General features: G+C 46.3%; 1 protein-coding gene across 1 annotated transcript; it reads left to right on the top strand.

Annotated features, from left to right (window-relative positions):
- The first annotated feature begins 25,430 nt into the window (after positions 1-25,430).
- On the top strand, positions 25,431-66,096 carry LOC115094333 (UPF0428 protein CXorf56 homolog). Its single transcript, XM_029607280.1, has 7 exons — positions 25,431-25,624; positions 37,965-38,082; positions 45,011-45,052; positions 61,142-61,280; positions 63,527-63,616; positions 63,997-64,089; positions 65,672-66,096. The coding sequence occupies exons 1-7, from the start codon at positions 25,501-25,503 to the stop codon at positions 65,732-65,734; spliced, it is 669 nt and encodes a 222-aa protein (XP_029463140.1). The 5' UTR covers positions 25,431-25,500; the 3' UTR covers positions 65,735-66,096.
- The last annotated feature ends 5,827 nt before the right edge of the window (positions 66,097-71,923 follow it).

Below are 71,923 nucleotides of genomic sequence, written 5' to 3'. Positions count from 1 at the left end.
CAGAGATCTGGCAATGTATTCAAAATTCTGGACTCTCCGGGCCAAATTCGGAGAGTTGCCAGCTATGCTAATTTGCCACCAGAATCTACCAGCAAATACCATTTTCCTTTTTTCACAGGGTCTTCCTACTCTCATGATCTCATATGCACGTGTTCATTTGAGACCTGTCCTTCCAGCTAATCTTCACAATTCTTCTCTAACACCACACCTCACGTGCCTGGATCTGCTTTCTGCTTCACTTCCAGTGAAAGAAAGGCTCCAGATGTGTATATCCTGAACACGAAGCACTCGTGCCTCTCACGAACAGCGTAAACCTCTTGTGGGTGGAGGAGGGGGGAGAGCAGTTTCCTGCTGCTCCTTTTGGTTTCAGCTCCACTGGCACTAGAGCTGGAATCCAGCACAGGAGCCTTCATTCACAACTGCCCACAGGTTTTCCTCTTCCATTAGTCCAGTTATTGCAGCAATGGTCCTTGGCCGGGGACTCCTTCTGGAAGTCTACAATCCTGGGCCCTCAGTCCAGTCACCAGGTGTTACCATGGCATGATGGCTGGGACCCCCCTCCCCCCCAGGGGCTATGAATGCTGCCTCTATAGCGGGAGTTGGCAACCCCCGTCCTGCAATGCCACAAACAGGTCTGGTTTTCAAAATGTTCACAATGAATATTTATGAGCTCTAGTTGCATGCACTGTCTCCCCTTGTTTTGCAAATATATCTCATACAATCTCATGGCTGTCTTGAAAACCAGACCTGTTTGTGTCACTCCAGGACACAGAGTTGCCTACCCCTGCTCTATAGCATCCCCAGCCCCAGATAACCTGGGAGCAGAAGACCTGAGCCAGGAATTGAACCTTTTAAAGAATGCTTGGACTGTACAAATAATACTTGTGCTGGCCGTGTACTGCAGGATTTATTTTATTTATTTATTTTATTTATATACCATCGTTCTGGCATACAATTAAGGTGGTTTACAAGTTAAAATAGATAAATATGTCTGTGCTAACAAACTTACACAAATTTAGAACAGTCTTATAAACACAAAAAATACAATACAATAATAGTCCATCCATATCTCTAATCCAATTTGAGAATTTCAAAAGTCTGACTTTAACTTTTAGTTATCTCTCGCAGAACTATTGCTCAAAAGCGGACTTAAATAGTCAAGATTTTAAGTCTTTTTTAAAAACGTTTAAAATCACTCTGTATTTGTAATTTATTGGGCATTGTATTACATAACTTGGGTCACTTCACTGGGATAAGCGCCTTTTATCGATAGTACACTTAATAACCCTTTATTAGCTGACCTAAGGTTACGTTGTGGCCTATGGAAATGGAGTGTGGCATTCAGCCAATCAGTTTCCTTGTTATTTACAAGTTTATGAATTGTGCATAACACTTTATATTGCACTTGAAATTTTACTGGTAACCAATGCAACGACATCAGTATTGGGGTGAAATGGTCTTACTTTTTACTTCCATAGAGAACTCCTGCAGCAGCATTTTGAAGCATCTGCAATAATCTCACTGAGCTAGCTAATAATCCCAATAATAATGCATTACAGTAATCCAGGTTAGAGAATATTAATGTTTGTAGGACAGTGCGAAAATAGTCTTGATTCAAAAAGGCTTTAATTGTCACAGCATATGTAGGCCTAGATTCATCAAATTGCTATAAATATAGCAGAAATAGCACCCGTGATATAAAAAAGGGCGTGGTTAGGCTAATTTCCTGTCTACCACATCACATAGGCAATTTACACGTGGCACATTGCGTTATCGCATCGCGTGTTGCGTCAGTGTGTTGCATGTTGCGTCGTGTTGCACGTCATTTTATGTGGCGTACGCAATTAGTGCGTGGCAGCTGCCTCTTTGAGGGTGTGCCAGGCATTTGGAGAGAAGACAGGGGAGTAGGTGAGTTGGTTGGAGGTAGTTAGCGATTTCTGAGTTGGATGTCCTGTGGCTTATTTCTCACCTATTTCCCTTTCCCTTGGTCTATTGTCTTGATCTGTGTATGTGAAAGTTTTTGTTAGTTTCTCCTGTCTGTCTGTCTGTCTGTCTGTCTTTATGTTTGGGTGTGGCAGAGGAGGCGTGGTGAGGCTTGGTAGTGAGGAGAAAGAGTGGTGTGGAGGAGTGGTGGGACATGGTGGTGAGGCGGAGGAGGAGTGGTGAGGTGTGGTGGTGGTGAGGAGTGGAGAGGATTGAGCTTGAAAGGCAGGGGAAGAGAGGAGAGAAGGAGGGAGGGCAGGCTTGCTGGGGAAGGAGGAGAAGTAGGAGCAGGAATAGGGACAGGGTTAGCAATAGAGATAGCGAGGGGGCAAGGGATAGAAGGAGGTGGGAGGGGACAAGGGAAAGGCAGGCAAGTCTGCTAGGAGGAAGGCAACAGGCTAGGGATAGACAGAGACGGCAGAGGGAAGGAAAGTCGGTAGGGCAGGTGCAGGAGGGTGGGAAGAAGAGAGGGGAGAGAGGAGTGGGAGCCAGAGTGAGGAAAGAGAGGACACTTCTCTGGAAGCGGACGTGGTACCCCCTTCACGCAGCCAAGTAGCAGGGCGCATTTGTCTCAGGGCATCGAAATTCAGCCGGAAGACAATGAATTGATCATTGCTGGGGGTCCTGGAAAATTATGCCATGCTGTTTGGCAACTGTGCAGCCAAGGGCCAGGTCTGGCGCACCATCGCCCAGGGAATCTCAAGGCGCGGCGGCGTGAGATGGCCCTCAGAAACTGGGATTTAAAGGCCAGATAAAGACCAAGGCGGTGAACTGCAACAGGTACATCCGGCAGACCGGCGGAGGAGCCCCGTGTCCAACAGAGCTGACGCACATGGAGGAGCATCTCGTGCATCGGCTGGGACCAGATGTGTTCGAGGGCATGGCTGAGCAGCTGGACACCACGTGAGCTGGAGCCAGTAAGTGCACCTCACCTGCAGATGCCAAGGCTGCTACAGTTATGCACATCATTTGGCATAAGATGCTCACATTGATTGACATGAAAAGTGCGCATCTCGTGCCAAATGGTCCATGTGTGTACCTCTTGGCTTTGTTACTTATGTCTTCTTCTTTGTTTCCACAGCTCTTGCCCAGGACTCTGCTGGTCCCAGCCATGCTGCCCCAGGGACCAGTCGTGCAGCAGCACTTTTCCGTGCTGCCTTGCTTATTGACGCTCAGACACAGTTCAGGAGAAGGAGGAGCAGCAGCAGCAGCAGCAGCAGTAGCCTCATAAGCACAGCCAGATCCTGCAAGCCCATGGTTCAGCAAGCCCACTCATTGAGCGCCTAAATCTTTCCAGCTTCATGGAGGAACCCAGCCTGCAGTGGCACACAATTGAGGCAACGCAACCTCGCTCCTCCACACACCACATGGCCAGCACGAGGCAGCACACACACTGATACGGAGCAGCCCACCAGCCCCCTCATGCCACTTCTAGAGGCTCAAACCTCCACTCTACCCATGACCAGCACAGCTCTGGCACCACCACCACCACGGTATCACGTAACGCCTCAATGCACGAGCAGCTAGACCGGCTGGAAAGGAGCCACAGTGCCCACCTGCACCACATACGGACAGAGCTAGTGGGCCTCAGGAGAGCTGTCATTGGGCATACCCAGGCCATGCGTGACCAGATGGCAACCCACACACGCGCTCACCACAGTGGCAATGTCTATAAATAACCTCACCAGCGTCCTCCACCAGTGCCTTCCCCAGCATCCCAAGACTCTATGCCATGAAGCAGTCCCTGGCCCAACAGAAGACTCACGGGAAGGCCCCCCAAAGACATTCCACCCACAAGTGGCAAGCCACAACGTGGCAAAGGGCCATGAACATTCATGAAATAAGACTTGTTGAACAAGCCTGGCTGGGCCTCTGGAGAGTCCCTGTGCTGGGCTCTGTGCCGGCTTGCTGAAGGGGGTGGTCTACTGTCTGCCACTGTTGTCCTGCTGCCTAGTTCTAAAACCCTCCTTGATGCTCTGCCTGCCTCCTCAATGCGGTCTCCAATCATGGTCCAGCTGCTGCCTCTTCGCATCATGCCTCATCTCCTGCTCCTGATGCTGTTGTCTGTCTCATCTCATTTCATCTCAGCTCATCCTGCTGCTACCTCCATGCTGCGGTCTTCTCCTGTATCATCTGTAAATTTGATAAGCTCACTTGTCGTATTCCTTTCCAGATCATTTATAAATATATTGAAAAGCACCGGTCCAAATACAGATCCCTGAAACATTCCACTGTTTACCCTTTTCCACTGAGAAAATTGACCATTTAATCCTACTCTCTGTTTCCTGTCTTTTAACCAGTTTGTAATCCACAAAATGACATCGCCTCCTATCCCATGACTTTTTAGTTTTCTTAGAAGCCTCTCATGAGGGATTTTGTCAAATGCCTTCTGAAAATCTAAATACACTACATATATCGGTTTACCCACATGTTAATTAACCCCTTCAAAAAAAATGAAGCAGATTTGTGAGGCAAGACTTCCCTTGGGTAAATCCATGCTGTGTCCAATTAAACCATGTCTGTCTAAATGCTCTGTGATTTTGATCTTTAGAATAGTTTCCACTATTTTTCCCAGCACTGAAGTCAGGTGGTCTATAGTTACCTGGATCGCTCTTGGAGCCCTTTTTAAATATCGGGGTTACATTGGCCACCCTCCAGTCTTCAGGTACAATGGATGATTTTAATGATAGGTTACAAATTTTAACTAATAGATCTGAAATTTCATTTTTTAGTTCCTTCAGAACCCTGGGGTGCTTACCATCTGGTCCAGGTGATTTGCTACTCTTTAGTTTGACAATCTGGCCTACTACATCTTCCAGGTTCACAGTGATTTGACTAGTTTCATCTGACTCATCCCCCTTGAAAACCATCTCTGGAACCAGTATCTCCCCAACATGCTCTTTGTAAACACAGAAGCAAATAATTTAGTCTTTCTGCTATGGCCCTTCTCTCTGGCTCTCACACTGAATGCTATCAAGGCATAAGTCTTCAGTCAGAGGGCTACTTGAAAATGACATAAATCCTTAGGTGTTTAGGGAGCAGAAATGTGCAGCTGCAGGTATCTGGGATAGAGGGTAAATAGTGTAAATGTAAAGCCTGTGTAGTGTTAAGGGCAAGTTACACTAATCACCCCACAAGACTTTTCTCAGGGATCCTTAACTGGGATCTCACTCCACCTAAAAGGCAATCTGGACAAAACCCTTTTTAGGTTCCACACTAAACAAATATCTTCTACTAGCTGGCTACTCTAACACCATATCAGCAGCTGTGTGACAACTGAGGAGTGATGGATTTGTGTAGGTTAGACAACCCCAAAGCCCAATAGCAGACAGCTAGGAGGCCTGCTATTGCTTGGGAGCAAGCAGACCTCCACAAATGGGATGCCTCCCCTGTACTGGCCTGTGAATCAGCCTTAGCTAACAGGTATTATACAGATCCACATGCCAGGCCAGAACAGGGGAGACAGCCTGTCTGTGGAAGTCTTCTTTCTCCCAAGCAACAGCAGGCCTCCTAGCTGTCTGCTCTTGGGCTGTGGGGTTGGTCTAACCTACACAACTCCATCACTCCTCCTCAGTTGTCACACAGCTGCTGACACAGTGTTAAAACAGCCAGCAAGTAGACAGAGGTGCATAATGCACAGGTTGTGTACCAGACAAGTGATGCTGGGGAAAATCGGCTGCTAACCCTGTCCCCAATAATCAACTGCAGAAATGTGCCACCACTTCTATGTATGCACTCAAAACATATCGTGCTACATATGGCAGCATCTTTGTAGGCGTAAACTGCCAGCATATACATCTGGCAGAGTAAGGCACAAAAGATCACAACGGGTTACAAAATCTGCATTCAAATTCTGGGTTCAACATTCCCATTCTAGGTTAATGCAGCAGCATATACATATTCTGGTCATATTCATACATAATCTAGTTCAACATAACAGCAAATACTAGGTCAACACATCAATATATGGTACATGTTAACTACAGTGCTCTCTGATGGAGGTTCGTAATCCATGATTCCATTTCATTATCCTTCACTTAATACTCGGTATGTTGTCTTGTTACACTTTACATCACTCAATACTTATTGCACAATCGGTTCACATAGTCTAAGGTTCTGACAGTGACTTTATGGGCATATTGGTATTTTACGTTAGTTCATATGCATTTCTAAACACCAACATTTGAAACTCTCTTTCTTTCTTTTATCAGACGTAATGATTCTGGAAGAAAGTTCCATAACTTGGGCCCTGCTATGGAAAACATTCGGTCTCTTATTTGCGTCAGATGTGTGCTCCGTGTTGGAGGTACTTTTAGAAGTCCTTTGTTTTGCGATCTTAGGGCTCTCTGCAGTGTGTATGGTTGAAGTGTCACTCCTATTAAGCATTTGGTTAATGATGTTGATGATATTAAAGATTAAAGTTAATACTGAATTCAGGATTCTGGATTGTACAGGAAGCCGGTGCAGTGCTATCAGCGAGGGGGTGATGTGGTCAAATGTCCTTGTCCCTATTAAGAGTCTAGCTGAGGCATTTTGCAGTAGCTGTAGTGGTTTTAATAGACCAGATGGTAGGCCTAGAAATAGGGAGTTGTAGTAATCTATGTTTGAAAATATTAGTGTTTGTAGAACTGTGCGGAAGTCCTATATTGTTAGCAGTGGTTTTAGCCAATGTAGTATTCTTAGCTTGGAGTATCCTGTTTTAATTAATTTGTTTATATGCTTTTTCATTGTAAAGTTCTCATCGATCTATATTCCAAGGTCCCGAACTTGATCTGAGAGTGTAATGTTAAAATTTCTTAGGTCTGGGGTTGGCAGTTTGATTATCGTGGAATTTCTCCTTAACCACACTATTTCGTTTTCATTTTTTTTTGTATTTCAAGTTAGTTTCAGCTGAGATAGTTTTTGATGAATTACCTTCATGTATGTTGAAAGAGTTGATGCAGTTTTTTCAAATGATTTGTCAAATGGGATGTAGAATTGTATGTCGTCCGCATATATGATAAGCACTTTGTCACAGGTATTGACACGGGCCCCTCATGTCTCCAGAGGGCAGGAAATGCTTGTCTTGAAAGAGACCAAAACAGAAAGTACATAAGCCATCCTGCCAACCACATGACACCTCTGGGAGCAGTTGCCCCAGACATTCAGCACAGTGACAGGTTTCCCAATGAGGCAGGTTGTTGGCCCCTGAGGTCAACAGCTGACAACAGCTTCTCCACTCTTTTTGCTATACACAGAGTTAAGGTGTGAGAGTCTATCAGCACACCTGCCCTGCTCACCACTAACTGTAAAAGTGACAAACAACACATGAGGCACAGCCTATAGGACAGCCACTCTTCCAGCTTGGCCACAAGTCTTGCTAGCCTTGTGGATTAGCAAAGGGCTTCCAACCATAAAACCCCGAAATGTGGGGAATGACCTTAGAAACAGACCATTCTGCAAAGTGTTCACCTCAGGAATCCTCAGCCTATGTGTTTTAAGGGTGGCCACAGATAGCATAAAGACAGTAACTGATGCTAGCTATCACTTCAAGCAAAGAACTCAGCATATTTTGTAGGTACATACATACATACAGAAGCACCACATGACTAGCCCTGAGCATGAACGGCCAAGGGCCTTGCAGCACTGTGATATCTCCATATCTGACTAAGGCTACCTGTGATGGGTCAGGCGAGGCAAATAGCTGTTAACACACCTTTGCGTTGGATTCAATGTCATGAACCTTTTCTTAGGAGAAAGGTGGGTGCTCTTAGAGTCATTAGAAACTATACTGTGACGTTGACATTTCTGAGGTGACTTGTAAATATAAGTGAAGGCATGACAACATCTGAGTCCCAATCCTGTCTTCACACTGTCTGATCAGCATCCTTGTGTCGCCTCCCTGAGAAGCTTGCCTCGCCAGCATGTCATCCCGATGGCCAAGGCCCTCACCATCTGGACATGATACTTGACATTTTGCCTAGGTAGGTGTAGCATGGAGCATCTGTGTATGGGTGCATGCAACCTCAAAAACGTATGCTAGTTTGTAAGGTCCTGTGAAAATGTTGCACAGGTGCTTTACCACAGGCTGTAAATGAAGGCCCTATAGGTGAGCACTCTGATGTCAGCAATGGATCTGAAACAGCTGAGGCTGTGCTGTCAGCAGTGTGTTTGTAAACCCATGTGACATAGAGCATCAGGTGCACAACTCCACATGCAGACATTTATCAGCTATGGGATAAGGCTGTAAAATGGGAACACTGTGACTGATACCTTAAACTGTCTACCTGTAGCTTTAGGTTGTGTCTTTAAGCTTCTGAGCTACTTGTGATTTAATGCATGTCTAGAGCTGCTGCTCTCCATGCTCAAGGTCCTGCTGGAGTCCCATCACATCTATGCCACTATCTCACCTACATGTGAGGGCTAGGACAGGGTCCTAGGGGAAGGCCCACAAAGCCAAACGTCACAAGCTAAGCCAAACTATGTACACTGTGTTGGCAGTCGTACACAAACTGTCTTGCAACACATATCTCTTTTAGACTCACTATCAGTCAGAAAACATTAGGCCAGCCACATGTATTTGGTGTTATCTTTAATCTGATAAAATCTTTCAGGTACAGTCCACTGCTCCAATGTGGCGATGAAGCCTAAGTAGGCATACATGTTTTCTTTTGCACAATGACCCAGAGAGAGGAGCAATGACTAAAAGAAAGATAATAGAGAGGAGAGCAGCTGCAAACACTTTACTGGCTTCCCTTCCATGGAAGGGGAAGGGATAGTTTATTTATTTATTTATTTATTTATTTATTTATCTATTTATTTAAAAACTTTTCTATACCGTCGCTAAGTTATATACCATCGCAACGGTTTACAAATAGGCACATAGACTAAGGTAAGTAAATGTAGGTTCTCGTACATTCTAACAGGTGCCAATAAAGTTCGGTTACAATTTCATAAATAAAATCATTATTTGAGTATTGTTGGTCAAGTCCAGGTATGTTATTGAGTTACTATCTTTTGAGATATTAGTTGAGGCCTAACAAGCAAAGTAGCATTCTATGAGGCTTTGCCAAATCTGGCTGCCACTTAACGTGGTGTCCTCTGCTTGTGGGGGGTTACATGGGGAAACCTGGGGGTAGATCCAGAAGTATCTCCATTGGTATCCCATGGCATAGAGTGAGATTATGAAATACAAAGCAGAGCTACACTATATCTGCTACTCTGGGTGGGGAATATATTAAAGCTTCACCCATTTTGTCCAAACAGAGAAATCTACTTTTGAGAACAGTGAAGGTGCATTCTATGACATAGCGGGTAAAACATAAGGCCTCATTGTATCTCATCTCTGCCGGCATGTTCGGAATAGCTACGGGGATGAGAAGCCAGGTCCTGCAACCCTATCCCGAATCTCCTGCAGCAAAAACACCACAGTCACTTTGACATCTTGCTGCCAAAGCTCAGCATGCTGTAAGACCGTAGAAGCTAGCCTGAGGCTTAGCCTCAGCCTTAACAGCCTATTTCTGTACCCTAGGTGCATGCCATCTTTTTCTGGAACACTATATGACCAATATAGCATTAGCTGAATCTAGGTCACATCTTCCAGACTAATAAACTGCATCTGGGGATTCCACCAAAAGTGTGGCAGCCCCTCACAACCAAGCTAAGGCCATTCATTCGTAGCAGTCATCAAACCCTAAAGCAGTACGTCAGAGGTGCCATACCTGTCCTAGTAGAAACACCTCTACCTCGTGTTCTGAATATGCACATATCTGGCTGCTCTGCAGTATGTCCTCCACAGATACAAACATTTTTCTGCCCTGACATAGGGAATATGCTAGGCACAAAAATGCACAGGCCACTGCTTCTGCTTTACCTGTGTGAGGGCCAAGACAAACTGATCTGTATGAGGGCCAAAACAGACCTGATCTGCAGGTATCAGCAGTGTGGACACTTAAAGGTTGTGATTCAACTTTGAGATTTCTACTGGTCCAAATGGGAGGATTGGAAAAGGGCACTTTTTACAGTGAACTCGTAGAACGTGTGTAGTGGCTGCTTACACACCAAGCTTTATGGCAAGTGCATTGTTTGGCCTCACAAGATTAGCAGGCCTCTCGAACATGGGGAGAGAAAGCCAGGCCCTGGCACAAGGGCCTGCACACCTAAATGTACAAGCCATGTGTCATGTCAGTGACGCTGTTTCATCCCCTACAGCCGCCACTATGACCATGCCATTTGCTGCAAACACATAGCCAGAGATGGAATAGAGAAAGAAGCATCTGTCTTACCTATGAGCCAACCGTCACCCTAGTGGCCATCCTCAAAATTTAAACATGACCATAAGAGCACGCCATGTCCTGGGTGTCCATAATAGGATTGCTGATGCATTATTCAGAGCTAAATGGGATTTGTTTCGCAAACAAGTTCCCAGAGCCGACATGGAAGGCACAGCAGTACCCAAGAAATTGTGCAAAATTGGGACGACGCCACGAGAGACCACCTGAAGAGATCAGTCGCCCCTTCCACATGGAGAGTGTACAGCAGAACCTACGACACTATATCTGAATTCCTAAAAGAGAGAGGTTGGAATGCAGGACCAGTTCAACAAGATTTTATGGTCAAATTTATTGTGGACTCAAAAGCGAGCAGTATATCAAGGGGTGTAGTGATGAGTCAGCCAGCTGGCATCACCTTTTTCTCAAAGGCAAGAGGTTGGGGCGACCCGTCAAAGAATTTCCTAGTTAAGAAAATTATGGCAGGTTGGGCCAAAAAATCAGAACCTGTCATTGATACACGTAAGCCTATCACACATGACTTGCTTTTGCAGCTGTGGTCAATGTTACCAACGGTATGCGTATCACCTTTCGAAGTTAAATTATTTAGAACTGCCTTTTTGCTGGCCTTTTTGGAGCACTGCGAATTAGCGAGATGGCGTCCACGCCAAACAGTAAAGTGGGTCTCGCAGGTATATTATATTATATTATTATAGAACATCACAGTATCCGAACACGGTCAAAAACAGACCAAGCTGCTAGAGGAGCCAAGTTGTATTTAAGGACCATCGAGAATGTGTCCATGCTGTTAAAAATCTTAAAACATACCTATTAGCCCAACAGCCCAACAATTGCTGATCCATAATGATCATATCCCACTCACTAGATACCAGTTTGCGGCAGCCCTCAGATTGGAAATTCAACAAATAGGACACAACCCTAAGGAATTCGTGACCCACTTTTCAGGATAGGCTCGGCCACCAGCGAGGCGCAAGCCAGACTAAACATTGCCTCCATTCAGAAAATTGGGAGGTGGAAGTCGGATGCTGTCTATGCATATATCAGGCCACATGTAGTGTGACCACATAATCTCATTTGTGAAACTTTTTTTTACAGAAACACCACAATGGCAAAGGTCTTTCCAGATTATCGGACACTCCTTTGTTCACTGGGCAGCCAAGCGGGCGCAGTTTCGCTCTTATGGGACTCACAGGGGTTTAGCGCCAAGAAACGTGAGCATCATATGATTGGGTCATAAAGGAATGACCTGGGATCAGCTTCTAGAGAATGAAGCACAGTAAAGACAGGTTGGCTGAACCAGGTGCCGTGGTCATTCACCTCGGTGGCAATGACCTGGGAAATATATCTTGCATAGAACTAATAAGACGCATTAAACAAGATTGGAGCGAATTGGTTGCCAATTTTCCTAGTTCCTGCATGATGTGGTCGGATATTACACTGCGACTAAAATGGCTCGATAGCAGGTTATGAAAAAGAGGTTGAAAAAAGGTTAACCGACAAGTCGGACGTTGGGCCACCAGGCTGGGAGACCGGCACATATGCCATGAATGGGTAGAAGACACATGTGAAGGTTTATACAGGTCTGATAATAAACACCTATCAGATATTGGCATTGATCTGTTTAACAATTCCATTCAGGAAGCCATTGAACTATTCTTTGGTTGAAAAGGCCGCAGCTTGGGGGGGGGGGGGCATGAGGTAAATGCTACTATCACATGCTGGTGGGTGGGTGCATGAGTCGGGGCTGAATTTGGTAGGCCGGGGACGGGGCCCCCTTGCTAGCATGAGCACGGCGGGGGGCCGGTGGAAGGGGCTGCCTTGCTTGGAGACACGGCGGGTGGCACCCTGGACTGCTGGTTAAATACAGATATGATGAGAGATTCGTGCATCTCAAGGTCATATAGTGTTAATTATATAATAAAGCTGCGGCCTTTATTACCACCATAAAAAGCTTTTGCCTCGTATTGCTCTGCATTGTGTCTGCGATTCCCGACTGCGACAGCGAACGGAGCACTGCCCCGAGCATCGGAGGTCGCGGCATTATAGTTATCAGAACTTTCATTGCTTTTCTGGAAATCAAACTTTCCCTAGAGCTGGTGTCTTTAGACTAGAAAGTCTCTGGGACACACTTCCCAACATGTGAAGCACTGCCTGTCTCCAGGGAGCTTCAGAGTGACAGGTTTGGCAAGTCTGTACTAAGCTCACAGCTAGGACCCCTTGTCATTTCCGTTGGCTGGGTCCTGGTAGCTAGTCCAGTATTGGAAATAGCGCTGGCATTTGGACAGCTCGGTAATATTAGCAGAGACACCAGCATTACGCTGTGGCTGTACAGCAGTTCAGAGAAGGCAGATTTAGTTTTACTTTTTTTTTTTTTTATCAGGACATCTAATAGCCCTAGGAGCAGAATACATCTTGGGTATAAAGGCAGAAGTACTGAGAAACCCACAGCCTTTCAACCAGCCACAGAATGAAATCCCATTTAATCTTAATAACATTTTGTTGTAATGTGATAACAATGCTGCCATTGCCAACTTGCTGAGACGATTATCTGGCTGATGTTTCTGAACCATCTTGCAAAGAGTTCAAAGGCTTTATTCACTGGCATTAGGGAACTCTAATTTCTTGCTGTGCCCAGGCCATTGCTTTGCCTTTTTCATGGACTCATTGCAAAAGAGTGCATCCCTTTTTTCTTTTCCGTGAAACAGTGGTGGGCACTCTGTATATAGGATGGTGGTGGGATGTTACCACTTACTGGAAATATTCAAGTGATGCCCACACAATGCTGATAGTGAACCTCAGTCCTGCTCTGCAGCACCCCCGCTATGCCATTATGGAGGACAATGTACAGCACTGCTGGTGCACCTCATTCCTATCAGACTAAATCCTTTTAAACAATCTCAGTATAAACAACTGCTCAAAGCATCATTAAATGAGTGGAAATAGTGTGCATGTAAAGGGTCTCCTCGAGTCGGAAGAATACTTCAGACCTTTTGTGGTTTGCGCTGGTCCTAGCGGAATAAGCGCAGCTCTGTGTACACGTATAGGTGCGGTGACACTGGGATCTTCTTAGATTCATAATGATGGCTGAGCAAGTGGAACTTGCTTATTTTCACTCAGGAACTGGAGATGGGCAGAAAGATTCACAAATCATGGCACATGATCCAAGGGAGTCCTGGTTTGTGAGCCCTTTAGTCAATTGGGATCAACATTTGAAACCAGAATTTGGAAGTCATAATTCAATCAATGGCAATAATCTATACCTTCTATCCCAGGTGCGTTTCTTTTAACTGGTGTCATTTCGCTAGTTCTTCTAGTCTAGGTGTACGTCAGTAGATTTTTTATTTTTTTTTTTGACTCGGCAGTTTCCTCCTGCGCCTCTGTGCTTCCAGTTCCATGTGGAACTGGTCCTGGTGCCAGGAGCCCAGTCCTGGGTCAGGACTACCAGACTGTACACTTTCTGTCCAACATAGTACTGAGGTGCTGCTCAGAAGGATAAAGCTGCCTGCAGAGCTGAGAGAAATCTTGCCCGGGAAGAAATCTCCTTCTGTTGCAGAATCTCTGCGCTGTGGTTGTGTCTAGCTATGTGGGAGGATACGAGTGCATTAAAGGGGAGCGGGGGCTTTTTCAAAAGCATTCATGAGCATGAAGGAGGAATTACTGCTTACCTGATAATTTCCTTTCCTCTAGTAAGAGTATTTCAATCCACATGCCAATCCTCTGCCAGCAGATGGAGACGGAGCAAAAGCTGACGTCACGGCTATATAGTCCCCGCCCTAATATCAGCCAGCCAGCGTGGAAAAGCCAAACTGTGGACAAAACTTGGCGCACGCAGGAAGGAGCGCGACAAAGGAGCTTGCCCCTTTGTGCGCTCCTGAAGTGCAAGTCCGGAGCGTTTATATTTATTTATTTATTTATTATTTTGTTATACCGACTTTCATGATAATAATCACATCAACTCGGTTTACAATTAACAATGTGGGTAAGACAAAGAATAACAAGTAAACACTATTCCAAGTTTAAACAACGAAAACAATAGTATGTATGTGGGAAAGTTACAATAAACCAGGGAGAATTAACTTGGATCTAGAAAGGGGGAGATAACTGAACCGAAGAATCGTTACAGTGCGGTCAATATATCACTATATGCTAGCCTCCTGGCCGATGCTACTGCAGTAATGGATCAAATATGCTTTACTCGACCCATACTAAGACAGGGTCTAAATGGAGAGCTAAGAAAGAAAGCCCTAAAACGGAAGCAAAGAAGGAAAACAAAGCTACCACTGAATGTTCAATCTCTATTAAAAAAAAAATCCCTCTAATTAATGAACTGCTAGAGGATTTGAATCCTTCCATTTTTTTGCATATCTGAAATCTGGCTGAATGACAAAGATAATGTCCTCGTAAACCAAAGATCGAATGCTAACTACGATATATTTCACTTTCCAAGACCCAAACAAAAAGGTGAGGGATTATTAATAATTAGTAAAAAAAGAACTCAAGCTAGTACCTTACAAGATAGTGATTAACCCACCCTATGAGGCTGCAATTCTAAAATCTCCACAAATAAACATAGGACTGGTCCTACTGTCCCCCCAGGCTTACTATAAAAATATTGCTTGCCACTGATTGAATTATTCGCTAAGGTGTTTCCATCACCAGAATCTACATTAATTGTAGGAGACTTTAACCTCCACGTAGACAAAACTCCCAGAATCTTAGCCTGTGGAATGTTTTTAGAAGCAATAGAAGCCCTGGGATGGTCACAATTTGTCTCAAAAGCCACTCACTAAAGCAGGCCACACTCTAGACCTAATTATTTGCTAATTCCAGCAATTGCTTAATCAATATGTTGCACACAATATTGCCCTGGCACCAATTAATAATGGCGGAAATAGCCTTCACCAACCAAATCCATAATGGGATAGATGATAAGCTTACTTTTTCCTTCAGGAAACAGATAGAAATGGAAGTACTTGCTGAAGCAATAGAAAATAAGCTCCATGAACTAAATCAAACCAATTTCACATCGGCACTTGATTCCTGGGATAAGATTGTCAATGACATAGCTGAAAACCTTAGTCCTGTCCAGATGAAAACTATTAACAAAGAAAGGAATAACTCCAAACATAAGAAGCCCTGGTACAATGATGAATTAAGAAGCACTAAACAGAACCTTAGAAAATTAGAGAAACAATGGCAGAAATGCCTATTAGCTAAAACCCTAGAAAAATTTAAATCTTTCTTTAGAAAATACTGTACGCTAACCAATAAAGCAAAAAAATATTACTACACTAAACAGATTCAAGGGGTTATATTTAATTCTAAATTGCTCTTTGAGGTTGTTAAACATTTAATTAAAGATCCGTCTGTTATGCTCAGGCTTGTGAACCCTTGGGCCGACGGGAGGATGGAATACCTTGTGGAAGATCTGTAGGTTCTCCCCTCGGGTGGTGAGGCAGGAACAGAAGACGTGACCAGCTGACCCTCGGCACTGGAAATGGGGCGACTGTGGAGGCAGACGAAGAGTCGTGACGTCGAGGAAAGGAACTGTGTCTTCGCCACTGGAAGCCCGCGGTCCCCCCAGGAGGAGCCCGTAGGGACCCGGGCCACTGGGACTTAGGTGGGCCCTTGGAGACGATGGTCAAGAAGTCCAAGGTCAAGTGCCAGAGGGTCATTGCTTACCAGTCCGAGGTCACACACCGAGGGATCACCACTTGCCAGTCCGAAGTCACACACCAGAGAATCACCGCTTGCCAGTCCGAAGTCAAACACCAGGAATCACCGCTTGCCAGTCCGAAGTCAAACACCAGGAATCACCGCTAGCCTATCCGAAGTCAGGAACCAGGAACACCAAGACAAGACAGGAACAAGGATCCGAAGTAGAAGAACTCACCGAAGCAAGCAGACCTGACTAACCCAAAAGTTGCCAAGTCAAGGAATGAGCAGAGGAAGCCTCCTTTTGTACTTCCTCTACTCTGGATCATTGGCAGCAGCTGTGGATAATTAAAGGGCTTAGGTCCCTTTAATTCTGGTGAGGAGGTGCAGCCTCATGCCTAAGATGGTGGCAGCCATCTTGAATTCTCGACCCACGGGGGAAGCTACCCGACGCCGCGAAGAGGGAGCAGGGACTGCTCCCAGCCCAGCGGTCACCTCGGGGGTCTGCGCCGCCACGCGGGAACAACGCACCGGACCGCGGCCTCTCGTCTAGGTGCTTGCCGCGGCAGGTCGCGCCGTGCTCAGGTAGGGGGGGCGTGCCCGTGGATGGCTGCGGGCGCAGAACACAACACCGACATCTTCCATCTCAAGAATCTACAGCTTCACAAATGCCACTTGCAATGAATATGCCATTGCATTCTTAGACAAAATCAATAAGTTGGAAACACAATTCCCTATCTGTTCTCCAACAAAACCACCTGAAGATTCAAGTGGCATAGTTAAGTGGTCCACATTTGACAGAGTATAGAAACTGGAAATTAGTCAAATCTATTTTATTATTTTATTTATTTTATTTAGGAGTTTTTATATACCATCATTAAGTTATTCACCATCATAACGGTTTACAATAGGGCACCTGTATCAAAAAAATATGGGTCGTACATTACATAGACTGTCGTACATTACTAAAATTAATCCTGCCATTCACCCACGAGACCTAATTCCAGCCAGTGCATTGAAACAAGTACACGGGGTTATCACTCAGACAATCACAACATTAATTAACCTGTCTCTCTCAGAAGGAACTGTTCCAAAAGGCTTAAAACAAGCTGTGAAAAAATCAATCTTAAAAAACAAGTCTGGTAGAATGGACGATTGGGAAAACTACTGTCCAATATCCAACTTACCGTTCCTAGCAAACGTTCTTGAGAAAGCAGTGTTAACCCATCTCGATTATCACCTGGAAGATCAAAATATTCTCTCCCCAAATCAATTTGGATTTAGGAAACATCACTCAACTGAGACATTACTCCTCTCATTAATGGACTCGGTTTTACGACGGCTTGATGCAGATGAATCTTATTGTCTTGTGCTAATTGACTTAACAGCCTCCTTTGATGCTGTGGACCATAACCTGTTATGCTATCAGATAAGGAACATTGGGATCGACGGCAGGGTTCCCAAATGGTTCTCTTCCTTTCTATCTAACAGAACATTCCAAGTCAAACTAGGAAACCATATATCTGATACTTTCCAGTGTGATACAAGTGTCCATAAAGGCTCAGTCCTCTCAGCAACTCTATTCAATATTTACATGCTCCCACTGTGTAAATTACTGACAAATCTATGAATAACTTTTTTCTTGTATGCTAATGACATACAGTTTTACATTCCACTCTCCAAATCATTTGAAAATACAGCTTCGATACTCTCTACCTATATGAAAGCAATACAACAAGAACTTTCACAACTTAAACTAACATTAAACCCTAAAAACCCATTAAACTGAAATCATTTGGCTGAGTAGAAACTCATCGATAGGTAAACCACCTGCCCTAAACCTGGGAAATTTTCAAATTAATCCCTCAAATCATGTATGGGATTTAAGTATACAGCTAGATGAGAACCTTACAATGAACTTCGTTTTTCTTCGTCACATGCCCTGACCTCTGGCCTCCTCCTGGACTCGTCTGCTTGCTGCCTGCCCCGACCTTCTGCCTTCTTCTGGACTCCGTCTTGCCTGTTGTCTTCATTGGATTCATCACCTGGAGACCTGCGCGCCCTGGTACCCAAGGGCTCAACCTGCGGTGAATGAGGGCTGGTATTGGTGAAAGTCCAGTTTGGTCTCTGCACCACTCAGTTCCGCCTGCCGATGACAAGGACCTGCAGTGGGGGGGGGGGGGGGCTCCTTCTGCAGCTAGCATCAACCTCGTCTCGGCCCAAGGGTCCACCTCCTAACAGCTTGCTGAGGCCATGGACCTGGCGGACCTCTCGGGCCTCCAGGCTATACCAGGCCTAGCCCAGAAGATTCAGCAGCAGCAGTTTCTGGAGATGTTGGCTACATCTATGCAACGTTTGAGCCCACCTTGATGCCTCCGTGGCTCCCACTGACACTTCCTGGCCCAATGCCCCAAGAAGCCGGGAAACTCTCAGGCCTAGGACCAGCCGGGGAAGTGGTCCTAGGCTTTACTGATCCTGCTCCCCAACTCGTATTTCCAATGGCCCTCCTCACAGACCACCAAGAATTCTCTACCTTAGCCCTCATAGATTCAGAGGCAGGAGGGAATTTTATCATGAAGAGCTTGGTAGATCACTTGAAATTACCAACGATATTGCGGAACACAACACTCGTGATCTCCTCGATCTCTGGGGATCCCCTCGATCTCTGGGGATCCCCTCCTGGGTTGAGTCACCAAGACCACTCTTCCTTTGCTACTCCAGACCGGTATGCTGCACCTGTTGTGATTGTTAATATCCAGAAGTGGATCCTTGGGCCGACCGACGCCGGAGGACGGTCGGGAGGCAGACGCACACTGAAGGGACCGGAACTTCACCTGGAAACCCGTGACCCCTCCAGAGGAGCTGTGGGAGCCCGGGTCGCTAGGACTTAGGTGTCTTCGCCCTGGAAGCCCAAGGTCCCCCCAGGAGGAGCCCGTAGGGACCCGAACCGCTGGGACTTAGGAGAAGGTCTGAAGAACCCAAGGAGAGAAGACACGAACCGGAGTCAAGGCAGGCGGCAGGCAAGCTGAAGTGGATACACGGACCGGAGTCAAGACAGGCAGCAGGCAAGCAGAAGTGGAGTCACGTACCGAAGTCAAGGCAGGCGGCAGGCAGGCAGAAACGGAATCACGGGCCGGAGTCAAGGCAGGCAGCTGGCAGACAGAAATCCGAGTAACAAGGCAGGCAGGCAGACAGGAACAGAAGTCAGACGGGCAAGCAGAGTCACGAACGAGCAAGCAGGAGTCAGGAACCAGGCAAGCAGGAACGGCAACTAGAAACTCAACAGAGTGACCACGTTGCAAGGCAAAGAAGTAATGCAGAACCCCTGTTTAAATCTCCTGCCGGCGTCTGACGTCAGTCAGGGGCGGTCCAGCACATCCGGGTGCTGAAACTACAAGAACTCAGCCCTCGCGCGCGCGCGTTCCCCTGCTGAGGGGAGGAGTCTTCGGCGACGTCTCCCTCGTGGAGACGCCGCTGCCACGCGGCCCGGACGGCCCAGAAGCCGGCGTTTCGCGGGTCTTGGAGCGCAGGTAAGGGCCCGGTCACTAACCCAGTGACCGGGATCGCAACAGCACCTTGAGGAAATAGCGTTCCACGTCACTGAGAAGGCGGTCCATCCTATTGTCCTCGGGTTACCGTAGTTGCAACTACATTCTCCTATTATTGACTGGGAGACTCTCCAATTAACAAGATAGGGTCCCTGCTGCCATCAGGATTGCCTTCACTCTGTCAGGCACCTTCCCTCAATTCTCCTTGCTGCAGCATCCTTGGAATTACCACCACAGTATGCTGATTACTCAGATGTCTTCTCGAAAGAGAGAGCAGAGATCCTGCCAGAACATCGCCCTTATGATTGTGCCGTCAACTTAATTCCCAGTGCCACTCCCCCACAGGGAAGGGTGTACCCTTTGTCCCTTCCTGAGACCAAGGTCATGGCTCGGTATTTTCAAGAGAACTGTAAAGAGGATTCATTCGGCCCTCAACATAACCTGCAGGGGCAGGATGCTTCTTTGTGGCCAAAAAGGATGGCACCCTCCTGCCCTGTTTTGATTACCGTGGGCTCAATGCTATAACAAAAAAAGGATCGGTACCCCTTGCCTCTCATCTCTGAGTTGCTGGACCGCCTACAGGGAGCAAGGGTGTTTACCAAACTAGATCACTGGGGGGCATACAATCTGGTTCGAATCAAACCTGGTGATGAATGGAAAACTGCTTTTAATACACGAGTCGGCCACTACGAATATCTGGTTATGCCATTCGGATTGCCCTGCGGTAATCCAATACATGATGAATGAGATCTTCAGGGATCTACTATACAACAGCGTAGTGGTCTATCTCAATGACGTCCTTGTCTTCTCTAAGGATCTCCAAACTCACTGTCATGACATTCGACAGGTCCTCCAACGACTGCAAGCTATAAACTCTATGCAAAACTGGAGAAGTGCATGTTTGAAAGAGAATCTCTTCCCTTCCTAGGATACATTATTTCCAGCATGGGATTCCAAATGGATCCGGAGAAGATAGCCTGCATCCGGGACTGGCCCCAGCCCTCCGGGCTTCGATCTTTGCAAAGATTCCTGGGGTTCGCTAATTTCAACTAATACTTTATTTAAATTATTAACATTTACATTAATAATATCATAAGCAAAAGCAAGGGTAACAAGAAAAAAGAAATCCATACAGTGCCAATAAAGATATTTATATCAACCATTATACCTTGGTTAAAGTCCCCATAATAAGTAATTTGGGGAGTGCTTCCTTGAAGAAAAATAAAAACGAATATAAGAGACATCAATTTTTTTACCATCAAAACCTCAAAAATAATCAGATCAAATTATGTTATAGATTCTTTATCTAGAAGAAAAGTCTCAAGATGAGAGGGGTCATAGAAAATAAATTTGTCCTTACAATATGTTATACATGGAGATTTAAGGAAAAATAACGCTTGTAAGGATAAAACCGTAGCTTTTAATATCAAAAATTGCTTTCTCCTCAATTGGGTACTTTTAGCAACATCAGGAAATATCTGAATTTTTTTTTCCACAAAAAAGAACATCCTTATTTTTAAAGTATTTTTGTAGAACAAAATTCTTATCTTGTTCACTACAAAGGTTACTAAAAGAGTAGCCCTAGTAGGAATATCATCTATTGATGCCTCCAAAAAGGAGGACAAGTTGGGACTATTTCCTTGTATGACATCTAATTCTTCTTCCTGACCCATAGAGCTAATTCTAGACATGGGGATATAATATATCTTAGAAACTAACATTTCTTTACTTGAGGAAATTTGCAGTACTTCTCCTAAATATTTTCTAAATAATTGTGCTGCAGATAACAACTTAGTAACAGGAAAATTTAGGGAACGAAGATTCTTAGATCTCATCTCATTTTCTAAATTTTCAAGTTGTTTCTACACTACCAAGCTATCTTTAACAAAGGAGGTGTTCACTGTCTGTAATGAGGCAATCTGGGAAGTTACTGAAGAAAAGTTAGTTTCTAAATTATGTAAACGAGCTCCATAGTCCTGAAGGGTGTTCTTAGTTTCAGTGGTAAAAGTCCCAAATTGAACCATAGATTGAGTTAAAAGTTTCTCCATGTTAGTGACTGCCCTCCATACGTCGACAAGAGTCACATTCTTAAAGTCAGAAATCTCTACATTAGAACACTCTGACATAGCTGAACCTACTATTGGGGTAATTCCAGGCTCTCCACCAGCTACTGATGTGTCGCCCATTTGCTTCTTGTCGCTTTGAGGAATATCTACTACCGAAGATGACAAATTTAAAACATTCGGCATATTATCTACTATAGATCCTGATTATGAGGTGATGAGTGTAGGCCAGGACTCTGAATAGACCCCTCAAAGAAAAAGAAACATCCAGAGTGGATTTCTGGGTGGTATGATTCACCCTATGTATAAGATGTGTGTCCATGGGTCCCCTTATCATTGAAGAAGCTGACGCTGAGGTAAATACCTTAATTTTCCTTTTCCTGCCCATGAACTTCAAGTCAGAGCTAATCCACAAGCGTGATGAACACAACAAGGGGCGTGCCCCTTTGGCAGCATGCCGGCGGCTGTGTGCCGCAGCCTCCTGGGTTTTAACTGGTCTAAAGTCGCGGTCAGATGACCTCACCAGGGGCGTGGCTCAGGATGCTCCATCTGAACGGCAGCCACAGCTGAATGGGATTCTTAGCAGTCCCTCTGGCCAATTCCTCCAGCGGGAGGTCAATCTCTCCAGTGCATTCCCTAAAACTCACCACAGCTTCCTGGGTTTTAACTGGTCTAAAGTTGCGATCAGATGACCTCACCAGGGGCGAGGCTCAGGATGCTCCATCTAAATGGCAGCCACAGCTGAACGGGGTTCTTAGCAGTCCCTCTGGCTGATTCCTCCAGCAGGAGGTCAATCTCTCCAGCGCACTCCCTGGGTTCGCTAATTTCTACAGACATTTCATTCCCCACTTCTATCAGCTGGTCACCCCAGCTCATGAAGAAAGGGGCAAATCCCAAGGAATGGCCCGTAGAGGCAACCACCGCCTTCGCCAACCTAAAACAGGCCTTCCTTCAAGAGCCCTGTCTTCGCCATCCGGATCCTACTCGTCCCTTCATTCTGGAGGTCAACGCCTCCTCCATCACGGTGGGGGTGGCTCTGGGCCAACTCTCCTCTAAGGGAGTCTTCCACCCATGCTCTTACTTCTCCCAAACGTTTTCTCTAGCGGAGAGGAATTATGGCATTGGGGATAAATAAAATTGGCCTTTGAGGAGTGGCGCCAATGGCTTGAAGGGGCACAACATATCATTACTGTTTATACTGACCACAAGAATTTGGAGCACCTTTGCCATGGCCAGTGACTGAATGCCCGCCAAGCACATTGGTCCCTGTTTTTCAGCCACTTCAACTTTGTGGTACAGTATAGACCGGCTGCCAAAAACATCAGAGCCGACGCCTTCTCATGGTCTTTTAAGCTGAAGATAACCTAGATCCTCCCGGCTATGTCATCGACCCAGCACAGATTCTACTAGCCACCTCGCAGACAGTTCCTCCTGGAAAGACAGTGGTCCCGATCCGACTCTGCCAGCAGGTGCTGGAATGGTCTCATGACTCACGAGTTGCAGGTCACCCAGGTCGCACCCGGACCTTCTCCCTGCTCAAACAATACTATTGGTGGCCTCAGATGGACTGAGACGTGAAGGCCTATGTGGATTCGTGTCCCACCTGTGCCCGACAAAAGCCTTGGTGGGACGACCTTGGGGGCTGTCACAGTCGCTGACAGCCCCCAAGGAACCCTGGACCCACTTGTCTACTGGTTTTGTGGTAGACCTCCCCCTTCTAGCGGCAACCGCATAATATGGGCCATCACTGACCATTTCTCCAAAATGGCTCACTTCTTCGCCCTCTCAGCTCTTCCATCCATACCTGAGTTGGCCAAACTGTTCACCTCTCATATCTTTCGCCTCCATGGGCTACCTTGTCACATCATCTCGGACTGAGGCATCCAGTTCACCGCCAAGTACTGGCAATCTCTTTGCCATACGTTTAACATCAAACTAGACCTCACCACGGCCTATCACCCACAGGCTAATGGGCAAGCAGAATGAGCAAATCGTACACTGAAGACCTTCCTGCAAGCGTTTGTGAATGAGTGATAGGACAACTGGGCCACTCTCCTTCCATGGGCGGAGTTCTCCCATAACTCGCACATCAATGCGGCTACTGTATCATCCCCCTTTTTCATTGCGTATGAGCGACAACCACTTCCTCCACTTTCTGTACCCTTGTCCAATCCCTCGCTGGTGACCCAATTAACCACGCAGGAGCTCCAAGAACTGTGGGCCCAAATTGAGGCCATGATCCAAAAAGTCGCCCAGAAAACAAAGAAGACAACGGACAGACATCAGCGACCTGTCCCGCAGTTCAACTCTGGGGATGAAGTCTGGTTGAGTACTCGCAATATATGACTTTGGGTACCATGAGGCTGGCACCTCGCTATAATCGGCCCTTTCTCCATCCTCCGACATTGACCTGGTCACATATCAGCTCCGACTCCCCTCGTCATTAAGAATTCACAATGTCTTCCATGTCTCCCTTCTCAAACCAGAGAACTGCGCCTAAGCCTAGTCAGCTCCAGTTCCCAAGGGCTCAACCTGCAGGGAACGAGGACTGGTATTGGTGAAGGTCCAGTTGGGTCTCCGCACAGCTCAGTTCCCCCTGCCGACGACAAGGACCTGCAGGGGGGGCTCCTTCTGTAGGTAGCGTCAACCTTGTCTCGGCCCAAGGGTCCACCTCCTAACAGTGGCCTAGCAAATGCTAAAAAGGGAGAAGTCTGGTAGCAGGGCCTAGCCAAATGGCTGCTCAACCCGCTGTGCCTGCACTACCTCCTCACCTCACAGAACTCCCTAGAGATGTGAGTGGGACAGCCAAACGCCAACGAAACAGACCGAGTTCAGTCCTCCCTGGCTAAGAGCAGGAACGGGTCCAGGCTATGGGGGGGACATGGTAAAGCCTTCACCACCGAGCCTCTCTCTACCTGCAACCACTAAATTAAATTTAGGTCCATGCCACTCAAAACTACCGGACTGAGGGCACTCTACTGAAGGACAGACCACACAGTATCACATCAGGAGGCAAGCAGTGCTATTTAGACGTCTCATTTATCTCCTTTCCAACAACTTTTTTTTATTCACAGGCAATCCCCAGAAAGGGAAATGCATGTCTACCATCTGCTGGAGATAGAGAACACTGGTGGTCTGATGTCAGGGCCAGACATTATGGCCAGGATGTCGGCTTTTGCTCTCTCCATCTTCTGGCAGAGGTGCATAACCCACTAGTGGGGCCTGAACTGTCCAAATGCTGAAAAAAAGTTTTATGCGGGTAAATGGCTGTAGTAAAATAGCCCAGGGCTGTACTTTTATGCAGACTGAGCAGATGCATTCCAGAGGATGGCGTTGGGACTCGTGAATACTTTTCTGATTTTAAAAAGGATGTGGGTTAAGCATGCACCCGTAAGTTAACACCCTCCGAAGACAAAGTTTAACTTTATGCCAGCAAATGTGCGTGCATATAAAATTACCCTCTAAAGGTTTAGCAGTCCTGTGAGAACATAGGCTAAAGCCAAGAATAAATCCCAGCAGAGTCAACTTTTCCGGAAAGAAAACTGCTAGGCAGTTTTAAGGAGGGACGTGCATCCCATGGGACATAAAAGGAGTCTATTCCTAAGCGTTCTACCCTCTCCTCCTTGTTAGAAAATCAGTATTCAGATACATGAATAATTTGGCCTGATAGACTTTCTGAATATGCAACTTCAGTATAGTTTTGCAATGAATCTGAGGTGAGCTAAAAGATTATGGAAGCTACCCCAGCTTGCACCAAAGAGATCAATCACAAGCAGCGGGCGGAAGCCTCCCACACTACTTTGGAATTTCCGCGCGCGCCGCTTCGAATTTATCTCACCCGACTCCGGCCGCTTCGTTGTTCCCGCGCTGACGTCAGAGCCACGCGTCCCGGGCAACCCTCGTGTCCGCGCTTTCGTCAGAGTCGTGCTTCCCGGACAACCCTCGTGCCCGCGCTGATGTCAGAGCTGTGCGCCCGCCGTTATGCCGAAAGTGGTGTCTCGCTCGGTGGTCTGCTCGGACACCCGGGACCGCGAGGAATATGATGACGGCGAGAAGCCGCTGCACGTCTACTACTGCCTGTGCGGCCAGATGGTGTTGGTGCTCGGTAAGCCTGGCCAGGGGACGGGAGAAGCTGCAGGCCTGGGCCCCGGCCACCCGGAGCTTGTGTTCGCGACAGGGCCCTCCGCGGTAGCCGGAGGAGACTTGGGGTTGTTTCAGGCAGGCTTTGACGAGTGGTAGGGGAGCTCTGGGAGGGCCTCTTAGCAGGAGAGTAGACTTCTGCGCCGTTCTTCTGTGAAAGAGTCCCTCGCAGGTTTGGATACTCCTCGGCTGGGGCAGGCTACTACAAAAATGCCAGTAGTAAACGCTGCTTCATCACAACAATGGGATGTTGCCAGTTAGCTGTGGAATTCTAGTAAATTGCTAGATAACCTTCAGGACCAAACAGATTTGGCGCAGAGCTTTCTCCCACTGAGAAGGTTGCACTTTTTTTTTTTTTTTATAAGAACATAAAAACATAAGTTGCCTTACGGGGTCAGACTGAGAGTCCATCAAGCCCAGTATCCTGCTTCGAAAAGTGGCCAATTTAGATTACAAGTACCTGCAAGATTCCAAATATTAAATATATCCCATGATACTAATGCTGCTAATAAGCAATGGCTATTCCCAAAGTCAACATGATTAATAGCAGTTTATGGACTTCTCCTCCATGAACTTGGCCAAACTTTTTCTTAAATCCAGCTATACTGACTGCCTCAACTACATCCTCAGCAAATGAATCCCAGAGCTTAATTGTGCGTTCAGTGAAAATAATTTTCTCTAGTTTGTTTTAACTTCATGGAGTGCTCTCTAGACCTTCTATTATCTGAAAGTGTAAATAACCAATTCACATTTACCCATTCTAGGTCTTTTATGATTGTATCGACCTCTATCAGCTCCCTTATGAGGATAGGCTAAAGAGATCAGGATTATCTTTTCTCAAAACTGAACAGCCCTAATCTCTCTAGCATTTCCTCATAGGGGTGCTGTTCCATTCCCTTTATCATTTTGATCTCCCTTCTCTGTACCTTCTCCATCACAACTATATATTTTTTGAGATGCGGCGACCAGAATTGCACACAGTATTCAAGGTGTGGTCTCACCATGGAGCGACACTGAGGCATTATGACAGTCTCCATTTTATTCACCATTCCCCACTTGCGGCTCGATCCAGTAAGGCCGCGGTAAAAACAGTGAGGTAGTGTCAGGCGCACCCTTCCTCCCCGCACGCACAGTTCTCTTCACTAACTCCCCGATACTCTCCTCTAATCGCATGCAAATGCATGCCGCGGCTGTGAAGCGTTAGGGAAGGGTTATGCCCCGCGCAACCCATTTTACTGTATAGGCGCTGTAACAGCGCCTATACAGTAACCTGGGTGCGCTGGTACCTGTCATTTCAAATGACATTTGAAATGACAGGCACCAGGAAGTGTAAAAAAGTTTAAAAAGTGTAAAAAACAAAAAACCTGTGTTATATAAAAAAAAAAAAACAATTTTAAATACCTGTCGGAGGGCCGTGGGTCCAGGCGGCCGGTGGGCGGCGGGCAGCCATCAGCGGCATCCAGTAGTCCCTTCTCCCTTCCTCCCTCCCTCCCCTGCCTGGATGAGCGCCAAAATCGCATGGGCGGGTCGGCAGCGGGGGGGGGCGGCAGCGGGGGGGCGGCAGCAGGATCCGGGAGCGGCGGGTAGGCAGCAGCGGGGTCTGGGGGGGGGCAGCGGCAGCGGGGTCCGGGGGGGTGGCAGCGAGATCCGGGGAGCCAGCAGCGGCAGCATGTTCGATCGAGCAGGCAGGTAGGTGGCAAAGTAAAGATGGCCGCCTGCACGGGAAAATCGTGCAATTGGCCGCTGAAGACGTGATGTCACACCCCGTGACGCCAAACGTCGTGACGTCACGTCTTCAGCGGCCAATTGCACGATTTTCCCGTGCAGGCGGCCATCTTTACTTTGCCACCTACCTGCCTGCTCGATCGAACATGCTGCCGCTGCTGGCTCCCCGGACCCCGCTGCCGCTGCCCCCCCCCCCGGACCCCGCTGCCGCTGCCCCCCCCCCCCCCGGACCCCGCTGCCGCTACCCCCCCGGACCCCCGCTGCTGCCTACCCGCCGCTCCCGGATCCTGCTGCCGCCCCCCCCCCCCCCCCACTGCCGACCCGCCCGTGCGATTTTGGCGCTCATCCAGGCAGGGGAGGGAGGGAGGAAGGGAGAAGGGACTACCGGATGCCGCTGATGGCTGCCCGCCGCCCACCGGCCGCCTGGACCCACGGCCCTCCGACAGGTATTTAAAATTGTTTTATTTTTTTATATAACACACAGGTTTTTTGTTTTTTACACTTTTTACACTTACCATAGCAGGCCCGAGCCTTGCTACTTTTTCGTTTGTTTTTTTTTGCCCTGGTCCCGTCCGGTCTCCTGCAGCCCCGTCCGGTCCGGACGGGGCTGCAGGAGACCGGACGGGACCAGGGCGGGTAAGCAATGTTTTTACCCTACACTACACTACACTAACTCCTACTAGGGGGAGGCGGTAAACTAGCAGGTTAAGGCCGCGGCAGAACAGCGGGTTACGGAGGAGATAATATCAGCGCCCGTTACAGTATCGCAGGGGAATAACTAATTCCTTCATTATACAGCTTTTTCGTTCATTTACATGCCGGGTGCGGAAAGGGTTATGCGTCTGTTTTCAGAAGCGATACGGACGCGTGAAACTGGAGACTGTATCGCCGAATTGCCTTGCGCGCCCGAATTGTGCGCTACGAGCACGTTACAGACGGGCAATCCTCGAGCGGACGATACTGGATCGACCTGCTAATAAGTCCTAATGTTTGCTTTTTCTGACTGCCATGGCACACTGAGCCAGTGATTTCAATGTATGATCCACTATTATGCCTAGATCTTTTTCCTGGGTGGTAACTCCTAATATCAAACCTAACATCATGTAACTACAGCATGGGTTATATATATGCATCAGCTTGCACTTGTCCACATAGAATTTCATCTGCCATTTGGATACCCAATCTTACAGTCTTGCAAGGTCCTTCTGCAATTTATCAAAGTCTGCTTATGATTTAACTGAATAATTTTGTCATCTGCAAATTTTATCACTTAGCTGGTTGTACCCCTTTCCAGATCATTTATGCTGGGCTGCATAGAGAGAGGAATAACCAGTAAGAAATAGGAGGTGATGATGCCCTTGTATGGATCCTTGGTGAGGCCTCACCTGGAGTAGTGCATTCAGTACTGGTGCCTGTATCTAAAAAAGGCAGTCCAAAGAAGAGTGACCAAATTGGTGAGGGGTCAGCTTTGGAAGACTTATGAGGAGAGGCTGAAGGATATGAATATGTACGCTGGAAGATAGGAGGTGCAGGGGAGATATGATACAGACCTTCAGATACCTGAAAGGTTTTAATGATGCACAAACTTCAAACCTTTTCCGTTGGAAATAAATCAATAGAAATAGAGGACATGAAATGAAATTCCAGGGAGGGTGACTCAGAGCCAATGTCAGGAAATATTTCTTCATGGAGAGGGTGGGGGATGCCTGGAATGCCCTTCTGGAGGAGGTGGTGAAGATGAAAACAGTGAAGAAATTCAAAGGGGCATGGGATAAACACTGTGGATTCCTAAAGGCTAAAGGATGGAAATGAAGAAAGAGTGCATGGGGGTAACTTGCTGGTATGGCAGTTACTACCCTTAACAAATAACAGTATCAAGGCTTAATGCAACTCCATCATTGCTATATGCTTCAATGGCAGTGGGAAAAGGGGAATTGGATTCAGACAGCATCCAAGGAGGGCCTCAAATTTTACAGTTTGGGGAACAAATAAATATGGGGGTAACTTGCTGATGCGGCTTTTACTACTCTTAATCATTAAGCCTGATACTTTTGATACAGCTCCATCATTGCTCTCTGCTTCCACGGCAAGGGTTAGGGAAAATTGGATTCGGACAACATCCGAGGGCCCTGAATTTTATGGTCTAGGAAACTGATAAGCATGAGGGTAACCTACACAGTGCATCAGAAACTGGAATAAGCTTGCTGGGCAGACTGGGTGGATCATTTGGTCTTTTTTTGTCATCATTTCTATGTTTCTATTTATAAATATATTAAAAAGCACCAGTCCGAGTACATATCCATGAGGCACTCCACTGTTTACCTTTTTTCACTGTGAAAACAGACCATTTATTCCTAGTCTCTGTTTCCTGTCTTTTAACTAATTTGCAATCCACAGAAGGACATTGCTTCCTATCCTATGACTCTTTAGTTTTCCTAGAAGCCTCTCATGAGGAACTTTATCAAATGCTTTCTGAAAATCCATATACACTACCTCTACCGACTTACCTTTATCCACATGTTTATTAACCCCTTCAAAAAACTGTAGCAGATTTGTACATTAAGACTTCCCTTGACTAAATCAATAGGGATGTGAATCGGGCTTCGGACGATTGAAAATATCGGACGATATTTTCAAAATCGTCAGAAATCAGGGGCTCCCCCAAAACGATAGGAAAACCCCACAATATTGATCGTGGGGATTCTCTTATCGTTTTGGGGGAGGGCGGGAAAAACGGTACACAAAAATAACCCCTAAACCCACCCCGACCCCTTAAAACTAATCCCTTAGCTTCCCCCCCCCCCCCCCCCCCCCCCAAAAAAAAACTTTTTACAGATACCTGGTGGTCCAGTGGGGGTCCCTGGAGCGATCTCCTGCTCCCGGGCCGTCGGCTGCCACTAATCGAAATGGCGCCGATGGCCCTTTGCCCTTACCATGTGACAGGGTATCCGTGCCATTGGCCGGACCCTGTCACATGGTAGCACTGGATGGCCGGAGCCATTTTGTGCTCCTACCATGGAGCCAAGTTTAAGTATTTGGGGGTGAAAATAATAAAGGATTACTTCTAAATTAGCGCAGTTGAATTAAAATATTAAAATCGGATATGCACAAGTGGAGTAAGACAAATTTAACTTGGCTAGAGAGATTAACGGGGTGTTACATATCTAAATTACTTGTTCCAGGTGCTTCCGGTAGCTTTGGCCCTTGACGATCTGAAACTGATTCAGGGAAACTTTCTTGATTTTTATCTGGCAGCAGAAGAGTCATCACCTGTCTAGATTGGTTTTGTTTACACTTAAGGCAATGGGGTGGGGGGGGGGCGGGGTTAGGGGGTTTCACAGGTGGAAAAGTATTACAGGGTGGTGCAGTTGAGGGCAAGCCTTAAATGGTTTATGGGAAGGACGTTGAAGCAATGGGTTTGCATTGGGCAACACTTCCAGAATTTCCCACTACAGGCATTGCTGTGGGCTAATCGGGGCTCCTATCTGAGGAAAGAGCTGTGTAATCCATTTACCAGAAGAATATTGGAGGTGTGGGATACATTTAAAGAGAGTACTCACCATTGATGCTGATCAGATACAATGAGGGTTTTCTAACTGGGATAAAGATCGCCAACTTTTCAGAAATGAGAAAGGAACAGATTGGTCCACTGTGGTTAAATTCTTTCCTCACAGGGGTGAGTGTCTTTTGCAAATTTGAAGGAAAAATATAATTTGGGTAGGGCTGATTTTTGTGCCTATTTACAAATTCGCAATTGCATAGAAAGATGGGAACAAAATGGGAGAGGTTGAGTCACCCCCCGATGATGCTCTTCTTAAGCATGAAAAAGATTGAGTAAAGGAGCTATGTTCTGACAGTGAGGACATTTGGAATGACATTAGGTGGCAAGTGGTGCAAACTTCAGTGTCAACTCAACTGGCAGAAAATTCCTTTAAAATATATCCAAGATGGTATTATACCCCAGCTCGTTTGAATTGTATGTTTCCTGGAAAGATCCTTCGGGGGGGGGGGGGGGGTTTGTGGTACAAAGGGATGGAATGGGGCAGGGGGAGCCTGGAAGAAGCGGAAGGCAGAGAGAAAAAGAAGGGAAGATCAGCGGGAGGATCTTTCCCTGAACCTGTTTGTCTGTATTTCAAAAGATGTATTGCCGTACTTATTCTCCCTCTCCTCTTCAGGCCTCAGTACATCGGCAGTCAAAGTGCATATCAGTGCCATTGCTGTTCCACACTTAAGTTTATGGAAAGCCAATCTCCATCTATCCTCTAGTTTTGAAGTTCATGAAGGGCTTGTGACAGGCAAAGCCTCTGGTTGTGAAACCATCTGTGTAATGGGATCTCAACATTGTCTTAGGACAACCAGTGAACCCCCTCCCACAAGCTGCTAGTCTACTTCCTTGAAATTTTGCATGGAAGGTGGTTTTCCTAGTTGCTATCATTCCAGCTAGAAAAGTCAGCGTGTTACAATCATTGGTTTCATACTTTCTGTACCTATAGCTTTTTTCACGATAGGGTGGTGCTCTACACTCATCCTTCATTTCTAAAGTGGTTTTCCATTTTCATTTGAATCAAGCTATTGCTTTGCCCATGCTCTTTCCAAGACCCTCCTTTTACTGTACTGTAAAAGGGCCTTGGCCTATTACCTGAGGAGACTCAACCACATCATTGGACTTCTCAGCTATTCATTTCCTGTGATCCTAACAGACTGGGCATGGCTGTTGCCAAAAGCCCTTTTACCTAACTGGCATAGCGGACTGTATTGCACGTTGATCTGCGCTGGCTGGCTTTTAAATCACTCTGTTGAGGCTCATCATTTTAGAGCCATAGCTACCATATTGGCTCACCTAAGAGCTGTTTCTATTGAAGACATCTGCAAAGGTGCAACTTGATTGTCATTTCACACCTGTGTGCCCCACTATTTGCACAGTCTCTCAACAATCCAAGGACTCCTCTAAAACATCCAGCCATTAATCATGCCATTTGCACATAACTTGTAATTTGACTTGTATATCGTTTAACCATTTTATTCTTTCCTATTTCTTCCTCTTCACCAAGTTTTGCTACCCTTGTTAATTGTAACTGTACCTTCGGTCACCTCAGTTCTAGTTTGATGTATTTAATGCACTCCCGTTTCATGTAAACCAGCAAGATATGTTCTCATGATTGCCGGTATATAAAAACCTTAAATAAATAAAATAAATAAAAATAAAGTGACAGTAACTTTAGGCAAGCAGTTTATGCAGCCTTGTTCACCCAGTAGTCCATTTTCAATAGGAGGTCAGGGTTGTTTATACAGAAACTGCTCTACCATGCAACCCTCACCTTGGGACTTCTTACACATCATGGTTAATTCAGCCCTGCGTGTCGACTGAGAAAGCAAATCTGCTTACCATAAATGGATCTCTCTGTAGACAGCAGGATGAATTAGCCATGCTTAATACCTGCCCATCTCCCTGGAGAGTTAACTACCTAGCTTAAAGTAAGCTCTACAATCAACTGAGGGGCTCGTGATGCAGCGTGTGCATGCTCAGTAGTAAAATTTTACTGAGCTAGTGAGAGGGGTCTGTTTGGCGCCATCGAATGATGTCACTCCACATGTCATGGCTAATTCATCCAGCTGTCTATGGAGAACACCATTTTTTTGGTAAGGAAACTTGCTTTCCCTCCAGGTGTTACTTATGTTTGTTGCATGTATTGTGATTTGTTTTTATTTTGATATTTGTAATCTATTATAATCCTTTAAATTTTTATTTTCCCGCAGATAAGCAGGCTGAATTAGCTATGCTGTCTGTCTGGGAATGCCCCCTGGCGGCTTGAGGCGGGAACTTCTCCTCGCAGTGGTAGAGCTTTGCTGCTGCGTAGTGCCTTCCCATGCGGTCAATGATCTCTTCTCGGGTTTCGCTTTTCCCATGCAGCAATGGGTGCGGGTTCATCTCGTCCTTCTTTTCCACTTTCATTTCACAATTGTGAACCCCCAACAGCGTTTTTCAGTGCTTACTTGGCTTCGAAAGCCCTGGGATTCAAATTTTGCCAATGTGGCCAGATCATGTCTGTAACCGATAGACAATAACTACTGTTACCTATGTCTTGGGCACCCTGCTGGGACTCTGGAAGAATGTCGAGGAGGGCCGCGAAGATCGCCCGGCTTAAGGGAGGGAGGGAATATTGCATCGAGCTCGTATGCCCCGCAGCAGTCAGCCCAGTCTCCCCCAGAAAGAGATTCCAAAGGGGTCAAGCGTGCCTCCTCCCCGCAACCCTCCTCTAAAATGAAACATCCAGAGAGCAGAGGTAAGGCCGTAGAAGATCCTCACAAACGGCCCCAAAAAAGAGTTGGTTCCTGACACGGCCCGGGTGCATCGTCTGTGCCGCAGAGAAACCTGTAATGGCAGGGAGCGGGCACGCTGGCTCGATGCAGGAAGAAGAGCGGCATCTTGAGAATTTCAGTGTTATAACAAACAAAAATCAATTGAAAAATTACTTTTCTGCTGTTTTCTCCTTTGTTATAACAGTAATTTTTCCACCTTTTTTTTTTTTTGTTACAATATTGAAATTCCCAGGAAAAATAAAATAAAAACTGAAAACGAAAGTCACTATGTAACTTATACAATTCTTTTGAAAAAGGTATAGAAATATTTTGAATAAATGACTGACTCTATCAAATACTTTCTAAAAATCCAAATATTCCAGGATGGCCAACTCCAGTCCTTGAGAATCACAAAGTCCAGGTTTTCAGGATATCCACAATATATCTCTCTCTCTCTCTCATGCATATATAGTGGATATCCTAAAAACCTGGTCTGTTTTATTTATTTAAATGTTTTATATGCCGTCATTCCTTGTGAGAATCACTAGTTCATAACGGTTTACAGGTAAAACATTCATAATTATGAGTATTAAAAGGTGGACAAACATTCATAATAAATGGAAGCGTTACAATAGACATATAACATGAAAACAGGTTCTCAAGTCCCAGTGTTGCCCACTCCTGAAATACACTGTATCAATTGGCTCACCTTTGTCAAGAATTCTAATAGGTTAGAAAGCCACAATCTCCCTTTTCTAAATCCATGCTAATTCCTTGAATGAATTTAAGACTTTTTCAATTAATTCTTATCCTGTATGCAAAACATAGAAATAAAGCAAGAAGATAAAACCCTTTACTAATTTAGTAATACACTCAACTAAACTGTAAAAATGTATTCAAAACCAGATGCGGATGGATGGGGAAGCCCATTAAAAAAATCATTACTTGCCTAGGTGCCTAAGAACCAGATGGTCTTCCTTGGGGAGCAAATTGCACAGAAGAGAGGTGCCAGTCCTGAAAAGGCTCTCTGCTGGGTGGAAACTAATCTAATCTCTCTCAGGGAAGGTACATACAAAACCCCTCCTGCACTGAGCATAAATATAGTAGCTCCTTCAGTTTCAGTTCAGAGGAGGGAATAGTTGAGGCTTTCCCCCACACATAATGCACCAGAGAGATTTGCAAGTCCTGCCTCCATTGTATGCAAATCTATCTCTTGAATATTCATTGTGGATAACCTTAAAGCCAGGCCTGTTTGTGGCTCTCGAGGATTGGAGTTGGCCACCCCTGGCTTAGTGCTTAGAGCAGTGGACTGAGAACTAAGGACAGCAGAGAAATCCTCCTGGTCATTTTTGCTTTTCTTATTGACGGATGTTTCTTATGACCTTGGCAAGTCACTTTGCCTTCCATTTCCGTGGCACCCACTTGGAGTGTAAGCTCTCTCTGAAGCTATGACCTACCTATTGTACCTGAATTGTAATTCTTCTTGAGCACAGGTTTGGAAAGGCGAGTGGTAAAATCCAAGAATTCCTTTTTTTTGGATGCAAATGTCATGAGGAAGCTTCCTAATTTTTGCTATATTTGTTTGTGTAATCTTTCAGTGCCAATAAGCATTACCTTATCAAGCAAGGCAGAAATCTTCCTGAACATTATTAAGCAGGCTCTGCTTTCTGCAAGGAGCTTCAGTCATAAAATAATCTTAAATTAAAACTGAAGAACTGGATTTGGAAGAAGGTGGTGTTTCTCTCTTCTTTTTATATCCTTGTCAAACTAATTAAGAGGCTATTCAGATAACTAGCTTCAAACTGGAATTGATTCAATTATAACAGACTGAATTGGAGCATTAACTTGATTGTTTCAATTAGCAGGCATGATTCTGATGTGCCAAGAAACTCCACCTTTTAAAGGGCGGTCTATTTCAACCAGTTCAGACGCCAGAAGCTTATTTATAAGTTGCTGTTGTACAACTGACTGCTTATATAATATGCTGAAAATTGTTTTTCTGAGGTCATCAATTAATTTTTCTCATGCTTTTCTAACAAGTGTTCAAATTATGTTACCTCAGAGTATTAGATTTTATGATAGGAAGAGAGACCAAGAATAGTAGGGTTATAAGGAAAAATGGGGGAGGGGTAAGCGAGGGTGTTTAGCCCCCTCATTTGTTATGCTGAAGAACCCCCAGGCCCTCGTGTTTCCCCTGCGGGTTGTGGGGAATTCCTAGTAATTCCTTAAGAGGGAGATGTAGAAATGTGAGTCTAAACCCTTGTGTGCAGGGCCTGGCCAGCTCTGTTTCACTGGGCAGAAGGACATTGATGGACAGAACATACAGGTATAAAAAATGAATAGAACATATGGGAAACTGAGCAAGCCTGGAGGAAAATGTGGCTTGAGCTAGCAGTCAGAGTGTCCCCGGTTTACACAGCGGGGGCTAGGATTTGTATTCTGTGCCCGCAGGAAAGAGGGGGGGATATCTAAATATAAACTGTTTTTTCCAAATAACAGTGGAAACTAAAGATGAAAGAAAAGGATGTGCTTAGCAATAAAGCTGAATTGCGGGGAGTAAAACAGAGGCAGCGAGGAGACAGTATACCAGTTAGCCAGTCACGTGCACAGATAGTATATAGGATGGGAGGATTCATACAGAAACTTGTAGAACTGGTTCCAGGCACCTAGGGGCCGATGCAATACTTTGGTGCAGAAAGCGGGCACTGAACAGTCAGTGCCCAGTTTCTTAACGCACCCCCTGGGGGCGCCATGCAATATTTAAATTAGGGGGTTGCGTTAGCAAGCAGGCGCTAGGGTCGCTTGCTAAGGAGAGCCTGAGTGCGTCGGCCCTCTGCTGGTTAGGAAAACAGACACCGAGTTTATCAGCGGATGTTTTTCAATTGCGCCTCCGTTTCCTGCACCCGACTGCCAGTGCTTTTTTTTTTTTGGGTTAAAATTTGTTTACTTTTTCCTCCTACTTAATATTGCAATGATATTAAGTAGGAGGCAGAACAGAAAAGCATTTTTTTCTGCTTTTCTGTACTGGTTTAAGGAGCGCTCAGCAATGAACGCCTGCTCCAGGCAGGCGTTAGTTTCCGATCGCTAAATGTGCGTCCTAGACTTTGTCTTTGGCTGTGGGCTGAAGGTTGCTACAAATGACCCGGCTTTCATTTCCATCTAAAAGTGAGTTAGTCTAGGGTTAGCCAATGCCTGGAGTACCAGATAAAGGGGACTGAGCCCAAGAAGGTTCTCTTCCTAATGGTGATAAGTCGCATTGCTTTTGGAGCCGGCATCGCTAGGTGAGCTTGAGGCAGTGAGCTCAGGGAGTGGGGGCGCGTGTGCATAGGGTGAAAGCCAAGACTGGCAGGTTGGTGTGAGTGCCAGTCACATGCCCAGGTGACCCTGCTTCTGATAGGACAGCGTTTGAGGGAAAGAGGAGACCGATTGAGATCGAGAGCCAGCTGGCCCCCACAGAGCTTATAGCTGCTGTTTGCTAGCTGCCTTGACAGTGTTTCCAGCTGACTTTTATAAGTTATTGCGCAGCAGCTGACAGAGCAGTATTGATTATTAATTAAGCTTTCATCAGCTGAATCTGTTGGGAGCATGTTGTGCTGCTTGGGTGATATCACGGTCACTCCATTTATTTTAAAATGCTCCTTTGTCAACGTTGCAATCCACCTAGAACGACTTATGTTCGGTAGGCAGGATGTACAAATCATTTAAAATAAAATAAATGTAGCGCCTGTTCTTCAGGCTCACAAAGGCTGAATGTAGACTACAGGTGGCTAGGAGTTTGTTCTTCTTGATTTTGCTTTATGCTTAATGGGGCACAGTAGCAGTTTTGTTTTGTTTTTAACTAGAATGGGTATGCTGAGGGATGTTCAGGTAACTGAACCACTTCATAGTTCGCTGTGAGCTTATTGTTGCACATTGGTGTATAAAAATGAAAAAAAGAAACCCAGTCCCTAGCTCTCCTGCATGTGCTGCGATCCCCTATAAGACATACATCTGTTGGGCATCACAGGAACTTGACTGGATTGTGGCTTTTTAAGACCGGAGCTGCCACTCCTCTGATATTGAGACTTGGAGTCCAGGTACATCAATTGAAAAATGTCTGAAATGTCGAGTTGATTTTAATCCACCAACGCCTGGCGCTTTTGGTAGATGATAGGGTGTCAACAGAGCGCCTGATGTCTTCAGTGTCCCTCTAGCAGTGACTTCTGCTGGCAGGAGATGATGGCATTAGGCATAAGTCATATTCCTGAATCTGGTATCCTTTGCGGTTCTCCTTCCTGCAGACTGCCAGCTGGAAAAGCTCCCCATGAGGCCGCGGGATCGAGCACGGGTCATCGATGCAGCCAAACACGCGCACAAATTCTGCAACACAGAGGAGGAAGAGACTGTCTTTTTGCGAAGGTGAGACTGCCAGCTACTCCCTTCCCCTTTGCATGCTGGTGGCTGAAGGCTTTCTCTAAATGTGACCTGTTCTAAATGTTATGTTTGGCGATATTTCATGAGCCAGTGACACAATGTGCCACATGAGAGGGACTTAAGTTAAAAAGATAACTGAATTTAGGGAACTAATGTCTGTGACTTGTGTGCTTCTGTCACCTACAGTACTGGTCAAAGGGAGACCACAAAGCAGAAGAATAGAAATATACTCTGGATTAGGTCTCCCTGATGTCATACTTTTATGATTTACTTATGTGACCAAAAGAAATGAAGGCCAACAAAATGAAGATAGTCCCTGATTCCTCCCCTGTGAAATGAAGACTATGGTTTATTTGATGACATATAACGCAAACTTCACAGCACCACCCTAACTTATCTGCCCAGTTTGGAGTTGGGGTGTCAGCAAGCCAATCACCTGAGACCTCGCTGGGTTCCTGCTGGACTTCTCTCAATCATTCACCCATTAATTTTTTTTTAATGGTTTTCTCTTTGTAGGTAAATTTATTATATAGAAATGTCACCGTCTTGTCTATAAAATAAGTCGTCATAATGTGTGAGCAAGAACAGCAACAACCTGTCTGGAAAAACCATATAGTTTTTTAGGCCAGTACTGCTTCAGGGGTCAGTTAAAGTAATTCTTGGCTTTGAGAAGGTGTTCAGTCAGAACGCCAACTGACCCCTGAAGCAGTACTGGCCTACAAAACAGCTTGATGGGTTGATGGTATGGTTTTCCCAGATGGGAGGTTGCTGTGCTGTTGCTCACACATTATAAAGATTTTTATTTTATAAACGAGAAGGTGACTTTTTAAATATATTTTACCTGCAAAGAAGAAAACAAACGAATGGGTGAATGATTGAGAAGTCCAGTGGGGACCCAGTAAGGTCTTGCGTGATTGGCTTGCTGACAGCCCTACTCGAAACCATATATATATTAGTTAGGCTGGTGTTGTGATGTTTGTATCTGGTTGCTTTGTTTGCCTAATTTGTTGGTTGTTTTGAGCCCCTGCATTATCACGTTCCTTTATTATTTGAGTTATTGGATGACATAACAGCTGGACAGACCTTTTTTTTTCTTCCAAAGATGTACATCGCTGTATTTATTACTTGAGGAGAGAGGGAGGAAGAAAAATGACTGAGGCTGATTTTGTTGCAATATTAACACTGATACAGTTGTCAGACGCTTTGTAAACTAAAATCTTTAACAAAAAGGATTCTTTGAAATAGAAAAATCCTTCCACAATGCACTGCAGTGAGCTGGAGGAGACCTGCAGACACATTAGCCTGGAGGGGTGTGCACTGCAGGCCGGAGTTGTTCTGTTGCAGGAATTGGGTATAAGGCTGACAGCCTGGAAATAAATGACTGTAGTGCCCGCTCAGAGTCAAAATAGGCAAAAGAAGCTGAAAAATACTGTGATATTGTGCAAGATACTTCTTTGCTGCTGCTAGTGACAGGGTTGACTGCTTTTGTCAGCTCAGAAATCAAGATTAATAGATAAAAACAAGAAGATATATATCGGGCGATACCTTTTTATTAGAGTAATTCAAGACATTTTTGACCAGCTTTTGGGAACTAAATTTTTTCTTCAGATCAGAATTCAAATGAGCAAAAGATGACATTTTACTTGATTTGTCGGCTCAAATGTTTTTGTGAGACTGCCACACTAGGAGGGATCTGGTCAGTAAAGCAGCCTGGATACACCCTGTTGCTGTAGTACTAAGCAGTTCTGAATAAGTGGGATGTTTTTTCTTTCACTTGGATGCCTCCTAAATGGGCTTCAGCTGGACTCATTTTGGCCAGCCAGTAGGGAAGGCAGGCACCACACCTGAGCTCTGTCAGTCATGGCTGTCGTTGGCTGTGTGTGCCATTAACCTATCATCTCCCACTGTGCATTACCTTTTTTTCTCCACCTACAAGGTGGCTGCACACTCAGCCCTTGTACCTATGAAGTACTTTGGGAGCTCAGCTGAGTGAAAGATCTGGAAATTGTTGCTGTCATTCGTTAATCCCAGAAGAGAGAGTGTGCATCATGTCACTCAGTCCTGGTTTTATTTATGGTGATCAGCGCAGCAGGCCTCTCCACGTCTTTCAGCAAGAAGCCAGAGTCAGAAACATAGCTAACCTGTGTATTTAAAGACACATCAGTCCCTGGCTCACTTTTGTTTCCAGAACTAATTCCTCAGGATGAGCAGCTGTCTAGCTGCATTAAGTCTTTAGATGGTTGTCGAGGAGGACGAGCTATATCTGCATAAAATTACAGCACACACTTTTTTTTTTTTCTTCACCTGTCTCCTCTTCCAATAAATATTCATTTAGATTACTTTGTACATTGAGCAAAACTGAATCTTATTTTATGCTTTGCCATTATAGTACTTCAAGAGTCTGAGTGCAGCCACCTTTAGGGTATATGTCCATGCACACTACCTGACACAATGATGGGATTGTCCAGCTACAATGATCAAGTGGGAGACAGAGGCAAAGGAGCATGTTCAAGGATACATGGAGACATTCGGTGGTAGAGAGTTGATCCAGAAGTCTAGACCCTTTGAGGCTAATCTCTCTCTGGTCTAACTACCCTGTCTCCATTCTGCTAATAAAGCTATGAATATATCACTGTGAAACTGGAAAATCTGAGTTAATCTGGCTGCTGTTCGGTTCCCAGTTTTTTAGTTGTGATCACGTTCCCAACCTTGCAGTTACCGCTTCATGATGAGGCATGTTGAAAGCATGGCCTTGCTGTCCCTGCTCGTAGCCTCACACGACTATGTGTGTTGGCTGTGTGCTTGGTGATGTAAGGAAAAGACAGCATTACTTTCCCAGTCATTGTTGGGGTATGGATGTGATCTAGCTATGACCTTGGGTTGCCTACAGCAGGAGCATACATAGAGGCCAAGTGTCTGCCACAAAGTGATTTCTCATGGAAGTATGGTGTGCTTTAAGACAGCAGAACTAGCTAAAAGTAAGACTTCAGCTGGCAGGTTAGTTCAAACAGTCACTAAGTCTCTTCTAATTTGTAAATAATTGTGATGAGATCAGTGTGTGCAAGTACCTGAAAGCATCCATCTGCTTAACCATTCCCACCACTCTGAATGTAAGAATATCAGGGTGGTGGTGTTCTGCTTCTCATCAGAACCCAGTCAGGAATCACAGTGACATGGTAAATAACATCGGCTAAATATCAAATTGGCCCTGCCGGTCTGCCCAGTTGAGATTCATCCAGTTTGGATAGATGAGCATATGCATTCCCATTTTCAATAAATTCTCATATTCAATTCATTCCCACCCCCATCTTGGTTTTTACTTGAACTTTCAACCCTTTACCCACTACTGCCCTCAATATCTGTCCCAATCTGTTGTGCTGGTATCCATCACCATTTTTGGTGGGCTATTTCAGCCCTTATCATCTTCAGCTGTGATTCTTATGTAGTCAATCACATTGATCCATGCAAAGCACGAATACAGCTTTGACAGCTGAGGAGCGGGCCTTCATCATGCCCCCATGAAGGTCACATGGATTCACTTAAAGCAGGAATAAAGCATGGAGAGCTGAAGAGTGGATCTTTATCAGAGCCCCATGCAGATATCACACTGATCCATATAAAGCATGATTTCCTAGTGTGTAGACAGATGGACTCAGGACCAGTGGGTTTATGCTCCCCTGCCAGCAGATGGAGACAGAGCAAGTTGACGTCACAGTATACATAACCCTGTAGTGACTCCAGCCTGCCAGTATTCTCCGTCTCCAGCAGATGGTGGACGTGCATCTCCCTAAGGGAATTCCATTGAGCTTTTTGAAGGAAGAAATTTGAAATTCTAATAAATTCAGGAAAAGAAATCCCCGCTCTCCTGCAGTGATACCTAAAGGTCTCTCCCCCAATTGAGAATTCCTGAGGCGATTTCCGTGGTCCCTCAGAGGTGTGCCTTGGTCTGGTAGCTTGGATTCCCGGTGTGGACTTAGCTGCTAGTTCAGCTGAAAGGCAGCGTGCAGGAGGCTGAGTGCAGCGGCGACGGCAGATGCCCTCTCCCGCAGCCAAAGACCATCTCTGTACTCAGCTGGTAAGCGCTGAGCTCAGGTAAGGTTTAAAAAAAAAAAAAAAAAAAAAGCAAGTTTTACCTGAATCAGAGAGAGAGGGATTTCAAGACTTCCTCCAGTCTCTGTTCTCTGTGCGCCATGCCGACATTCGTTCCCGCTCCCGTTGGGATTGGGAAACTGGGCAGCTTGGCGGGTTGAACAGCCCCTGGTGTGCTAGGCCCCGGACTTACATTTTCGCTCGCTCTTGTGTGTGTTCTGCTGCCCTCTATAGGCAGTCAGTGTGTGCAGTGTGTTGGCTTTGCGCACGCATTGTATGCTCTGTTTTTGGGCGTGCCTTTTATGCGCACAAACTTCTTTATGCGCTTAACTTGGCGCACGGGTTGTGCCTGCGCCTTGCCGCACTTTCTTCTAGTTGCATATTTTTTGGCCACATTTTCATTTTTGAGCGCAAGCTATTATGACGCCCGTTTACCGCAGCGATTGCACCGGTAAGCAAGAAGCGTAAGTGTCTTCCCATGTGTGTTGCCTATCATGTTAGGGCTTCTCAGCCTGGCCTGTCTTCTAACCTGTGTCAGTGCTGCTCAGATTCTCAGGGAAAGTCGTCTTCCTCGGATTTTGCTAAGCCACTTTTTCCCATTCTGATTATGTGTGGGTTACGGCCTTGACTGGGGGATGCCAGATCTTGGTTCTCCCTTGACTGGCTCCTCCACTGGTGAGGGCAGTTCTGTGGGACCAGCTGCAGTTCCTTCTGGGCTTGGTCTGGACCTGGCTGCTTTTTCTTGGGTGGAATGTTTTCAAGGCTTACAAGCCTTTCTTCAGGCGCAGTCCTTAAAGCGTGGTCATTCCTCTGCAATGATTGCCACTTTACTTTGCGCTCGCAAGTTCTCCACCTCCTTGGCTTGTGTGCAAGTTTGGAGACTGTTTGAGGCCTGGTGTGAGGAGCAGGGTGTTCTTCCTCGTTCAGTTGATCCCTCTCATTCTGGAGTTTTAGCAGGATGGATTGAATAAAGGCTTGGCCCTTAATTCCTAGAAGGTGCAGGTTGCGGCTCTTGCCTGTTTCAGAGGCCTGGTGAATGGTGTTTCCTTGTCATCTCACCCTGATGTGGTCCATTTTTTGAAGGGAGTGAAGCACCTCAGGCCTTCCTTGAAGTTACTGCTTCCATTGTGGAGTCTTAATTTGCTGCTGGACATTTTGGCGGGCCCTACGTTCTGACCCCTGCGTAGCCTTTCCTTATGGTTATAGACTTTGAAGACAGTGTTCCTGCTGGCTATATGTTCTGCGCATTGGATTTCTGAGCTGCAGGCCTTATCTTGCTGGGAGCCATTCTTCGGGTGACTCCAGGTGCATTACAGCTGCATACTGTTTTATCCTTCTTGCCCAGGGGTAGTCTTGGACTTTCATTTGAATCAGTCCATCTCCTTGCCATCCCTGGATAAGGTCAGGGATGCAGAGGGAGTTTCGCCTTTTGCGCTCCTTGGATGTTAAGCGTCTTGTCATGGTATCTGCAGGTCGCTGAGTCTTTTTGAAAGACGGATCACCTGTTTGTTCTCCATGCGGGAGTAAGCAAGGCACTCCGGCCTCGCAGGCTACCATAGCTCGTTGGATTAAGGAGGTGGTCACGGCCACGTATGTGGATGCTGGAAAGTCATTGCCTACTCAGGTTAGGGCTCATTCCACTAGGGCTCAGGCAGTGTCATGGGCGGAGGTCAGTCTGTGATCTCCTGTTGACATCTGCCGAGCTGCAACGTGGTCCTCCTTACACACACTTTCCAGGTTTTATTGTCTGAACGTGCAGGCCCAGGAGGATGCAGCCTTTTCACATGCAGTATTGACTGGACCATAGGCAGCGTCCCACCCTATTGGGGAGTAGTTTTGGTACATCCCACTGGTCCTGAGTCCATCTGTCTACACGCTAGGAAATGGAGAAATTACTTACCTGATAATTTCATTTTCCTTAGTGTAAACGGATGGTCTCAGCTTCCCGTCCTTGGCTGCCCGCATGGGTGTGTCAGTAGTCCGCCTGTGGGGCCCTGGGTCCCAAGGGATTACTGGAAATGTTCATCCAGTCCCTAGCTTGGGGTACCTAGAATCTTATTTGAGTTCAGTGTTTATGGTTGGTTGAGTACAGTTCTGGTTACCTGTTTTAATCATGTTTTTAATCAAGTTTTTTGCTAGTCTGTCCACAGTTGCTTTTGGCAGGCTGGGGTCAATGCAGGGTTATATAATACTGTGACATCAGCTTGCTCCATCTCCATCTGCTGGCAAGGGAGCATAAACCTACTGGTCCTGAGTCTATCTGTCTATACTAAGGAAATCAAAACGATTGTAATTTCTCCAGTAGAGCTTAGATAGCTGAAGAGTAGGCCTTCATCATGGCCCCACACACAGGTCATATGGATTCACGTAAAGCATGAAATCAGCACAGACAGCAGAAAAGTGGATTCAGGGAAAGAGACTTCAAAATTTAGTTGCTAGACCTTAAGATACACACCTTTTATTTTAAAAATGTTACAATATAGGAAAAAATAGGCAAAAGAAAAGATGTAATGAGGCTAAATGAAGCAAGAAAGTGAGCAATGAATTAGAATCCTCTCTCCAGCTCTGCTCTTGCCACTTTACAGGACCGTGGCAGGGCCGTAGCAGATGTTCTCACAGGATGTTTGAAAGCGAGCTCTCCTTGCCATCCTAGGATATCATTTTTTCACAGGGTACCTTGACCTCCCCCCCCCCCCCCCCCCCCCCCCCCCCCCTCTCCCTCCATGCACATAGAATGGATTGAGTAATATAGTGATCTGAGAGTGATTACTGCTGTTTGCTTTTTTTTTTTTTTTTAATTTCCTCAGTCTCTCTTCTTTTCCAGACCTGAAGGCATTGAGCGACAGTACAGGAAGAAGTGTGGCAAGTAAGTGTCTGGAGTCGGGAGGGAGGAAAAGGGATTTCCAACCAGAGGATCACTGCTGTGTCTCTGTCAACACTGTTACTGCACAAGGACTTCTTGATCAGGGTGGTGGGTTGGCAGTTATTTTTCAAAAACATAACTGAGGGAACTTGCTTTAAAATCTTATTCCCATATTGATGCACATCTAGTTTAGAGACACAGTCCTACTAAATTATCCTTTTTACTGATTCTTCATTTGTCCCACTCTCCGAGGCTAGGGAGCTCATGCCAGAAATTTCTAAGTTGCACCAAAACTTGACTGTTTTAAGAGAGACTAATGCCTATGCAGACTGTTCTGATGGTCCTCCTGATAAGAATTGCTTTTCTTTATCATTTGTTATCCCTCTGGCAGTGTGTCAGTCTCCCTACTCACAAGGTTGCTTGTGCATTGACTTTAGTTTTTCTTCTAAGAATATTCTACTGCTTGATAATTCTATTTCCTCGCTAGCATTTCCTTGGACAGACCATGCTTTAATCTTTTTTCATCTCAGTTGGAATCTACCAGGCCTACCACCAACATATAGTTTCTGTTCAATTTACAGACCTTAAAAATATGCATTTAGATTTGCTTGCCGCAGAATTAGATACCTTTCCTGATGACTTTGATGCTCTTCTTCTTTCAGTCAAACAGAAATTTGGAACAGTGTTCTCAAGAAAGCAATCGATGTGGCAATTCCACTCCCTCAGCGGAAGATTTATCATTGTTCTTTCCAGCTATGGTTTCACTCAGGCCTTCAGTTCTTAAGACAAAACTGCCATTTTGATCAAATATGGCATAAGAACAAATTCTCAGTAAACAAAAACGAACTGGGTGTAAGCCAGTAAACACTACCAATCTGAGATCTTTCTGCCAAAGAGAAATTTGTTTCCAGTAAGATCAGGTTTGCTGGAAATCATTTAAAACAGTGGCCCAACTATCAAATCAACTTCTTTTTATTTTATCTTTATTTAAAATGTACGAATTGCTTACGCATAAGCGCCAAGTGATATACAAATGAAACAATTGTGACATCCATAAATGTAGCATCAAAACTTCTAAAACATAAAAATGACACACATTCTGCAGTTCTTGCTATATCGAACGGCTACCACGTTCGTCTCTTTTTTTTTCTCTAATATAGTTGTTTCCATTTGCAAATCTTTTCCAATATTGCATCCTTCTAACGAGCCCTCCCTAACCTCATCTGTAGCTTCCTGCAGGCCTGCACAATAGTCTTTTTTTTAATTTAACATCTGCTGGGGTCGGTCTTCTTTGGAAGTCTCTTCATCTTACAACTTCAGAGTTAGACCCCCATGTCTTCAAAATTATTGAAAAATCCTGTTCTCTGTTTATCACAACCAATTTCTCACATTACAAATACTTCTGTATCCACAGGATCTTTTCCACAAAGATTGCTGGAGTGACACCCCTATCTGAAAAAAAACCTCTTTTAGACCCCAATATCTTGGCCAACTATAGACCCATTTCTAACTTGGCTATAAACTCTAAGACCACTGAAAAAGTGGTTTGTGATCAGTTAAATTACTTCTTCCTCTTCATCTTGCCAGACCAGTAACCTGTGGGATTCTTCCTCCCGCCAGCAGGTGGGGACAGAGTGCGAAAGCTTCCTCTCTGATGTCACTACTTTTAATAGTAGTGACAGCAGAGGGGAAGTCCGTAGTCTCTGTCTCCAGCAAATGGGGCGGAGCACAGACATCGCTGGTCCAGCAGTGTAAGAAGGGCCCTAGGTCAACAGCCTTCCCTAAGGTTGCTTTCCCTAGGAGCCTGGGCTGGGGTGGGGACCCAGTAGGACGACAGCTTCTGTAGGTCTGATCTTCCCTCCCCAGGGCAACCAGTTGTTTTGGTCTCCTGGTTTCCCGATGAAATCACCTGACTGTGAGTTAAAAAAAAACAGAGAAACAGCCCGGCTCGAACCATTGCTGCCTGCCCCAGGTATGGACAAGGGGAAGAAGTGTGCCAGGTGCGTCACTGGTTCTTTCTGCCGCAATTGTGATGGCGAAAAGCAAGCCCCAGTGGAGAAAGGGGGCAAGGCTAGGCCACTTGAACAGTGCACACCAGGAAGCGCGTCCTTTCCTCCGCCTCCGGAACAAGTTTCAGGGTGGGCAAAGCATTCGCAGCTTCAGAGGGTGGGGCAGCCCCAGGCAAGCAGCAACGGTGTCTAGAGCCCCCGGGAGAGGAGGAGTCTGAGTTTTCCTCTGACTTCATCTTGACTATGTACCAAGCCTATCTCCAGATAAAAGATGAGCAGAATAGGTTTTCTTTTTCAGGGGGAAAGCCCAAGCCACTTTCAGGCTGGGAAGATTGGAGTCCTGAGAGGGGGATTTGAGGAGGAGGAGGGCTCTTCCCAGGAAAATACTTTAGGTGAGGAAGAACCGGAGGCTAGAGACTCAGTGGTGCATTTATTTAGGGCAGATGAGCTGGGGGCTCTAATTACAAAAGTCTCGCAGGTCCTAAGTCTGAAAGAGGAAATACCCAAAGCTAGAATGAAGGGAAACCCCATCCTGACAGGGATTAAGAAAACTTGCAAAGCCTTTCCCATCCAGTCAGCAATCCAGGATATGCTGACAGCAGAGTGGGAAATCCCAGAGTCTAGGCTTAGAAATCGTAGAGCTATGCAGAGGTTGTATCTAATAGAACAGCAGGATAAGGAGAGGCTTCTAGATCTACCTAGAGTAGATGCAGCGATCTCAGCAGTAGCAAAGAAAACCACTATACCAGTAGAAATGGAGCAGCCCTGAAAGACCCTTGGGACAGGAAAGTGGAAACATTACATAACCTGTGGAGGTTATGAAGCCAGGGCCCTTCAAACTGGTCTCAAGAGATCCAGGGTCCCAAAGATGCAGGACCCTCAGAGGATAGGGCAGGGCCGGCCCTAGTGGAATTGGCGGCAGCCTTTGTAGTAGGCACTATGTATGACCTTATTGTTTCAGTGAAGTTAGCAGCAACTGAGGTCATAGCTAGGTGCCTTTTATGGCTACAGAATTGGGCGGTAGATTCAGCATCCAAGGCCAGGTTAGAAAAGCTACCCTTTAAGGGGAGGCTTCAGTTTGCAGAAGACCTAGAGAGAATGGTCAAAAACTGGGGAGGCTCGAGGCAGTGTGAGGAAGCCCAAGGAGAGTTGGTCTCCCTGAACTTTGCTAAGCCCGGCTCCTCCTATTCGGAGGATGGGTTAACCACAGCCTTAATTGGACGTACCCCGGATCTGAGTACTCCCTTGTCTGGGTCATCCATAGGAGAGGGAAATTCAGCAGCATCTACTCCAGTACTTCCTGGGCTAGGCATGAACCCAGCTGCCTTCTCTTGGGTGGAATTTTTCCAGGGTCTATAAGCATTCATACAGGTGCAGTCTACTACCTCGCTTGTCCCTGTCCAGACGGAACCTCAACCGGTAAGCCTTCCCTCTCCCAGTCCTATCGGCAGACCTCGATGCATGCCTTGCCTTACCAAGGGAATCCATTGTTGGGACACAAATGGCTCAGACAGAGAGGACAATCCAGATCCCTTGGAAGAAGGGGAAATTCCCCCTGGGTTGGAACCATATCGAACTATGTTGCGGTTCTTTCATAGAGACGAATTGCTGGCCCTGGTTTCCCAGACCCTGAAGATGCTGGGTGTCCCTGGGACCCATTCTATGATGGACCCAAAGAAGAATCCCATTTTGATCTCCCTACGGAAAGCCTCTTGCTACTTTCCAGTTTGACCTGGAATGGGATGCCCCGGAAGCAAGTTTCAAAGGGGGATGAGCATTAGAAGCTCTGTACCCACTGGATCCAGCAGTGAGAGAGGTTTGTGTTTCCCTAAAGAGGATGCGCTGGTCTGTGCCGTCTCTAAGCGAACAACTTTCCCAGTGGAGGGAGGAGCGGCCTTAAAGGATGCACACGATAGACTGATGGAGTCCACCCTTAAACAAGCCTTTGATGCAGTAGCATTGACCTTATTTATTTATTTTTAATTTTTATATACCGGAATTCCTGTATACAATACAAATCAATCCGGTTTACAATAAACAATAAGATACCCTGGTTGGGGCGGTCCGACCTGGGCTTATTACAAGGAACATTGAACAGTAACCATAATATTTAACCTGGGCTTATTACAAGGAACATTGAAAAGTAACCATAATATTTAACTTTTAACATTTGACATAATTTGTGTTTTGAAACAAATTTGTGTTTTAAAACAGTACGTGTGTTCAACTTTTTTAAAACAGTACGTGTGTTCAACTTTTTTTTTTTTTTTTACAATGCACATTTGTGGCAACAACCGAGCCACCATACAGTATACAAGTAAACAGTTATATAGTATATGATTAATGCCTGTTAAGTTCAAATTGTGAGTAAGAAAGTAAAAAAATTAAGTGACTATGTTGTTAGTGATATGCTGCTTTGAATGGATCTGAAAGTCCGGGGGAGGTGCTTAGTTACACTCTGGTGATTGGAAAGCTTGCCTGAAGAGCCAGGTTTTTAACTTTTTTTTGAACTCTGGTAGACTGGATTCGAGGCGTAGGTCTGGAGGGAGAGCATTCCATTGGTGTGGTCCCGCAGATGAGAGTGCTCTTTTACTTAGTGTTGATTTAACTGGAGCTGCGACTAAGGTGCCTTTGTAGGCGCTTCTGATGGGTCTGGAGATTGCTTCATGTTGTGCCCTGGTAGCCTGTTCGTGCCTACTCCTGTCTCAAAAGGTGGATGACTCGGGGTCGGGGGTGAATTCCAGAGCGGTTATGGAACCCGCCACCATCTTTTTAGCAGATGCGGCTCGGATCTAGTCCATACTTAAGACCAGAGGAGTGGCCTCTGGTGGCGAAATTGGCTGTAGAATTGGTCAGCAGATGCAACCTCAAAGGCCTGTCTTACAAAGATGCCCTTTAAAGAATTACTCCTTTTCGTAAGCGAATTGGAAAAGCTGGCCAGTAAATTTATTTATTTATTTATTTATTTCACATTTTTCTATACCGAGCTTCATGGTTGAATACCATATCAGATCGGTTTACATCGAACGAGGGATAGAAACTTGTAACAAAAAACGGAACAATAAGTTATAATCAGAAAGAGAGCAAGAAAGTTACATTGAACAAGGACTATAAACTTGGAGGCTTTACAGCTTGGAAGTAAATAGAGTAAAAAAGGCCCGAGTAGGGCCATAACTTAAAATCAAAAGTCATAAGATAGTTTAATTGCGGAGGTATTGGATAAGAGGTATCTCACAAAGAAGGCATGGTTCCATGGCTCGTGAGTAGGATGGTAGATTATTGTGTGTCTGAAGGATCCAAGAAGGCTAGTCGGAACAGCCAAGTCTTAAGTTTTTTTTTAAAAGTTAGTAGGCATGATTCCAACCTGAGTTCTCCAGTTCCCCAGCTCCGGAAGGTAAGAGGAAGCAGTTACAGCGCCCCTCGTCTATGAGGGGACGATCCAGGGGCTCACAACGTTTTTGCCCTTATAGAAACTCGACATTTCGGAGGTCTCGGCCCTTTGGGAGGTCTCAGTTCTTTCGTAGTCAATAGCCCAAGAGAGGGGCAGGTTTGGATTCAGGTTCGTCCCGACCACCAATTAAGTTTTGTCGACTCACCCTCGGAACAAGGAGATGGGTGGTCGACTGTCCCTCTTTTACCAGTGGTGGGTTGAGATCACTTCGGACAAATAAGTACTGGAGGTCATACGAGAAAGATATGCACTGGAATTTCACAACACTCAGAGACACTTTCATGGTATCTCCTTGCCACTCTCAGCAAAAGAAGCAGGCAGTGGAGGTTACTCTTTTAAGGCTCCTCAGGATGTAATCCCAGTACCTGTGCCCCCAGGAAAATACGGAACTTTATTCCATCTATTTCATCGTACCCAAGAAGGAAGGTTCCTTTCACCCATCCTGGACCTCAAGAGCGTCAACTGACTTCTATGAATGAATCATTTCTGCATGGAAACCTTACACTCCATGATAATGACCATACAATCGGAAAAGTTCTTAACCTCCCTGGACCTTTCCGAGGCCTACCTACATATTCTAATCCATCAGGAACACCAGCGTTTCCTAATCTTTGCAGTACTGGGCTGCCATTATCCGTTCCGGGCGCTTTCCCTTGGCCTAGCCACTGCTCTCAGAACATTTTCCAAGATTATGGTGGTTGTAACAGCAGCATTGAGGAAAGAGGGAATCCTAGCGCACTCGTACTTGGATAACTGGCTGATTCGGGCCAGGTCTGTCGAAGAGAGCATCCGGGTGACCAACAGGGTGACCTTCTTGCTTCAGGAACTTAGTTGGGTAGTAAACCTGCAGTTGCAGTGTTGAAGACACATTTAAGACTAATTGGAGAAAATTCTTTTTCACTCAATGCACTATTAAGCTCTGGAATTTGTTGCCAGAGGATGTGGTTAGTGCAGTTAGTGTAGCTGGGTTCAAAAAAGGTTTGGATAAGTTCTTGGAGGAGAAGTCCATTAACTGCTATTAATCAAGTTTACTTAGGGAATAGCCACTGCTATTAATTGCATCAGTAGCATGGGATCTTCTTAGTGTTTGGGTAATTGCTAGGTTCTTGTAGCCTGGTTTGGCCTCTGTTGGAAACAGGATGCTGGACTTGATGGACTCTTGGTCTGACCTAGCATGGCAATTTCTTATGTTCTTAAGAGCAGTCTCAAGCCTTCCCAGTCCTTGGAATATCTGGGAGTCCAGTTTGATACCAAGCAGGGCAAGGACTTCCTTCTGACCACGTGGAAAAGAAAGTTGATGTCCCAGGTACGCCAGCTGATGAGCTCCACACCATCTGGCGTATAGTGCTATCTCCAAGTTCTCGGTTTGATGATGGCAGCTCTGGAAATAGTGCCATGGGCGAGAGCATACATGCGACCGCTTCAACACTCACTGCTATCACTTTGGACTCCGCAGTCTCAAGACTATTCGATCCATCTCCACTTACTGATGAGTCTGCTCTCGCCTCCAGTGGTGGTTACAGGAAGGTCATCTGATCAGGGGTGTCCCTCTGTCATCCCCAAACTGGCTGGTCCTCACAACAGATGCGAATCTCTGGTGCTGGGGAGCTCACTGTCGGGAGCTGTCGGTCCAGGGACATTGGATGGAAGAAGAGGCCCTCTGGAACATCAACTGCCTGGAAGCCCGGGCATTCAGATTGGCGTGTCTACAATTCAGCCTTAGACTCCAGGGTCAAATGGTCAACATTATGTCGGACAACGCAACAACAGTAGCCGACATCAATCGCCAGGGAGGAACCAAGAGCCAGCAAGAGTCACAGGAGATAGATCTCCTTCTGGAATGGGCGGAAATACATCTACAGATGATCTCAGCCTTCCACATCACAGGAAAAGACAATGTCAGAGCAGACTTTCTAAGGAGGGAGAGTCTTGATCCAGGAGAGTAGGTATTGTCGGCCAAAGCCTTTCAACTGATAGTAGATCGCTGGGGCCTCCCGTCCATTGACCTGCTGGCTGCATCTCACAATGCGAAGGTCCCCCTATTCTTCAGTCGCGGAAGAGATCCCTGGTCCCTGGGGGTCACCGCTCTGGTTCAGTCCTGGCCAGAAGAAGAGTTGCTTTATGCCTTCCCTCCATGGCCCCTGCTGGGGCAGGGTCATTTGCAGAATCTAGCACCACAGCAGATTAGTCCTGCTAGTAGCTCCAGATTGGCCCAGGCATTCGTGGTATATGGACGTGCGGAGACTCCTGGTGTAGAACGCCTCGTGCCACCTGCTGCAACAGGGACCGGCCCTTCATGAGGACCCAACTCTGTTCTGTCTTATGGTCTGGTCCTTGAGAGGGGTCACCTGATGAAGCGAGGATATTCAGTGGTGGTAATTGTCACCTTGCTCTGCACTTGGAAGTTCTCCATGTCCCTAGCGTATGTGCAGGTCTGGAGAGTATTTATTTGAGGCCTCATGCGAGGAACTGGTGTCCCCCCTCGGGTGGGCACAATCCCACTTATTCTGGAATTTTTGCAGGACGGCTTAAATAAATGTTTGGCCCTTAACTCCTTGAAGGTGCAGGTAGCGGCTTTCTCCTGTTTCAGGGGTGAGGTGAAAGGGGCCTCCCTGTCAGTTCATGCTGACGTGGCCCATTTTCTGAAGGGAGTGAAGTATCTTCGACCTCTCTTACGGTTGCCGGTTCCCTTGTAGAATCTTAATTTAGTACTGGATTTTTTGGCAGATCCTTCCTTTCGACCGCTGCACAGTCTTTCCTTGCAGTTATTGACTTTGAAAACAGTATTCCTAGTGGCTGTATGCTCGGCACGTCACATCTCTGAACTGCAGGCATTGTCATGCCAGGAACCATTCCTCTGGATGACTCCAGGGGCGGTACAGCTACGTACTGTTATATCTTTCTTGCCCAAGGTAGTATCAGAGTTTCATTGAGTCAGTCCATTTCATTGCCATCCCTAGATAAACTCAAGGATGCAGAGGAATATAGTCTCCTCCGTCATTTGGATGTCAAGAGACTTTTGGTGAGGTATCTGGAAGTCTCAGAACCGGTCCGAAAGACAGGACCACCTGTTTGTCTTTCACGGTAGAAGGAAGTAGGGCAAACCAGCTTCGCTGGCTACCATAGCTCGCTGGAGTAAGGAGATGGTCATGGGAGCCTGTGTGGAGGCAGGAAAGCCATTACCTTCTCAGGTTAAAGCTCATTCCTCCAGGGCTCAGGCAGTCTCATGGGCGGAAGTTAGACCGTTGTCTCCCATCGAAATCTGCCGAGCCGCGAAGTGGTCCTCCTTGCACACCTCCAGGTTTTATCGCCTGGACATACAGGTCCAAGAGGACACAGCCTTTGCAAGGGCAATGTTAACTGGACTGCAGGCAGCCTCATGCCCTGATCAGGAGTAGCCTTTGTACATTCCGTTGGTCCTGAGTCCGTCTAGTTACATGCTAGGAAATGGACAAATTACTTACCTGATAATTTTGTTTTCCGTAATGTACACAGATGGACTCAGCATGCCACCCTCGGCTGCCTGAGAACTGTGCCAAGGTTTTGCCAATGAGTGGGTCTCGAATCCCAGAAATTACAGGTAAGTATTCAACCAGTTCCTAGCTCAGGGCATCTATATTCTTACTGGAGTTCAGTGTTTATGGTTGGTTGAGTACAGTTACAGTTATCCGTTTTTAATCATTTTTAATCAAGTTTTTTTTTTTCCACTAGTATGTCCACAATAGCTTTTGAAGAGAATACTGGAGGGCTGCGGTCACTGCAGGGGTATGTGTAGGGTGATGTTAGCTTTGCAATCTTACCCTGTCTCCATCTGCTGGCACAGGAGCATAAGCCATTGGTCCTGAGTCCAACGAAATTATCAGGTAAGTAATTTCTCCATTAACAAATCATATTGGACTTCATTCAGATTCTGATAAGGACGCACTCACTGTCTTCTTGGACTTGAGCATGACATTCAAAACTGTTAATCCCATTTTACTTCTCAGCTTCTCAGCTTCTCTTTGCCTGGTTCAAAACTTAGTTGTTCTTCCAGGCAGAATGGGACCATAAACTTTCTGATCAAATATCTTTGTCCTTTGGTATCCCACAAGGCTCGATTCTATCTTCATTAGCTACCATCATACAAGACACTGGCTTCCATGCATCATTTTATGCTGATGATATTCAAACAACACCATTCATTAATACTAAATCTGGTATTGATTTGACTATGTGGCCATATTATTTTTTTATTATTATTATTTTTATTATTTTATTTATTTTTATATACCAACATTCGATCTTAGTCGAGATATCACACCGGTTTACATTCAGAGGGCTTACAATCTAAGTTTTTGTACCTGAGGCAATGGAGGGTGAAGTGACTTGCCCAAGGTCACAAGGAGCGACAGCAGGACTCGAACCCTGGTCTCCTGGTTCGTAGTCCTCTGCTCTAACCACTAGGCTATTCCTCCTCCAGTGAAATCTTGATGGTGTAACAACTTTTCCTCTAGTCGCTGGTTGCTTCAATCTTGGTATAACTGGTGCATTTGCTATCATCTTCTGCATATTTTGTAGCCTCTTGGGTCGTCTGTTATGTATGTTTTGGTTTGTACAACTGCATGGTTAACATGTTTTACAAGTAGTATTTAAAGTTTTAAGAAATGAAATCCTCAGGTCTGCTTACTGTCCTGTTTAGCAGTCCTGCCCCTTTAAGCATGCTTACTGCAGAGTACATAGAGATTAGAAAGCTCGGAGAGCAGGGGATGGAACCACCATTTTTTCTGCAGTAAGTTTTATGCTGATAATGGCACAGAATTAAATAATCATAGGTGTTATTACGGGATGGCAAGTGCCATCGCAAAAACATGGCTTTGCCATCCCAATTTTATAGATTGGATTGGGCAGGGATAAACCAAACCCCTACCTGATCTGATGCTGAGGTGTAGCCATGCAGTCTTCCAGCTTATATTGACCTCCCTTCCCTACTCCCCCAGCCGGCAGCAGGAGTTGTGTTTAAGTGAACGTCATCCCCTGCTGCTGCAGGACCAATCCTGTAGTTCTTATTGCAAGACTGGCCCCGTGACAGCAGGCGATTATGTTGCTTAAATGTGATTTCTGCTGCCACATACGCCACAACCATTGCAAACCCCCCGCCCAAAACATAGAAGGACCCGCTATGTGTCCCCCCCCCCCCAAAACATAGGACACACATCCTGCAGTGGCCGAAGGCACAGAGCATCTGGCGGCTATCAATTGACCCCACCCCTCTGGTGCTTGAAGAAATACTGAGGCCCATGGAGCCCATCAAGCAGTGGCCAAAGAAGAAAGAAACAGAGGACCTGTTGGCCACCAGCAGACACTAACCTGCTGATAGCTGAAGAAGAGGCCCTGAACGTGTACGTGTGTGTGCGTGTGTGTGAGCAAGAGTGTGCGTGCATGCGAGCGAGTCCCTGCCTGTGATTGGGTGAGAGCATGTGTGTGAGACCGTGTGTGCCTGATTGTGTGACACTGTATATGTGTGCCTGAGAGAGAGCGAGCGAGTGTGTGAGAGAGACTGTGTTCATGGGCTTGAGCATGTGTGTGAGCGGAGTAAAAAAAAAAAAAAGTGTGCTTCCTGTACATACCCAGATCAGTCCAGACAAGTGGGTTTATGCCAGCAGATGGGGGCAGAGAACAAAAACTTTGGATCACTGCTACATAATTGAGAGTGCCACCTGCAGTCCCTCAGTATTTCTCTGTCTCCAGCTGATCGCGATTAGAGCGGAGACAGTCTGTACCGTGATAGTGATACAAGGAAAGACCATCAGATATAATCTGGCATACAAGACTGATCCTTAAGATTGACTATATACAGCAGAGCTTTCCAAAGTGTGTGTCGCGACACTTTGGTGTGTCGCCTGCAGTGTGCCGGTGTGTCGCGCAAGCCCGGTGCACGTGACACACCGGCAAGTGGGAGCCAATGCGGCCGCCGGTGGACCTCATCCCACTGGCGGCTGAGCAGTGAAGTTTTGCTCGGCTGGGCTGGGCTGTGCCGAGGACGCACAGCAGGAAGATCGGAAGGGCCTGGTGAAGCTCACGTCACCACGGCCCGAAGAAAAAGTCACGTCTAAACGTGCAGGTGCTCCTCCTCCTTCCTGCCCACGCGGCCCCGGAAGACAAATGTTGCCGGAGCCGCACGGGCAGGAAGGAAGTGGAGCATCTGCCGCGTGCAGAAGAGGGCTCCTCCGTGGTGGGGGGGGGGGGGGTCAAAGACGCAAAAGGCTTTCCATGCTTCGACAGCTGCGAGTCTAGTGCAGGGGGGTCTCCCTCTCCTGCTGGGCCCACAGAGGAACCGTCTCGGTGGTGTCGGCTCGCCGGCTTGTTTGGTTGCGCAATTGTTTGGCGGATTTTGTTGTCCAAGGCCCAGCTGTGTAATCTCCCATTTAAGAGAGAGTTGTTTGGAGAGAGCTGGATCAGCTGATGAAGTCCCTCAAGGAATCGAAGGGAAACCGGTTGCCCAAGGATAGAAAGAGTTCTAAAAAGGTTTTTCCACCCAGATCCCAGTTTCGGGATTCGAGGGGGTTTTGTCCCAGTAGAAGGGTTGCTTCCTCGGGGTCGAAGCAGTCATCAAACTGCCAGCAGCCCTTTTGGGGCACAGGCCAATCTTCCAGGAGTCCAGAGGCAGTAAGGCCCCGCAATGAAGCCAGCCCCGTTCACTCCTCACTGGAACCGGTAGGGGGCAGGTTGTCCAGGCTTTACAAGGAGTGGACCAAGATCACGACAGACCATTGGGTGCTGGAGGTCGTAAAGCAGGGTTATGCCTTAGAATTTTCATGCCCGGTTAGAGAGGCCTTTCTAGAGTCCCACTGCTTGTCTCGCAGAAAGAGGGATGCCGTGGAACAGACTCTGCAAGGATTATTAAGCCTAGAGGCCATCACTCCGGTGCTGCTGAGCGAGCAGGGATGGGGAATGTACTCAATTTATTTCGTGGTGCTGAAGAAAGAAGGCACATTCCATCCTATTTTGGGATTTACAAGTACCATGTTTCCGGATGGAGACGCTTTGTATTGTAATTGCAGCGGTCCGAAAAGGAGAATTTCTTGCATCCTTGGATGTGACTGAAGCCTATCTGCATGTTTCCATTCTGGAAGACCATCAGACGTTTCTCTGTTGTATGGTGCTGGTACGTCACGTCTGGTTTTGGGCTCTGCCATTCTGTTTGGCAATGGATCCCCCAAACCTTCACAAAAGTAGTGGTTGTGGCGCCGACCCTGAGACGGGAAGGGTTTCTGTTTCACCCATATTTGGACGCTTGGCTTATTTGGGTGAAGACGGAGGAAGAGTGTGGCTGGTCAGTTCAGCCCGTGATGCACACCCTCAGTTCTCTGGAGTGGGTAATCAACACTGCGAAGTCACCGATTCCATCCCACTCTTTGGAGAATCTAGGTGCTTGTTTCGGTACCAGTCAAGGATGGGTGTTCCTGACGCGGACAGGTTGAAGAAGTTTCGAGCGTAGGTGCAGTGGCTCTTGAATCTGTCTCTGTTAAGTTTGGGATTACCTATAGGTTCTGGGCTCCATAGCCTCCACGTTGGATTTGGTTCCGTGGGCCTTTGCTCACATGTGGCAGTTGCAAAGGGCGCTGTTGTCCAGGTGGAGTCCCTTGTCGGTGGAGTATCACCTGCCATTGCCTCTACTAAGAGAATCCAGATCCAGTCTTTCGTGGTGGCTATCAAGGAGCAATCTGGAGAAAAGAGTGGATTTGGAGCCCCCGACCTGGGTGGTCATCACCACGGATGCCAGTTTCAAAGGCTGGGGAACAGTGTGCCTCTGTTGGTCTGCTCAGGGGCTTTGGTCAGCGGTGGAAGCATCCTGGCCGATCAATCGCCTGGAGACGCAGGCGGTACTCAGAGCCCTGGAGGCGTTCTTGCCGATAGTCCAGGGACGGGATGATGAGAGTGTTTTCCGACAATGCGACAACAGTGGCCGCCAGTCGGAAAAGGAGGAACGAGGAGTCGTGCTGTTGCTCGGGAGACTCACCTTTTGTTTTGGTGGGCGGAGCATTATCTTGAGGGGGTTGCAGCTTTGCATGTTGCGGGAGTGGACAACATGCAGGCGGATTTCCTCAGCAGGCAACATTAGATCCCGGGGAGTGGGAGTTGTCCCTGGAAGCCTGGAATCACTGTTGCGCCAGGTGGGGGTGCCCTCAGTTGGACCTCATGGCAACACGGGTCAATGCAAAGACAAGATTCTTCAGTCGTCTAAGGGATTCCAGGTCGGTAGGTCTCAATGCCCTAGTATGCCCGTGGCCGATCGGGATTCTGCTGTATGTGTTCCCTCTGTGGCCGCTTATCGATCGAGTGTTAAGGCGCATAGAGGTGTACCCCAGGACCGTGGTGCTGGTGGCACCGGAGTGGTTTCATTGTCCTTGGTTCGCGGACTTGGTATATCTGGCGATCAATGGGCCTCTGCGATTGGCTCATCTGCCAGAGCTACTACATCATGGACCCATATTTTTGGATCGGGAGGATTACTTTTTTGTCTTGCAACTTGGCTTTTGAGAAGCGACGGTTGCGCCTGAAGGGATATTCGGAATCAGTGATCTCCACTGGCCTTCATTGTTGGCATATGGTAGAGTGTGGAAGGTTTTTGAGTCCTGGTGTCTTCAACAGGATTTGGACCCATTGTGGGTGGGAAGACCCCCACATTTTGTCCTTTTTTCAGCAAGGCTTGTCCAATCGGAGAAAATTCTTTTTCACTCAACGCACAATAAAGCTCTGGAATTTGTTGCCAGAGAAGGTAGTTAGTGTAGTTAGTGTAGCTGGGTTCAAACAAGGTTTGGATAAGTTCTTGGAGGAGAAGTCCATTAATGGCTATTAATCAATTATACTTAGGGAATAGCCACTGCTATTAATTGCATGAGTAGCATGGGTTCTTCTTAGTGTTTGGGTAATTGCCAGGTTCTTGTGGCCTGGTTTTTGGCCTCTGTTGGAAACAGGATGCTGGGCTTGATGGACCCTTGGTCTGTCCCAGCATGGCAATTTCTTATGTTCTTATGTTCTAAGGGTTTAGCCTATAGCTCGCTTCGCGTGCAGGTGTTGGCCTTGACTTGTCTTCGAGGCAAAGTCCGGGGTTGGTCTTTGGCTGCTCATCCCGTTGTTGTGCACGTTCTGAAGGGGGCTAAGCATCTGCAGCCTCCGGTTCGGAAAGTGTGTCCGAATTGGAACTTCAAAATTGTTTTGCGGGTTCTTTGCAGCACACCCTTTGAGCCCTTAAGACTGTCCTCAGTGAAGGATTTGACGTTGAAGACTTTTTTTTTAGTGGCTATCGGCCCAGCGGGTTTCTGAACTTCAGGCACTTTCTTGTCGGGATCCGTTTCTGCGTATTGTGGAGGACAGGGTAACCTTACTCCTGGTTCTTTCCTTTTTGCCAAAAGTGGTGTTCTGGATATGTACAGGAAAGGAAAATTGGTTCTTACCTGCTACCAAAATTTTTGTTCTCTGCCTCCATCTGCTGGTAGGGATGCATAAACCACACTTGTCTGGACTGATCTGTGGTATTACAGGAACAAAAATTAGCAGATAAGAACCAGTTTTCCTGTGTGTGAGAGAGAATCTCTGCATGTGAGAGAGAGAACATAAGAAATTGCCATGCTGGGTCATACCAAGGGTCCATCAAGCCCAGCATCCTGTTTCCAACAGAGGCCAAACCAGGCCACAAGAACCTGGCAATAACCCAAACACTAAGAAGATCCCATGCTGCTGATGCAATTAATAGCAGTGGCTATTCCCTAAGTAAACTTGATTAATAGCCGTTAATGGACTTCTCCTCCAAGAACTTATCCAAACCTTTTTTGAACCCAGCTACACTAACTGCACTAACCACATCCTCTGGCAACAAATTCCAGAGCTTTATTGTGCATTGAGTGAAAAAGAATTTTCTCCGATTAGTCTTAAATGTGCTACTTGCTGACTTCATGGAATGCCCCCTAGTCCTTCTATTATTCGAAAGTGTAAATAACAGAGTCACATCTACTCGTTCAAGACCTCTCATGATCTTAAAAACCTCTATCATATCCCTCCTTAGCCGTCTCTTCGCCAAGCTGAACAGCCCTAATCTCTTCAGAGAAGATAGTTTATGCACCCTATCTCTCCCTCCACTAATGCAGGGCAACCTCAGGGTGACTGGAAATCAAAAATACTCAGGTGTGGAGAGTGGCGGATTTATTTTATTAATCCATATTAATTTTAATTATTGGGTGGTGGTTGATGTATTTGCTGATTTGAAATATTTAATTGGTATTTGGTAAATTAAAAAAAAGTATTGAGATTTTAATTAAAAGATGTTTTGAAATATTCTTTTTATTAGTATGGTTGATGCTTTATATGTCCGTGAGTTTGCTGTTTGATAGGTCAAATGAGTTCTCAGACAGTCTGTGGTGCTCCATCCCAGTGTGGCATTGGATGTCCTCATTATTTTCCCTTTTTATGTATTTATTCATTGTTGCACTTTTGTAGAAGTCAGGGATTTTACATTTTATCTGCCGCACCTCCATTTCCTTCTGTTTGTTTAGAGGTCGGGTGGTTCCTGAGCTCTGGGCTGCTTCTGGGCAATGAGTGCCAAGAAGACATGTCCCCATGGCAGAACTGCTAACTCTCCTCTGTCATCTCCAGGTGTGGATTACAGCTGTTTTACCAGCACCAGCAGAACAATGCCCCAGTCACCTTCATTGCCAATGGAGCTGTGGTCAAGTTTGGTCAGGGATTCGGGAAAACCAATATCTATACTCAGAAGCCAGACCCCCCCAAGAAGGTCAGTGCATGTTGTTACTTTATGAATACTTACGTTGAGGGCAAGGTATGGTCTGCTTGGGTAGTAACCCGTGTGTCAGAAGAGTACATTCTGCTAGTTACACATTTCTCTGACTGTGTGTTGATGTCAGAGGAGGGAGTGTAAAGCAATAAGCTACCACTTTCCGTACTGGCAGAATGAAATCACAGTGCATAAAGCTAGGAGACCATAATTTTACATGTAAGTAAATAAGGATGCTGTATTACTGCTAGTCGTCAGACATTTGGGCTAGCGCTACACCTCATGCCACTTTCCAAGCTGCTCGAGTAAAAGAGAGAACTTATTCCCTGTGGAAGCAAATGGCATCTATAAAAAGCTGAGCGAGCCCTGATACTCTTCATGTAATTGGGTAGTGCCGACACAAAGCACTTGCATTGTAAGCTGGTCAGACAGCACCTTCCTTGTGTGCTGGGAGTTGGTTTATACGAATTTACGCATAGTCTATTAATGCCCGAGTCCTGGGGTTGAGCATGTGGGTAAGTGGAGCGCATTGGTGGCTGTTTGAGTTTCAGATGCTGATGGTGTGGATTAGCCCCGTTGCTTCTCTGCTGAGCTACTTCCTGTAAATTTAATGTCTCAATGTTTTTTGAAAACCCAGTGCAGGGACACATGGAATAATCTAAATGAAGATAATAGCTGGTTTGTTTCTTTGTGTGTAACGCTCAGAAGTAAAGGTATGCTATGAATGCACTGTTATGTCATGGTGAGCTCTGGACAGCCAGGCTAATACTGCCAGTCTGTTAGAATTGCCCAGTCATAGAGGGATAGGTGATCTATCCCTCTACCCTGTGAGAGGGAGGCCACTGGAGGAGCAGTAATAACACTTGAGAAGCTTACCCTTGGGGCAGCAGGGCATCTAGAACTCCTTCTGGCAGTCTGCAAGCATCAGTCACAAGAAGCATAACAACATAAGAGCTTGCCATACTAGGTCAGACTGGGAGTCCATCAAGCCCAGTATCCTGTTTCTAACAGTGGCCAATCCAGGTTACAAGTACCTGGCAAGTACCCAAACAATAAATAGATCCCATGCTGCTATTGTACAGTGATGATTAGTAGCTATTTCTAAGTCTTCTCAGTTCATAAATTTGACTTCTCCTCCAGGAATTTATCCAAACTTTTTTTTAAACCCAGCTATGCTAACTGCCTTAACCACATCCTCTGGTAATGAATTCCTGAGCCTGCCCCCCACCCAAAAAAATTGGAATTTTAAAAATTACAAATTGAAATGTTAATGAATAAATTGCTGCCCAACATTGATGGCCATTTAAACTAGTAATGTGCTGTTTTATTATTTATGTAGTCGCATCAGTGGGCATTGCCCAGGCTAACATGATACAAGGACTGAATTTCACATTCTGGGTAAACAAATAAGCGTGGGAGTAGCTAGCTTGTTGTGGCGGTTACTACCCCGAACCAATTTAAGCCTGTTATTTCACTTGGAAAGCATATCCAGCACAGCTCACTGCTTCAACGGCAGGGGAATGAAGAAAAGAGGATTTATATTCAGACAACAACAAAGGACTGAATTGCACAGTCTGGGTAAACAAACAAGCACGGGAGTAGCTTCCTTATTGCGGCGGTTACAACCCCTAACAAATTAAGCCTGATACTTCACTTTGAATGCATATCCAGCGCAGCTCACTGCTTCAATGGCAGGGGGAATGAAGAAATAGGATTTACATCCAGCCAACATCTAACAAGGCATTGATCTGAGCAGTATGAGTATACAAACATCGGGGTAACTTGCTCGATACGACGGTTACAACCCTCAAACATTAAGCTTTATACTTCACTTTGATACAGCTCCAACACTGCTCTCTGCATCAGTGGTGGGGTGGAAGGAAATTAGAATAAAAAAGCTACCAATAAAGGCCCTGAACTCAGCGGTCGGAGTAACAGGTAAGTATGAGAAAATAAGTGTAAAAGCTTGCTGGGCAGACTGGATGGGCCTATTGGTCGTCTTCTGCCGTCATTTCTATGTTTCTATGATTAACCTGATTAGAATAATCTTGCCCCAAAGAGAAGAAATGATTTGCCCAAGGTCACTCAGTAAGCGCTGGATGAGTGAATGCAGGTTTCACAGGTCTTTGCTCTAATTGCTGTGTCACACTTGGCAGCACAGCAGCTTCCACTGGAGAGCGCTGAGTCAGAAGAAACTTCTCTACGCTGGAGACAGCATTGTTAAGCTTTGTGGTTTTATTTCTTAGGTAATGATGACTAAGCGAACCAAGGATATGGGCAAGTTCAGTTCTGTCACCGTGTCTACCATAGATGAAGAGGAGGAAGAGATTGAAGCAGTGAGTTTTCTATCAGCGCTCTCCCTCTTCCTTTCCCTTCCCTTCCTCTCTCCCCACCCCCTTTCTCTGAAATTCACTGCATGAGTTTGAGAGTCGTTCTGTCAGAGAGAAAATGGCAAAGTTAGCACCAACTGTGTCTCTCTTCGTTTCCTTCTATCCAGTAATAACATGCTGTGTTCAGCTTTTAAGTGAATGAGAAGCATCTTTTCACATGTCGTTGGTGAACACTGGATAGAGTACCATTGACGCAGACTGCATGCACAGCCTTGTTTGTCTCCTGCTACCCTTCTTCCTCTCCCTGTATTCCCTCTGTGTTTGTGACCTTGGAGTACACACCTGGAATTGCAGTGTGTGATGTGACATGCTTTGCGTTTCCCCAGAGGGAGGTGGCAGACTCGTATGCTCAGAATGCAAAAGTCATTGAGAAGCAGCTGGAGCGCAAAGGAATGAGCAAGCGGAGGCTGCAGGAGCTGGTAAGTCGGCACGCCTCTTCAAACACATGCACGACCTGCTGCTTTCATGCCTCCCCAACGTGCACTCAGCCTGGTGCTTTTGTGTCCCTCGGTAAGGGGGCATGCCTCCCCAAACACATCCACAGCTGGTGTCTGTGTCTCCTGGGAAGGAGGAGTGTCAGGAGTAAGATCACCATATGTGCTCAGTTCATCATGCATGTTACAGAGCTCAGATGACTGCCTTAATGTGCATAATCCAGTGCTGATCAGGGTTCTTCTGAGTTGCACAGGGGGAAATCCCAGCACTACACATAAATTAATTCCACTCAGAAACTTGCAGTGTCAGGTTCGGGGCTGCAGGACACGGGGGCTCCTGCTTGAGCCTATGCATGGCCGAGAGGAGTATTAGCGGTGACCAGTTTCTCATTTCATGTGACCCCTGAGAGAATTATTCCGCGATTTTACATGACACTGAAAAAGGCATCTTAAGGAGCACTGCCCAGAGAAGAGCTTTGGAACTATGCTAGAGTCCTTTGAAAACTAGGAGTACTTCTGATGTAGTTTTGCAGGTGGGAGATACCCAGTCCAGGCTCTGCTCTTACAATGACCCCTTGTTGTCAGCAGAAGAGCAGCACTAGCTGGAACTGTAGGGAGCTGCAGCCTGCTCAACCACAGGACGGTTTATGTAGAAACAAAGCTCAAACTAGAACTACAATGATTTCTTTACTTTTTGAAACTACTATCTGAACTGCAGTAATAGTTCTGTGAATTTGAATCTGCTGTCTCTTGCCCACCATGGGCTTCAAACAGTAGCAGGCAGCACAAGTTCTCAAATCATCTAACACTTCCACTTTTAAACAGTAGTATTCAAAAGTCTAACAAAGTATTTAGCAACTCTCAACAAAACCTAGAAAATGGTGCTCCTGCTTGCAGTAACACCTTGGGTCTTCATCAGGGGTCAAAGAAATGTGCATCCCTCTATAGTATGGCGGCACATGGTTTTAATATGTGAGATCGGGTGATACTACAGAGGGTTGCATGTTTCCTTGACCCCTGATGAAGACCAGGGTGTTTCTGCAAGTGGGAGCACCATGTTCTAGTTTTTGTTGAGAGTTTGCTTATTTGTTGTGAACGTAGATATAGTAGCCATGTGCAAGGGTTTCCGATAAGGGCCAAATAGGAGGGATAAAGAGACAGGCTGGGCAAGACCAGCTAAAAAGCCAGAGTGTACAAGCCCCAGCAAACTCCTAGACTCTGTGTTTAACTGTAAAGTTTCATTGTCACGTGCCTTGAAATAAGAGGAGGAGGAGGGGGTCTGGTGGTGTCTCTGGAGGGGGGAAGTTGGTAAATTTAGTGCTGGCCTCTAAGAACTGAATTAGTGTGCCTGAAGTGAACTTTGTCTTCCCATGATATTAAGAGCACATGCTTCATGGAAAGGTGGAATTCAGGTTATCTGCTTCAGTAGCTGGCAAAGATGCAGCTGGAGAGAAGACTAGGTTGAACTGGAAAAGGGGCTTTTTGAGAGTTTTGACATTATTCAGTTCAGGTTACGGTTCAGGAAGAATTTTTTGCACTTCACTTACAGTTTTTCCTCCTTCCACAGGCTGAACTAGAAGCCAAGAAGGCCAAGATGAAAGGCACCCTGATTGATAACCAGTTTAAGTAAGCAGATAGCCTGGAGGAAACCTCAGCAGCTGTGTGTATGAACTTGGCCGTGGCTGCTGCCCGTCTGCGAACATTGGAAAGGTGTGAAAACACAGCTTGGACTGATGGTCATCTGTAGTATAAACCCCTCCTCATTCTCCAGAAGACTTTACATTTGTATTTTTTTCATTTCCTATTCGAATCACGGACTTGGAAGTCTTGATAAACATATTGAACGACTGGTTCTGAATTTAATATATAATTCCTCTCTGCCTTAAGTTTGAATGTCTGTTAAGAGCTGAGAGCTCTGGTTTAGCTGTATGTGAGTGCTGTGTAATTTACAGCCCATATTGGTTTGCTTTACTGATTAAAATATCAAATTTCCTTTTTTATTTAACAAACTCCATTACTGTATAGGGCCAGTGTAAACCAAAGTTCAGCATGTGGTTACTGACACCATTTACCAAAAGCTGCGCTAGTCTCTACCTAAAATAGGCCTTTTACACTTTCCCTCGCCTCTTTTACAAATGGTTATTTGTAGATCTGCAGGATGTGGTCAAGCCTTTCAGAGGCAGACTTCAGTGTGTTTTAAAGAGGGAGCAGGGGAACAGTGGGAAAATTGGCAGTTGACAGGGGGGAATAGGAAAGTTAAGTGTGCCGGTAAGCGTAGTGCAAACTGAAACTGTCCTGTATGTGATTACTAGCAATGGGAGGGGGAAGACACACACCGCCCTGGTAAGAAATGGTTGGTTCCCTGTACATACCCAGATCAGTCCAGACTCCTGGATTTTGCCTCCCTTCCAGCAGATGGAAACAGTTTCTTTCTTTTTTTTTGTTAGTGTCGATCGACCTAGGGGGGGTGGGGGTGGGCAGCAGAGTGGAAAGGCAGCCTTGTTTTGCTTTGGAGTCCTGAGGGCGGCTGTTGGTGCACGCGGTCGATCAGGCAGGCGTCATGCCGCGCGACAGTAGCTGTTCTGCATGCGGCGATACGTGCACATCTGTCCCATGCTGGCATTTATTCTCACTGCCTCTGTCCTGTGCCGGCGTTTATTCCTGCTGCCTCTCTGGGGGAGAGGGTGGCTCGGGAACCATGGATAAAGAGTCTGGGAGGCAACGAGAGCCTGGAGGGCTTGTGGGCAATTTGAGTGCAGCAGCAGGATTCTTCCCATTTAGCGTGAGAATTTCTGCCTTTTTGAAATCACTTGTGGCTGCTTCTGAGGCTGTGGGGAGGGAGGGGGATCTCTTCCACTGCTGTCCCCGGCTGATTGGAGCCCATGGAGGACCGGGGAGCCCGGGGGACTCTGAAGGGGAGGATGAGGGTCTCCTGGGGGAGGAACCTGATGATCCTGCATTTTTTTCCTTCGAAATTTGTTCTTTTGATGCACAAAGCCTATCTCGCCAGGAAAACTGTGGGGCAGCATTTTTCTAGGCAAGAAAGATCACTGGGCCCGTGGCCTAGGAAGAGTTCCAGGTTTTCACGGGCTACTGGTGTGATGAGGATTCGGCGAGTCCTTGGCAGGTCTGCACAAACAGGTGCTGCGGGCGGGGCCTCGGAGAATTTGGAGGACGGGGAGCCTCCAGTGGGCGACCCTCCAGAGGTAGATTCTTTTCTGGAAGGACAGGATCCAGAAGAGGGGTGGGGACAAGTCCCAGTTAGGAGTTTTACCTTTTAAAGGGAAACTGCTTTTTAGAGAGGACTTAGAGGAGCTTGTGAAACATCTGGGATAGAATAAAGGACATAGAGTGCTGCAGGATAAGCTGAAAGACTGAAAAGAACCTTGTTCTACGCGGCCTCGCTTTAGGGTGAATAGGTGGTTTCGGCAGACTAGGGCTTCGGGGGGAGCCTTGAGGCAAGGCACTGGGAGGCAGCAGTTCTGAAACCAGTTCTTTCTAGGTTTAAAGCCGATCAGAGATGGTTCTGGCCACGGTGCTGGTGGAGCCAAGTCCACCCAATGAAGCAAGGCTGGTCCATTCCTCTGTGCCTGCTATAGGGGGTTGGTTGACTCTGTTTTGCTACACTTTAGAATGTACTAGCCCACAAGGGCCTTGTTCATGGTCTCTCCTTGCACTTCTGTAACCAAAAGGCAGGTGGTACAAGAAACCATCAACTGCTTACAGGTGCTGGGAGCCATTGTACCCGTCTCCGTAGAGGAGCGGGGAACGGGAAGTTATTCCATTTATTTTGTGGTCCCAAAAAAGGAGGGGGGACCTTCCTGATTTTGGTTTAAGAGGCGAACGTGGCTGTCAAAGTTCCTTCTTTTCGGATGGAGACCCTGTGCTCTGTCATTGCAGCGGTGTGCAAAGGGAGAGTTCTTGGCTTCTCTGGATTTGACTGAGACGTTCTTGCATATAACGACTCTGCCGGATCATCAGAGGTTCCTGAAGTTCATGATCCTCGGGACATATTTTCAATTTTGCGCCCTTCCGTTCAGGTTGGTGACTGCTCCGATGACCTTCACCAAAGTGATAGTTGTGGTGCCAGTGGCTCTCAGGAAGGAGGGCATTCTAGTTCATTCAGATCTGGACAATTGACTTATTCAAGCAAAGTCAGAGGTTCTTTGCAGACAAGCAGTGGCGTTGGTACCTCAGCGGTTAAGATTCCAGGACTGGGTAGTGAATCTGTCAGTCATCTTACCCCTACTCAGGTGTTGGAATTCCTGAGGCATGTTTCGACGCCAGGATCGGGAAATTGTTTCTCACCAGGGAATGCATTTGCAAATTGCAGAGGCAGATTTGCAGTTTATTAGAGACAGCGGTTCCCAGGGTTTGGGATTACCTGCAGGTTCTCTGTTTCATGGCTTCCACGTTCGAGTTGGTTCCTTGGGCATTTGCTCATATGAGGCCTCTTCAGTGGGCATTGCTTTCCTGGTGAAATCCGTTGTTAGTACAGTTTCATCTGCCACTTCCTGTTACAGAGATAGCCAGGTCCAGTCTCTCATGGTGGCTTGGTTGGGACCAGTTAGTCTGTGGAGTGGACTTGGAGATTCCGAATTAGATAGTAGTTAACACCAATGACAATCTGTTTGGATGGGAAGCTGTATGCCAGTCTCAATTGGCGCAGGGCCAGTGGTCGGCGGAAGAGGTATAGTGGTCTACTAATTGGTTAGAGACTAGAGCGGTGCAGTTTGCGTTGCGTGTCTCTATCTCTCTTGTGCAGATGTCCGGTAAGGATTTTGTCGGACAACACGGCGATGCCTTATATCAACCGACAAGGTAGTACCAAGAGTTGGGTTGCTCAGGAAGCACAGGAGTTAATTCACTGGGTAGAGCAGCATTTGGAATTATTGGTGGCATCTCACATAACTGGGATAGGCAATGTGCGGGTGGATTTTCTCAGTTGTCAGCAGCTGGATCTTGGGGAGTGGGAGTTGTTGGAAGAAGCAGTGCAGCTTATCCGTGCCAGATAGGGCATGCTCCCACATGGACTTGATGGCAACTCAGCGAAATGCCAAGGCTGCACATTTCTTCAATCGCAGAAGGGAGCGCAGAGCAGAAGAGGGTCAATGCCTTAGTGCTTCCATGGCCGCAGAATGTTCTCCTGTATGTTTCTGCCATGGCCACTGGTGGGCAAAGTGTTGCGGCGAATGAATAGAAAATCAATTGGGAGAGGTGATTCTAGTGACGCCAGAGTGGCTTTAGTAGTTATGGTGTTTGGATCTGGTCAGTCTAGCGGTGAACAGGCCATTGCGTCTTGCCCATCTACCAAAGCTTCTGCACCAAGATCCCATATTTTCAGATCAAGTGGCTTGCTTCTGTCTCACGGCTTGGCTTTTGAAAGAAGCAATTAATATTTCCACCTCATTTCCACTCTGCTGCAAGCTAAGAAGACTTCAACATCCTTAGCCTATATGAGGGTCTAGAGAGTTTTTGAGGCTTGGTGCGCAGAGCAGGGTGTTGAGCCTACTGGAGCGTTTGTGGTGCACATTTTGACCTTCTTGTGAAGAGGTTGGCCTTTAACTTCCTCAGAATTCAGGTGGTGGGGTTGGGCTGCTTTTGAGGCAAGGTGCAGGGAGCAGCCTTAGCTGCGCGTCCTGATATGGCACATTTTCTCTGGGGGTGAAGCATTTGCATCCTCCAGAGCGGAAGTTGTGTCCCTCCTGGATCCTTAACTGGTCCTCAAGGTGATGTGTGCAGCTCTGTTCAAGCCTCTTAGAAGGGCAACTATGAAAGGTCTCACCTTAAATGTTGTTTTCCTGGTGGCAGTTTGTTCCACTAGAAGGATTTCAGAGCTTCAGGCTCTGTCGTGTAGGGATCCTGTTTTGAGAATTACAGATTCTGGAGTCTCATTGCGTACGGTTCTTTCCTTCCTCTTGAAGGTGATGTCATTGTTTCACGTGAGTCAATCAGTAGAACTTCCAGCCTTTCTAAACCTGGATGTGGCGGTGGCTCACGCGAGGGAGTTGCAACTCTTGGATGTAAAGTGGGCATTGTTGCGATATCTCAAGGTCACTAATAGCTTCCAGGTGTCAGATCATCTTTTTGTGCTTTGGAGTAGCGCAAAAAAAGGACATAAGGCTTCAAAGTTCACCATAGTGCAGTTATTGAAAGAAGCGATAGATTCGGTGTACATCTGTCAAGGTCGACCTATCCCTGAGGGTTTAAGGGCACACTCTACTCAATCACAGGCAGCAACTTGGAGCGAATGTCAGCAAGTATCACCACAAGAGGTTTGTAGGGTGGCTACTTGGACATTGTTGTACACTTTCACCAGGCATTATTGTTTAGATGTCCAGGCTCCGGAGAACATAGGCTTCGGTGAAAGTATACGTTGAGCGAGACTCTTGCTGTCCCACCCTGTTTAAGGAAGCTTAGGTACATCCCAGGAGTCTGGACTGATCTGGGTACGTATGGGGAAAGGAAAATTGGTCCTTACCTGCCAATTTTCATTCCTGTAGTACCACAGATCAGTTCAGAGTCCCGCCTAGTTGACGTGGAGAGAATTGGAGAGTCCACTCGATCTATTATTGAATGGCACAGGTTTCTTTAATTTTATCACGTTGGAAAGGTTCTTTTCCATTATAAAGTTCCACTTCCTATTGCTCGTTCAGGGGGATGTGATTATGTTTCTTGTAGTTATGCTTATTGGTACCTTGGCTTGGGTATAGGTCAATATTGGGGGACTGCAAGTGGCATACTAGGTTATATGGCAGTGTCAGCAAAACTTTCTCTCTCTCCATCTGATGGAAGGGAGGCAAAACCAGGGGCCTGGCCTGATCTGTAAGAACCAATTTTCCTTACAGGTCTTGTATTCCTCCAGGCTATGTCAGAAGGAAAGCAGAAAGGTCAAGCAGCCTTTCATTAGCCTCCAGTACATGCAGCCCCAACTCCAGAGCAGCAGAGCAGATGGTAATGAGGATCTGGGCTGAGCTGCTTTCATTTTCTCTGAGTCTTCTGTGCTGTAGTTCAAAGAATGTCACATGGGAATCTTCCTCATGTTATCAATGTCGCACCAAACCTGCATGAAATTCAAAACTTGCTAGCAGAGAGATGAGGAAGCTGGACTAATCACAGGACATCTGTCCTAGCAAATTCTAATCTTCCTCCTCATTAAGAGCTGCGGTGCCCTGGATTCAGAGTTGTTCCCTGGGTGACCACAGTCCCGGATCTAGAGGCAGTCAGGGAAGAAGCTGATCTGGATGTTGTGGCCGTCATAAAGACATGGTACATAGAAAACAATGACTGGGATATAGTTATGTGCTACAGCCTATGCAGGAAGAATTGCATAGGAAGGAAGGGAGGAAGTGTGGTGTTTTATATAAAAAAAAAAAAATTAAAGCAACTCAATTGCAGTGCTTTTGAGGTAAGGAGGAGGCACTGTGGGTTAATCTGGAAAGAGGGATTGGATCATCTATTTATATTGGTGTAATATACAGACCTCCATCATAGACAGATGGATAGAGATTTAATGGAGCATATTCACCAAATTGCTGTGAAAGGGGAGGTACTGCTGCTAGGGGATTTGAGACATCCCAACTGCAGTATCTTCTAGAAGCAGGGAGATCCTGGATTCTCTGCAAGAACTGTTCTGTTAACTGGTAACGGAAACCACACAGGAGGGGGTGATATAGGACCTGGTGCTTACCAACAGGGACAGTATTTGATGTTGTAGTGGATGATCATCTGGGATCTAATGTCATGGTATGGCTCAGTATTAGAGTACAAGATGAAGGTTCATTCAAAGGTGAGGGTCCTAGACTTCAGGAAAACTAAC

Source organism: Rhinatrema bivittatum, chromosome 6 (assembly GCF_901001135.1).
Source record: "Rhinatrema bivittatum chromosome 6, aRhiBiv1.1, whole genome shotgun sequence".
Classification (NCBI taxonomy): Eukaryota; Metazoa; Chordata; class Amphibia; order Gymnophiona; family Rhinatrematidae; genus Rhinatrema; species Rhinatrema bivittatum.
The sequence above is the reverse complement of the archived record's forward strand: the minus strand, read 5'-3'. Positions and strand labels throughout refer to the sequence as shown.

Bases quoted from the DNA above. Each gene is read 5' to 3' on its own strand.
- LOC115094333 (XM_029607280.1), top strand. From the start codon at position 25,501: ATGCCGAAAGTGGTGTCTCGCTCGGTGGTCTGCTCGGACACCCGGGAC. The intron at 61,281-63,526 runs GTCAGTGCATGT...TTTATTTCTTAG, and splicing joins AGCCAGACCCCCCCAAGAAG to GTAATGATGACTAAGCGAAC. The intron at 63,617-63,996 runs GTGAGTTTTCTA...GCGTTTCCCCAG, and splicing joins AGGAGGAAGAGATTGAAGCA to AGGGAGGTGGCAGACTCGTA.